General features: G+C 43.7%; 1 protein-coding gene and 1 pseudogene across 2 annotated transcripts; one reads left to right on the forward strand and one right to left on the reverse strand.

The window, feature by feature from the left end:
* Positions 1 to 3,681: 3,681 nt before the first annotated feature.
* On the forward strand, positions 3,682 to 39,093 carry LOC308694358 (annotated as a pseudogene). The gene is made up of 6 exons: positions 3,682 to 3,979; positions 8,465 to 8,587; positions 8,786 to 8,864; positions 11,972 to 12,071; positions 12,156 to 12,938; positions 39,001 to 39,093. The product of its transcript is annotated as an uncharacterized misc_RNA (transcript).
* Positions 39,094 to 45,911: 6,818 nt separating this feature from the next.
* On the reverse strand, positions 45,912 to 49,239 carry LOC308695068 (extracellular calcium-sensing receptor-like; the record flags this gene model as incomplete). The annotated part of the gene is made up of 6 exons (XM_081373005.1): positions 45,912 to 46,825; positions 46,913 to 47,036; positions 47,212 to 47,439; positions 47,555 to 48,382; positions 48,516 to 48,807; positions 49,019 to 49,239. 6 exons carry the CDS (start codon positions 49,237 to 49,239, stop codon positions 45,912 to 45,914), a joined length of 2,607 nt encoding a protein of 868 aa, XP_081229131.1.
* Positions 49,240 to 72,089: the final 22,850 nt, after the last annotated feature.

Here is a 72,089-nt window from a genome sequence, read left to right on the forward strand (position 1 = left end):
GTCATGGTAGAAAAAGGACAAGGCCATACAAGGGTTTACCCTTTCGAAACAAATTGTGATTTAAGAAGTCACACTCAAACCATCAATTTTGCTGAAAGAGCATTGGAGAAGAGCACACCTGTAATGGGTGTTAAAGGGCCCTCAGTACTCTCACTGTTGCCAGGCTTTAACATCATACATGGCTGTGTTCCAGACTACATGCATTGTGTTCTTCTTGGTGTTGCCAGGGCCTACGCTAACCTGTGGTTCTGCAATGAGAACAGTGGACAGCCATGGTATGTTGGAAGGTCTGTCTCAGAAATGGATGATAGACTTTGCAGCATTCGACCACCCCGTGGTGTTTCTAGAATCCCTCGATCTGTAACTGAAAGGCATTTTTGGAAAGCACACGAGTGGTACATGTGGTTGTTCTTCTACAGTGTACCTGTGTTAAAGGGCACACTCCCTGAAAGGTTCCTTGTCCACTGGGCAAAACTTATGAAGGGTGTTGGTTTGCTCCTCTTAGAATCTATCACTTCAGAAGAGATCACCGAGGCTGACAAATTGCTTAATGCATTTGTGCAGGAAGCAGAAGGACTTTATGGTGTTTGTAATATGACATTCAACATTCATCTGTGTCTGCATTTGGCCCAAAGTGTTAAAGACTGGGGGCCACTCTGGACTCACTCTGCTTTTGTTTTTGAAAGCTACAACAGAGAATTGCTTGAGATGGTAAAGACCACACAGGGTGTAGCTTTACAGATTTCCAAAACCTTTTTGTTAGAGAAGGCACTTCCAGTCTATGGCAAATCTTTGATGAGTTATGCTCCCATTGAGGTCAAAGACACATTTGAGATGTTAACTACATCTAAGAAGACAGTTCAAATGGTAGAACAGTTTGAAGGAGTCACTGCACTTGGCAGACCACAAAGAAAATTGCTAGAACATGACGACTATCTGGCACTTCACAGTCTTGTGCACTTAAAAGAAAGACATTGTCAACTACTATGACAGATTAGTAGTTGATGGTCAAATAATACATGCAGAGAGTTATGCCAGGGAGATGAAGAGAAACTCTCACATTGTCTTCCTTAAAGATGATGATGATGATGATGATGTGCCTTCTTGGTGGGAAGGTTTATCTTTGCAGATTTGGGGACCGGAGGCATGTGCTATGCCATTGGTCACTATTTTCAGAAGCAAAGGCATAATTTTTTCTCATCCTTAAGCAACCCATGCCATTTTGTTGCTGTTGATAAAACTACTGGCCATCTAACAGCCATTCCTGCCAGTAAGATCAAACAGAAGAGTTTATTTGTGTGTCTACCAGGACTGAGAGTGGACTACATTTTTAAGTTTCTTAACCCCCTGAGGTCGACGGTATCGCTGGCGATACCAGCTCGCTCTTTTTTTATCAGTGTAAAAGAAACTCATAAATACTCTGTTGACTTTGATTTTCCATAGGAGTTTCATACATCAATCGATTCTGTTAAATGTGTATTATTTTTGTGTATACTCACAATAAAAACAAAGTGTTGTGCTTTTCGCCAAATAAAGAAAAATAAACACGAAGCGAGTTCTGCCTTCTCTCTGTCCGTGTAGTCCATTCTGAAACGCGTCCGAAAATGAATCATAGCTCAGCGAATACTTCTCACACAGGCACGTGAGATATGTCTTTATGAAGCTTGAAATCTCTTCTTTTAAATGAAGTAATTTATATAAAAAAACAAATGTTTTCAACTCATGTTACTCGTTTGAAAGCAAGGAGAGGTACCGTTTTTTCCTTCTCCCTTCATTATCTCTAAATGAGCTGCAGCCGCCCCGCCCCCGGCGCGATTCACATGTAAATAGTTAGGTGATTTAGTATGCATCGCATACGACCCCCGATCAATGCCATAAAAACACAGTTTCTTCATCAGACTTACTGATAGTTCATCTCGTTTTGAGTATGACACGCTTCTCCGGTAATAAAGACGCCCTTCAGATGATTCTGGACAGCGAGGAAGAATGCACCTTTTCCTCAGAGGAAGATTGTAACTCAGACGATGAACGGCAGCATTTTGAAGAGCGAATTCCGCCGAGAATACAATTTCGGAGTAAGTTTTACTTAATCGCTATGAGCTGACTACATAATAGACCAACATCAAAAGGAAGTGCAGTGCTGCTGCAGAAAGAAAGAAAGAAATACTGGATTGAAAGACATTTATAGGAAGATACAACATAACCATTAACATTGTTTTTTCATTTTTGATCAAATGTAAATATTATCACTAAAATAAGAATGTTTTTTTAAGATTGAGATTACCACATGGAGGACTTGTTATACTCTCAGTGACATAAGCTATAGATACAGTGGGTCAATACCCAATCTGCTTATAAGGTCATTGGGCCAGTACTGATGCAGTAAATATCAGAATATCAGATAAAATGTTTTTTCTGAAACTTGATTGTGATATTGAGTGGATTGAGTGAATTGTAATGCATCTCAAGTGTTCACTGTAAATAGAATGAGAAAAGCATATATATTGACAATAAATATCACAAAATATACCCATGTTTGAATGTCTTCAATATAATATATAATATAATATAGCTTAATATAATGCATAATTGGTAAATGGTGTAGGAACAAAAAGATGAATAGCAAAAAAGTAACGCTTGATTAAAAATATACATGTGTGTTTAAGGATCACTGGAGGCAAGTTGCAGAAGAACTCAAGTGCAGTTTAATTAATAAACTAAAAACAAAGGCTTGACATAGAATAAAACAAAGACCATAACCTCACCAACAGTAGTACAAGGCAAACATGACAAGTGACAAGGCAAACATGAGGGCTTAAATATACACAAGGCTAATGACAAGACAAGGGACACCTGTGAAAAAAACAATGAACCAATGAGAACAAGACACATGAACACCCAGTACATGGCAGGTTCACAAGACATGACAAACCAGGGAAGCACATGACAAGAAACTGAAACATGACAATGACCTGAAACAAAACCCAACACCATCTGTGACAATGTGACACTATTCATGCCTCATGTATTTTCATATGACATGAGGCATGAAATATATTGTCACATATTTTGTACACATATTTATACATGCAACATGTAGATCAACTGTTATGCTTGAATTTTTATGCATGTTGAAAATATATTTTCAAAATATATTTCAATATATTTAACAGTGTTTCACATATATGTGAATATATTGTATTTCTGTATGGGACTCTGTGGTACACCGATGTAACATCGGTAATACCGATGACCATTCCTCGGGCCATGCCCCCCTCCACATCGCAAACTGTGGGGCTTCCGTGTGTGCCTGGTTCCTCTCGGGGACACAGTGTTTTCATTCGGGGCTCCAGCATCACAAGGCGGGCTTGATTCCTCTGGAAATGAGGATTCGACTGCGCTGCCTCACTCAGGAGTGCCAGCGTTAGTCGGGTCAGATCCAGAGCTAATGGCCATGCCTTCCTGGGCAGCTGAAAGCATCGGTTGGAGTGGCGCCGCCCTCCCCCCGAGCGCTGTAGGCTTGACGATTGGTTCCTGGGTGCGTGCTGCTCTAACAGCACTCGCCCCCAGTGCCTTTCTCCCGGACGTGCATCAGGACGCCTCTGGCTCGCGAGAGACCCCGTGACTTATCGCGGCCCACGGGCGTCCTCCGCCTTTGCTGCACTCGATCGCGCAGCGATCATGGGCTGTATGTTCTCTGTAACTGTCGTGGCACAGGCATGCAGTGCTGTGCGTCGCCTTCACCTTCGAGGCAGTGCTGACCTGAGGCCAACACTGACAGAACGCGGAAACTCGACCACGCCCACGGTCTCCTTAGTCTGCTTCCCACCGAGGCCGCCTCCCTGCGGCCCCTCCCCTCGAGCCTTCACCGGCCCCGAGCAGGAGGAGGTTGCAGGAGGGCGGCACCGTCCGTCTCCGCCCCTTAGCCGGCCAAATGCCAGGCTAAGCAGCACTCTTGAGACGGGCGGCTTGCTCGGTGGTGTGGTTGAGGACTGCGCCCAACAGTCTTCGTCTGGCTAGAGCTTCCCAACCTGTCCCGCTGGGTCGCCTGAACAATCAGGCTCGGCTACGCGATTCAGTTCGCGCAGTCCCCTCCCCGCTTCTGGGGAGTCCGCTTCACTATGGTCGGTGGCTATGCCCCTGTCATGAGAGCGGAGTTCACCACCCTACTGGCGAAGGGTGCGATCGAGACTTTCCCTCCAGCCGAAATGAAGTCCGGGTTCTACAGCACAAGATCAGGTTTGCGAACACAGGGACCTAGTGCTCCAGCACCTAGCCCGTCTGGGCCTTCGGGTCAACTGGGAAAACAGCAAACTTTGCACTGTGCAGAGGATCTCTTTTTTCGGTATGGAAATCGACTCGGTCGTCATGTGCGCGCAGCTTACGAGTGAGCGCACGCAGTCACTGTTGACTTGCCTGAGACAGTTTGAGGGCAAGAGTGCGGTTCCAGGACAGGACCCCAGCGCCTTTGGCATGTCAATTGCCTCGAGTTGCTGGCAGTACGTCTCGCCCTTCACCGCTTCCATGCGTTGCTCAAGGGTCAGCACATACTAGTCCGGTCAGACAATACCCTGACAGTAGTGTACATCAACCGACAAGGTGGTCTGCGCTCCCGCCGTATGTCGCAACTCGCCCGCCACCTCCTCCTATGGAGTCAGAAGCATCTGAGGTCGCTTCGAGACATTTCTATTCCGGGAGACCTGAACTGTGCAGCCGACGAGCTCTCACGGTATCAGCCTCTCCCTGGAGAATGGAGACTCCATCCCCAGATGGTTCAGCTGATTTGGGATCAGTTCGGGGACGCACAGGTAGACCTGTCTGCCTCCCACGACTCGTCCCATTGCGCCCTGTTCTACTCCCTGACCGAGGGCACGCTCGGCACAGACGCACTGGCGCACAGCTGGCCGCGGGGCCTTCGCAAGTGTGCATTTCCCCAGTGAGCCTTCTTGCACAGACCCTGTGCAAGATCAGGGAGGACGAGGAGCAGGTCATTTTGGTTGCCCCTCACTGGCACAACCGGACCTGGTTCTCCGAACTAGTACTCCTCGCAACAGAACCTCCCTGGCCAATCCCTCTGAGGAAGGACCTCCTTTCTCAGGGACGGGGCACCCTATAGCACTCTCGTCCCGATCTTTGGAACCTCCACGTGTGGCTCCTGGACGGGACTAGGCAGGTTTGAGTACCCTACCACCAGCAGTGGTGGCTACCATCATTTCCGCTAGAGCATCGTCCATGAGACATGCCTACACGTTGAAGTCACCTGGTGCTCTTCTCGCCGAGAAGACCCCAGGAAATGCCCGATCAGTGTCGTGCTTTCCTTCCTGCAGCAAGGGTTGGAGCGAAGGCTGTTTCCTCCACCCTGAAAGTGTATGTTTCCGCTATCGCCGCACATCAAGACGCAGTTGAAGGTAAGTCCGTTGGAAAGCATGACCTGATCATCAGGTTCCTGAGAGGAGCGAGGAGACTGAATCCTCCTCGCCCTCCTCTCGTACCCTCTTGGGACCACTCAGTGGTTCTAACTGCCCTGCAGAGTGCTCGCTTTGAGCCTCTGCAATCAGTGGAGCATAAGTTCCTGTCAATGATGACAGCGCTCCTGGTTGCATTGGCCTCCATCAAGAGGGTAGGGGACCTGCAGGCATTTTCCGTTGACGAAGCGTGCCTGGAATTCGGGCCGGCTAACTCTCACGTGATCCTGAGAGCCCAGCCTGGATATGTGCCCAAGGTTCCCACCACTCCCTTTCGAGATCAGGTGGTGAACCTGCAAGCGCTACCCTCAGAGGAGGCAGACCCAGCCTTGGCACTGCTCTGTCCAGTACGCGCCCTCCGTGCTTACGTAGACAGAACGCAGTGTTTCAGGACCTCAGACCAGCTCTTTGTCTGTTATGGTGGGAAGCTGAAGGGATAGGCTCTCTCCAAGCAAAGGTTGTCTCACTGGATAGTGGATGCCATTGCTTTGGCATACCAGCAGCAAGGTCGACCATGCCCCCTTGGTGTACGGTCCACTCTACCCGGAGTGTGGCCTCCTCTTGGGCTCTAGCGCATGGCGCCTTGCTAACAGACATTTGCAGAGCTGCAGGCTGGGCGACACCCAACACATTCGCGAGATTCTACAATCTCCGAGTGGAGCCAATTTCTACTCATGGACTCGCTTCAACCAGCCGGTACTAGATTCTGCTCAGGTGTCTTCGCTTGCTTGCTATTCCTATCCACGGACGGGATATGTGCGATATTCTCCTCAGGTGAGCCTAATAAGCCCTGAGTTTCCTCCAGCGCTGTTGACGTCAACGCCAGAGTTATGCCACCGGCAGCTTTCGAGTTGGCCAGGTGCCTCCATGTTCATGGTTCCCCCTCTGGGTGACCCCCACATGTGTATTTCCACTATAAGCCTCTCTGAGCATGTGTCTTTTCCTTTTTAGGTTATAGACTTTCTACTGATATAAACTGTTTTTCACTTTAATTAGATAGTCCTAAAATATATCTACTAACGCTTAGTTGAGAATGTCTATTAATAGTCTACTGATCATAAGCAATTTATTTGTTGACAAGCAACAGATCTAATCTTTAGTTGACTATCAACAGATTATCTACAAATGGTTAAAACATTTTTAAAAACAGTTTTAAATCAGCTAAAATAATCATTAATTTGATGCACATGAGACCCCTTGAGTAGGATATACAGTATCATATACTTCATATGCTGACATGACTGTTGACTTTTAACTGACAGAATGATCTTGAGTTGTTGGTACTCAATCTACAGAAAGTTAGTTGACAATTGAAAGTTAGTCGACAATTGGTTAATAACCTGTTGCAAAATAATATTGACAGTCAACAGGCACTTTGTTGTAAAATCTGTAGATTAACACTTGAATTGTACCTTATAGTCTATAGGCAGTAAGTTGAACGTATGTTTCTTGTCAGTTGAAACAGTGTTGTTGAATGTCAACTGATGCACTGTTGACAAGCTACTGAATGGCTACAAATAACTAGTAAAGTCTCAACGAACGGACTATCAAAATAAAGTGTTACCGTATATTTAAATTTCTTTCTGAACCAAATTCTATTGATTTGGAGTCTGAGCCTTGCTTTGGACGTTTAGGAGCAGAGAATGCTTTTTGTAATAAATATTAGACACAGGCCATTTCGCTGTGTATGATGCTTGCAAAGACTTATTTTACAGATGTGGAAAGTAGATTCTGTCCCCACTTTTGAGATGTGGGCTAGGGAACTGGGAAATATGTTGCACTTGGAAGAACTGAGATTTATATTAAAAGCAGGCTTGTGCAAAATTCAGAATTTCAGAATTGGCCTCCATTCAATTCATGAATTGGAATTTGAATTGAATTTGCTCCGCCCCACAGGACGTTGAATTGAATTTGAATTGGAATGACAGGAAGTGGAATTAAATTCATGGCAATTCAAAGAAATTCCACACAGTCACACAACAGAAAGAATGAGTTGAATCTCGCATGCATTCAGTGTTAGGAAGGTTACTTTGGAAATGTTATTGCTTACTGTTACCCATTATAAATGTGGTTTAGATTTATTTATTTTGATAACTTTATCAATGCAAAGCAATTTCTTTTTTAAGTTGATTAGTAGCTAATTGAATTAAACATTTTACCTCAGTAATACAACTACAATAAATCAAACTTAATTATTTGTTTTGTGACTAGAGCTTTTAACATTCATTGCTGGGGGAAAACATATAATTTTAATGTAATCTGTACAAGTAGTTCAAACTAATATTTTTTGAAGAGTTCAGATGCAAAAGCCTCTAAGTGCCATCTGAAATTTTCTTCTAAAATGATACATTTTATCAAGCTTGTATATTTAAGTTCAGTAATTTCACTTAAATGGCAATGAAAATTACCTATTAATTGTCATTTAAGTGAAATTACTGAACTTAAACAAGCTTGATAAAAGTGATCATTCTAGAAGAAAATTTCAGATGGCACTTAGGCTTTTGCGTCTGAACTCTTCATTTATAATGCAATCTGACATATACTGTAAAGCTTCATTGTTAAACACTTCACTTAAAATATGTATATGAATTTCTTTGAATTTTTATTGAATTGCAATTCTGCTTCCTTTAATTCAAATTCGAATTGTAATTCTAGATCCTGTTTTTGACATCAATTCAAATTCAAGAATTGAATTGGAATTAATGAGTCATTCTCAGTTCAATTCTGAATTGTGCACAAGCCTGATTAAAAGACAAACTATCCATTTTCATTAAGATTTGGAAACCAATAAGAAAATTCTTACAGGTGGACTGAACAAGCTTTATGTGTATTATTATTATTATTATTATTATTATTATTATAATTTTTGCTTCACATCTCTCCTTTAATTTAACTGTCTGATAATACATTATTTTAATTTCTGTTGTTTTGCCGTTCACCAGGATAAAAGATTGTGTATGTTTACTCTTTGTCCATGTACAAAATGTTTTTGTTTGTAGAGCACTTGAAGAAACCTTCTACAATCATTGCTATTGTTATGGAGTCTAGTCTCCCTGCTTTCCCCATCTCTCAGTCACGAGTGCCCTCTCCCGAGTTCTGGCGCAGAGCATACTTCCCCATTAGTATGCATCATTTGCGCAGTTATTGCCTTCACATGTTCTGCATCAGTGCTCATTTGCTCAGCCTTTATATGCCTTGTTCACGGAGTGCTCTTTGTGAAGTATTGCCTCTCTACTTGTGCATGTCTGAGCTATTTCTGAGTACCTTGTCTTCCTGTGTTACTGACCCTCACTAATATCACCTTCTCTGATTGTCTGCAGCCTGCCTCTCGACCCAGTGCCTGATCCTGAGCTTGTTTCTCAGCCGCCTGCCTCGACCTCTTGCCTGTCTCTGGATACCGTTTGCTCGCCGCCTGCCCTCGACTTCCAGCCTGGTCTCACTCTCCTCTCGGCGTGTCCCACTCAAGAATTCCAAAGTTCTCTTTACCTGCCTTTGTTAATAAAAGTTGTTGCATATGGATCTGCCTACTGACTCGTTACAGCTATATTGTGGGGGGAGGGGTGTTCTAATTTAAAGGGTTAGTTCACCCAAAAATGAAAATTCTGTCAGTAATTACTCACCCTCATGTTGTTCCAACCGCGTAAGACCTTCGTTCATCTTCGGAACATAAATTAAGATATTTTTGATTAAATCTGAGAGTTGTCTCACTCCTCCATAGGCTTCTATGTGACCGAAACTTGCTGGCCCAGAAAAGTTATTAAAGAGATCGTTAATAGTCCAAGTAACTCCAGTGGCTCAATCTTAAGTATATCAAGCGACCAGAATACTGGACCTCTAGTTGGTTCGCGTAGTGTTTTTGCGCAGCGCGTCTGTGTTACACGTCACCACGTAGGCTCACTATTGGCCGACGCCGGTCATGTGTGTGATGCGTGATGACGTGCAACACAGACGCGCAGCGCAAAAACACTACGAGGCCCAGAGAGAAGGAAATGAATAGTAGAATAAAGTCGTTATTTTTGTTTGTTTTTGCGCACAAAAAGTATTCTCGTCGCTTGATATACTTAAGATTGAGCCACTGGAGTTACATGGACTATATTAACGATCTCTTTAATAACTTTTCTGGGCCAGCAAGTTTCGGTCACATAGCAGCCTATGGAGGAGTGAGACATGGCTTAGATTTCATCAAAAATATCTTAATTTGTGTTCCGAAGATGAACGAAGGTCTTACGCGGTTGGAACAACATGAGGGTGAGTAATTACTGACCGAATTTTCATTTTTGGTTGAACTAACCCTTTAAAAGCTGTAAGTACCGAGCTCAATGTAGCATGTATAATGGTAATTTAGTTCTATTCATGTATAGTTACTGTTTGGTACCATTGTGCGTGCGTGTTGTCTTTAAGAAAATGAAAATAAGGGATTAAAAAAACAAAACAAATTTTTTTCATTGACCATCATCTCAGACCAATTGTTGCCAACCAGCCTTCATATTTGATAGACACAAGTGACTTCATTGACCAGCAGAAATCAGTCAAGGTGGACTGTCAGGTTGTTACAGCAGTCTTATGGAGAAAGATGACCCAGATGCAGAATGACCAAGGGATTGAATTTGATTGACAAGACAAGGCACAATAGGGATAGTTAAGAGTGAGGATGATCCAAAGAGCAGGACAGGGCAGTAAACAGGAGAAAGGGAAGACATATGAGATCCGACCCGGGCAAGGCTATGCTGGATAATTGAGGATATGAAGCACCAGATAATTCCTGGAGATCAGGCAGTAGCTTGAGGAACCAGAGGCTGGAAACTTTGAGCTGCAACCGAGGCTGTATCGGTCTCACTGCCTGTTCTTGAAAGCACCAGCCAGGATGGATCAGGATGGATGACAGGAACAAACACAACAAGAGAACAACAAGAAAAAGCAAAACCGAAATAAAAACTGACTCAGGACAGTGACTACAGAAAATAAATAAACTAATTTAACTAGAAAAAATAAAATATATATATATATAAACAAAAAGAAATACTAGGAATAAATAACTGAAGCTACAAACAGAGAAAGGCCAAATCAAAATATAAACCAAAACATAAGGCTTGAGAAATCTAGAGCAAAAGACTTGAACTAGACTCAAGCAAATTCAAAATAATAAGATGCACAAACTAGAACTGGCAGCCAGGAAACACCGTCTAAAAGATTAGTAGATAAGCAAGAATCTCATCCACAACATACACATGCAACAAACCAGCAGAGACATGAGGGAAAGGAGCACAATATAAAGGGACCAGAGCACATGAGGATCCGATCAGGTGAGCACAATTAGTGAAACAAGGACCAGACAACAGGGCTGCGTTCAGCCCTGACAAAACGTTGCACAACGTTTTTTAAACAGAAACACATCTATTTAACCTCACATACTGACTTTATTTGTAGTTCATAATGTTTTAATACCCTGTATTTTCTTTCTCATTTTTAGGAAAAGCACTTAATTACCATTGTTTATTTCTATACCAAATGTCATACACTTGCAATGAAGCTAAAAATATAAACAACTACATCATTATGTTGATATCCTATATTTTTACAATAAAACTTACGACAAACATGTCTTCTAATATCCTCAGTTGTTGCGTATACCGAGCTGCATCGAACACATTTGTAAATTACTTTCCTTGAACCCATTGTGCGAGTTCACTTTAATACCGCGTGCTTTATATACATGTTGCTGCTGATTGGACTGCAGTTCTGACACACCCACCAAACAAGAGAAAACGTATCTCAAACCACGTTGCACACCGGTGCATGCCATTTCCAGGAAACATGACGTTCAACCCGGAAACCGTAGCAAAACGTTGCGCACCGTTTTGAACTTGAACGTGCCCCAGGTGTGTTCGACTTCGGCTGTGGCTGGATGTAACCGATCGGCGAGAGTTGCCGTGTGCAGGCGGGGAGGAGCTGAAAATGGAGATATGAAGCTGGACACGTGGCTCCCGTAGTTTGCTGCAATTACGTCAGTCATGGCAGATCACGTTGCGTTTGCTTGCTTTACGCAGACGAGCTGGAAGCAATAGAAATTCCATTATTTTTGCATGACATTGAGCACAATGAGCAACGAAGGTGAGTAAAGGTTAAATGTAATAAGTATCTTTTTAAACAAATTATAGACGCATTATCAATTTAGTTTTAAAGTTACTACCTAGAATCTGAAAATTATATGTTGAATAAAAATACTGTATCGAAAGTCTAAAGTCTTTTAATGTATTAATGATGTAATGGGTGGCTTTTATAATCAATAGCTAATGTTGCTAGCCTTTTGGTTTAAATACAGAGAATTACTCATTCTGACAAAGAAATAATGGACTTTTACTCCAATTTCAACACTTCTGTATACACTAATTATTTTATTAAAATCCCAATTCAATATAAAACATTGATAATACATTTTTGACTACATGTGTGTCCAGTTAGGCTACATGTGTATAGTGAGTACAATTCCTCTTGTTCTTATATAGAATGGTTCCAAAAATAGACAATTTTGTGGAGGATGTTGTCCCTCTCTACAGTCCCTCAGAATTTAGAGGTCATTTCAGGCTTTCCAAAGAACAAGTGGAGGTATGTACTGGTTAATATAAAATTCATTGAACTATTACAAGTGTTAGCATGTTGTCTTGATAACCTATTTTTCTACCTGTGCACGATGTCATTACTACCCTTGGTCCTGTTTATATGAATTTACAACAGACCAATATGCCACTCACAAACAGTGTTCTTGCCTGCCTTTGGTCATTGGCCAATCAGGAGTCATATCGTGGGGTGGCAGATATATTCAACATGTCAAAATCCACTCATGCCAAGCATCTCCATGAGTTTTGTTGCAATGTGAACACATACATGGCCCACCACATTTCCTGGCCTAGAGGCCAAAGGCTGGAGATGTCAAAGTTAGGGTTTGACGCAGCAGGTTTCCCCAACACTGTATATGCAGTGGATGGGTGTCACATTCCTATAATGAGACCCCACTGTAATAATCCCCTAGCATACATGAATAGGAAACAGTTTTATTCAGTAAATTTAACTGGGTTTTGTGACAGTCAGCAGCGCTTCTGTCACATCAGTGTGGGTCACCCTGGGAGTTGGCATGATGCCAGAGCATTTCGCTTCACAGAAGTTTGTCGTATTCTTGAAGAAGATCCTCATTCCCTTGTTCCACAGGGAATGCACATAATTGGGGATTCTGCCTACCCTTTGTTGACTCAATTTATGAGGCCTTATAGAGACAATGGCCACTTGTCTGCTAGGCAAAGATGCTTTATCAGAAAGCTCAATGCAGCTTGCGTGGTCATTTAGCGTGCATTTGGCATTCTAAAATCTAAGTTTAGGAGGCTCCATTGCCTGCAAATGAGAAGCATTTCCAATATCAGTTCAGCAGTCTCAGCCTGCTGCATTTTGCATAATCTTTGTTTAGAGCCCAGTGATCAAGTGATGGTGTTGATGATGAACCACACCACCAGCAACCCCACAACACTATTACATGTCATTATAGAGACCAGATTTGTGGCCAGATCCAACTTGAAAAAAAAAAAGAAAGAAGTTCTAACCATACAAAACAATAAAAAAAAAAAAAAAAAAAAAAAAGAAAAGTAAAGATTTTCTAAAGATATTTGAATGTACAGAAATATTCAACAAATGATAAAAAACTGAATTTGTGTTGAAATAAATAAATGTATTTTATTGAACACTACAATAAATGTATATTATTGATCAACATTAGTTTGTCATTAGAAATTGTGTAACTTGGGAACATTAAAAAAAATCTGTGAAGTAAAACAAATATAGTGGACATTTTGGGGAAAGGTGTAAATCAAAAGAGAAAACATCTTCATTATCATTTTATTGAGGTTCATGTGGGTTCTGTAATAGATGTATAATTTGCTCTTGTCTTTTTCCCATTTTCTTCAGCTCCTCCACAATTGTTCCCAAGCTGGCCACCATCTTTTTTTTCGAAGGACCTTGTGCGCCTCTCCTTAAGTCGCCACCATCTCTCCAGATCTGGCCTTACCAGGGACTTTAACACAGCAGTCCTTCTTTCTGCATGCTCTTCGTAAGCCTCCAGAAATTGTGAGGGTTGTGGTCGTCTCTGCCTGCTTGTGAGGTTGGTATTTTGTATGGTAGAGGTTCCCGGCTGTTCATCCATACTAGCACCTGCTGGTTGGTCTTGAAGAGAAGAAGTAGTGGGCCTGCTTTTGGAGGAGGTCTCTTCCAAACCCAGAGGTGTGGAGTGAATGGTGCCAGGTGGTGCAGTACCGATCCCCGATGACCCAAATAACTCATCCATTAGATGGTGTGGGTGGGGGGGGATGTCAAATGTACAATGAAAATGACCAATGTTTCAGTCTTTTAAGACATGACAATGTTATTTCAGAAACGTAAAAGTAATAAAGCAGTCTTCAACTTACTGTATAGTACTCCCAGGTGATCTTCCCCTCCCCAGTTGCACGGCGGCTGTCTTTTATGCTCTTATAATTGGTTAACATGTTTGCTATTTTTTATTTTTTCACTTGACAAGTTGTAGCCCTTTTGTGAGAATGAGTTTTGTATTTTTTTTATAGAAAGCCGTTTTGTTGTTTTTTGGTGTTTTGGAAGGGTGTCTAGAGAACATATTGGATATATACTTTAGCAGTTTGACATGGGTGTTTCTGCTAATACAAAATTATAAAAGTAATCTATAAAAAAAAAAAACAATTCCCTGTGTTTTTCTTTAAGAACGTTTCAGAAACAGGATTTACAGTCCATATATGAGAATTTCTGGAACTGAAGTTGTCGCAATAAACTTGAAACGCACGTCATTGGTGTCGTCAGTGAATCCGGCCAATCGTGGATCAGTTGTGTCGCCATCAGAACCTGTGCAGCCGCTCTTGAGAAGCTGCGCTGGCTGAGTTCTCCGGCTGCTCTCGAATCGCTCTCGCGGTACTTTGATGGTATACGTCACAGTCACGTGGAGTCAGCGCTGCATCAAGTCGGACAAAATTTCTAACCGGCATGCACTGCTTCAAGTCAGCCACCGATCGGTCTGCGCAGAGCTACATGAAGTCGATCAAGCCTAAGGACTAAACAAGGGGGGCGTGGTAAAGGGAAACAAGGAGGCAGTACAAGAGGAGCACATGGCCAACACAAACAAAGACGATAGGTTTGTTCGACTTGAACCGGCGCTGCACAGACCGATCAGTGTATGACATCAAAGTAACGCGAGAGTGATTAGAGAGCAGATGGCTCCGTATGCTTTTGAATCGCTCTCGCGGTACTTTGATGTCATAAACCGATCGGACTGTGCAGCGCCGGTTCAAGTTGAACAAGCCTAGAGCCATGTGCTCAGGCACAAGACAAACAAAGAAACATTGAACAGAGACAAGACTGACAAGACTGTCAGGGCAGAACCCTAACAGTGGACAAGAAGATCAAATTAGTGACTTTGGATGTAGTTAGTCTATACACCAATATTCCACATTCTGTGGGCCTTTCAGTGATGAAACATTTTATGGATTCAAGAAGTGACCCTGCACCTCCTACTCAATTTCTTGTTGACATTGCAGAACTTGTATTGACCAAGAATTACTTCATGTATAATAAGGAGTTTTATTAGCAAAAATTTTTGCAAATGGGAGTGTAAGAACTGATTTTCCTGCTAAAACAAAAGCTGAGATAAAACTCACCCTTGCAATAAAGCAATAAAACTCGCCCTGGACAGAAGATCGGAAAGAAAGAGCACAGGACATTGTCTTGTCCAAACTTATCTCCTTGTTTATATATGCATCCCCCCTCTCCCTCCTCAAGTCACTAAGGCCCCGTTTACACGATTGGAAAACGCAGATATTTCCCTGCGTTTTGGCCTGTCATTTACACGAAAACGCCGTTTTTATCCCAGAAAACGTACTCGGTTACTAACGTAACCTCGGTTCTCTCTAGAAGAGGGAACGAGTATTGCGTAAGTAGCTTACGCATCGGGAAAGTCTTCTTTCTTCGAGATCTGAAGCCAAAAAATTATCCTTAATTTTGTATTCATTGTCAACGCAGTGCAGCAGCCGACAGACCTAGGCAGGCTGTATAAGCGTGCTCATTGGCTGCTCGGCTGCAACTGCTTAAGCCTATCGGTGAGCGCTCTGAACGCGGCAACCAATGAGGGCGCTTCGCGCCCTCCACACCCTTCTAACCGTCAGAATGGGCGTGGCCAGCGTGTATATATTCAGCGCTCACAGGCTAAAATTCTGGTTTTCGCAGTCTGAAGCGCAAAAGCTCGTGGCGCGACACGGCAGGTTACGCAATACTCGTTCCCTCTTCTAGAGAGAACCGAGGTTACGTTAGTAACCGAGTACGTTCTCTTACGAGAGGTTCTCTCGTATTGCGTAAGTAGCTTACGCATCGGGAACTCTTTGTCAACGCCGTGTGCGCCGAGCATCCAGCCCATGAATCCCAGGGGAACCGGGGAAAACACTCTGCTGGGAAATGTGGCCGGTCGGAGAGACGGGCCAGCGTAGTACATGCACTTCATGCAGCATATGAAATAGAGCGGCGCGGCCGGTCTATAAACATAGCAGTACAAACAGTAGGGCCGGCGGAGCGAGCCCATACAGTACATAAGCACTCATAAGGGTAGGAGAAAACGACATAGTCGGTCTCACATGAAGAGAAAAATTCCCGTGCGGCAGAAAATAATGCGGGCGGCCAGCAGCGCGGGCCAGCACCGATAACAGCGCGTTACAGGAAATAGGAAACAGAACGGATCAGCCGGTCTGAGTCAAACACTTCACCCTGAGTAGTTACCAGAATAGCGCCAGCATATGAACGTAGTCTGCACACGGGAGCTGGGCAGAGCATACATGTCACTTATACCGACAATATTTTTGCCTGTAGGGCAGGAACTTCCAGGTTATAAAACCTCACGAATGTAGACGGGGAGGCCCAGCCCGCCGCCATACAAATGTCGTGGATAGAAATTCCGCTGGACCAGGCCCACGACGAGGCCATGCCTCTAGTGGAATGGGCTCTGATGCCCAGAGGGCACTGCAGGTGTTTGGAGGCATAAGCTGCTGCTATCGCGTCCACTATCCACCTGGACAAGCTCTGCTTCGAGGCGGCAAGACCTTTGGTGCGTCCGCCGAAGGAAACAAAGAGCTGCTCTGAACGCCTGAAAGCGGCGGAGCGCGTGATGTAAACTCTCAGCGCCCGGACAGGGCATAGGAGGTTATCACTGTCCCCACTATCAGATGCTGGCAGAGCCGAGAGGGAAATAACTTGTGCCCTAAACGGGGTTCCAATCGCTTTGGGGATGTAACCGTGCCTCGGTCTGAGAATGACTTTCGAGTCATTCGGCCCGAACTCGAGACATGCAGGGCTAACAGATAGCGCGTGCAAATCACCCACTCGTTTGACTGAAGACAGAGCTATCAGAAAAACGGTTTTAAGCGACAGATACTTTAGATCCGCGGATTCAAGCGGTTCAAAGGGAAAAGCCTTTAGGGCCGCCAGGACCAAGGACAGATCCCACGAGGGAACCGAGGGGGGCCGCGGGGGATTCATCCGTCTAGCTCCTCTGAGGAAGCGGATAATGAGCTCATTCCTTCCCATTGCCTGGCCGAGCGTCGTCTCAGCGAACGCTGTAATAGCGGCCACATATACTTTGAGCGTGGAAGGGGATCTGCCCTTTTCCAACAGCTCTTGCAAGAAGGAGAGCACCCGCGGGACCCCGCATGCGCGCGGATCCAGGTTTTGAGTAGCGCACCATTTAGAAAACACCGACCATTTAGACGCGTAGAGCCGTCTCGTGGAGGGGGCTCTCGACTGCGTGATCGTGTTCACGACCCCTTCTGACAGGTCAACGGGTATCCGTTGATCACCCATGCATGCAGCGACCAGCGCTCTGGATGGGGATGCCAGATCGATCCAGCGGCTTGGGAGAGGAGATCCTTTCTCACCGGGATCGGCCATGGGGGTGAGTGCGACAGCCTCACTAGCTCTGGGTACCAAGTTTGGTTTTCCCATCGCGGGGCTATAAGCAGCACTGAGTGGTGCGTTTCTCTGATCCTCGAAATGACCTGTGGCAACAGGGAGATCGGAGGAAAAGCATACAGCGGGAGGCTGGGCCATGTCTGGGACAGCGCGTCCTCGCTCTTTGAATAAAACTTCGGGCATTGAGCATTGTCTTTCGACGCAAAGAGGTCAATTTCCGCTCTGCCGAATAGGCGCCAGAGAAACTGGACTGTCTGGGGGTGCAGAGACCATTCTCCCGGGGGAATGTTGTCCCTGGACAGTCTGTCTGGACCGACATTCAGGTGGCCCGGCACGTGCGCGGCTCTCAGCGAGCGCAGCGAGCGGTAAGCCCACACGAGGAGGCGTTCTGTCAGCCTGCACAGGTTCCTGGATCTGACACCGCCCTGTCGGTTCACATAGGATACCACGGACATGTTGTCCGAGCGGACTAGCACATGGTGATCCCGTATGAATGGGAGGAAGCGCCTGAGCGCGTTCTCGACCGCTATCATCTCCAAACAGTTTATGTGGAGGCATTTTTCCCGGTCTGACCATAGGCCAAAAGCCGGTTTGCCCTCGAACAGAGCGCCCCAGCCTGAGGTGGAAGCGTCCGTCGAGATAATTTTGCGGTGTGAGATAGCTCCCATTGTCACTCCCCGCTGGTACCAGTCGGCCGCTAACCAGGGCTTCAGAGCTGAAACGCAGCTCTGAGTCACTCTGATGCGAATACCGCCGGAAGCCCATGCTCTGTGAGGCACTCGGGCATTCAGCCAGCATTGTAGCGGGCGCATTCGTAAAAGACCCAGCCGAAGCACTGCTGCGGCTGAAGCCATACAACCCAGTAGCCTCTGAAATGTTTTGAGAGGTACGGTGCTGCCCGGCCGGAGGGACGCGGCCAGGCGTCGAATGCAGCGCGCGCGCTGTGTCGACAGGCGGGCCGTGTACTGATATACCTGACCGTCGAAGGCGAATCCCAAGAATGGCCTGTGACGGGGTATTATCAGGATCTGAAAAGCACGCGTCTTTTAGATCAAGAGATATAAACCAGTCCCTCGAGCGAATTTGCGCGAGAATTTGTCTGGTTGTGAGCATTTTGAACGGTCTTCTCATAAGAGCCTCGTTCAAACGTCTCAGATCCAAAATTGGTTCCATAGCCCTTTTGCACAGAAGTGTAGCTATTTCTAGCTATTTCTGCTCGAAGTAGATGTGCTACTTCCCCATTCACTCTGGTCTCGATACGCGCTTGAAAGCGCGGAGGGCGGCGAGCGAACTGCAGAGTATAGCCCTGTTTTACTGTGCTTAGCACCCGTTCTGATGCGCCTGGAATAGTTTCCCACGCTTTTGCGTGTGCAGCCAGGGGCAGAATGGCCTCCGGGCTCCGATCGCCGCGCATCGCGGGCTCGAGAGCTCGAAACGGAGGGGCGGGCGCGGCGCGCGCGCTCTTGGTGCTTAGATACGGCAGATCGCACGCAGCGATAGCTGGCCGTTTTACACACAGTGTCCCGGTGGCTTTAGACGGGGAACATAAAGTGTGAGGCGCGACGCGCGATGGCGGCGTCGGGGGCGAAAATGTTCGTTAGTATGTGTGAGCGCTCGAGGGCGGGCACAGGAGTTACATTCAGGGGCGGGCGCGGCGCGCGCGCTCTTGGTGGTTAGATACGGCGGATCGCACGTAGCGATAGCTGGCCGTCTTACACACAGTGTCCCGGTGGCTTTGGACGGGGAACATACGGTGTGAGGCGCGAAAATGTAGTTAGTATGTGTGAGCGCTCGAGGGCGGGCACAGGACTCACATTTAAAACATGACCGGTCGTGCGAGGCCGTGTGACAGAGCGGGCAGTGAGTAGGTGTGGGCACGGAGAAGTGGACACGTGACCTACTTTTAACACTAAAGCGGCTTTTGCCTGCTTCATGAGAGTGGGCTCTGTGAGAGACACGGGATGTATAGTGCTTGTGTACAGGGGTGAGCACAGAACGTGGGCACATTCACTGTACTAGAAACACATACGGCGTCAGCCGTGCAACCAGACATTATGCTCTTTTGACATTTTTCTGGGTTGCCGTGAGAGCGGCGGATGCGCGCAGGCGAGCGGGTAGATACCGGCTCGTTGACTGCGGGGTAAACAGCTGCAGTAGCCGTGGCAACGGGGACTGACAGAGCGTTAAGCTTCGACGGTGGTCCAGCCGCAGGGCTGCGGGATTTAACCGTCTTTTCTTCTCTCGTGTTTAGACGCTCAAAAAATACTCGAGCACCCTGAGAAGGTGTGGTGCGAGGGGCGGGTTCGCTTTCTGTAAGTAAGAAAGACTGGCCGCGAGCTCGGAGAAGCAAGCAGCATAAATTTTATTTTCCCCGACAGCTGGGATCGAACGCGGGTCTCTCGCATGAAAGCGTATGATTCTGCCACTGAGCCACAGGGGAAACACATAGGCTTTCAGTTAGTGCGAGCATATAAAAAGCGACCTCATGTGTCGCGTCGGCGTTCGTTTGCAGGCGAGCGTGTGTTTAAAACAGGCTCGTTTACTGCAATAGTAATATTTCCAGTCGCCTGAACTTAAGAGGGGACTGAGAAATGTGTGAGGATTGGCGGTTGTCCAGCCGTAGCGAGACTAACACACTCTCTTCTCTTTTCGCCGGTGAGTGAGGCGCGCACGCTGAACGCTGCTCGTGACCGTCCGCTTTGTCATCCCTTGAACGGCGCAATCTGCGCGGCCCAACGAGGGAGAGAGCGGGCTTGTTTTCTGTATGTAAGAAAAAACTGGCCGCGAGCTCGGAGAAGCGAACAGCATAAACTTTAACTGCCGCGAGAGCGGGGACCGAACCCCGGTCTCTGGCTTGACAGTCTAGGATTCCGCCACTGAGCCACAGGGGAGAATACACTAGTATATGTCTTGTGACGGCGTTTGATTGCAGGCGAGCGTGTATTTATAACAGGCTCGTATACTGCAATAGTAACAATTCCAGTCGCCTGAACTTAAGAGGGGACTGAGAAATGTGTGAGAATGGAGGTTATAGTCCAGGCCACGGCGGGACGAAAACACTCTGTTCCCCTTTCACCAGTGACGCGCGAGGACGGAGTGGCTTTCTTGTAACGTAAAGAGAGCTCAGACCGTCCGCTCCTGCCATCCCTTGTGAGCGGCGCAGTTTGCGCGGCTCGAACAGAGGGAGAGGAAGCTCGCTCCGAGACCGTCCGCTCCTGCCATCCCTCGTGAGCGGCGTATTGCACGGCTCGAACAGAGGGAGAGGAAACTCGCTCCGAGACCGTCCGCTTCTGCCATCCCTCGTGAGCGGCTCAGTTTGCGCGGCTCGAACAGAGGGAGAGGAAACTCGCTCCGAGACCGTCCGCTCCTGCCATCCCTCGTGAGCGGCGTATTGCACGGCTCGAACAGAGGGAGAGGAAACTCGCTCCGAGACCGTCCGCTTCTGCCATCCCTTGTGAGCGGCGTATTGCACGGCTCAAACAGAGGGAGAGTACGGGTATCTATCACATTCGCCTCATCTCCTGACGCGGCGGCGGCGCGGGCAGAGCCGGCGGTAGAGCGGCCGGGAGGGAGAGGGCGAGAGAGAGCTCGAGGGAGAGGTTCCGGCGAGCTCCTCAGTCACAACAGTCTCCGGTAGTCGCTGCGAGCGGCGCTTCTTATTGCGCGGCCCGGCAGGGACAGGCGGAGCGACAGCTTGGTCGAAAGCTTCAAGTCGAGCCCGCAGGGTCGACATTGAAAGCTCTTCGCACTCGGAGAGTGCGGTGGCGGCGTGCCCGCGGCCCAGGCGGAGAGCGCAGAGAGGTGGCGGTCTCCGTTGCTGAGCGGGGCGCGGCACGAGCCGCAAAAACGAGGCGTTTTTACAAAAACGCCTCGTGCTCTTTTAGAGTACACACAGAAACAGTAATAATGTAAAGGATATGTCGCCGGATAGCGTAGCAGGCACGGATGGCTGAAGGCGGCGAAGACGGCCGGCTTCCTCAGGCGCTGTCCTAAGCTTGCTGGTCGCTGGTTTCAACGGCGGCGGCTCTCAAGATCCAGCGATGCGAAGAGCGTCGCTGAAGACAAGAAAATCAGAATTTTAGCCTGTGAGCGCTGAATATATACACGCTGGCCACGCCCATTCTGACGGTTAGAAGGGTGTGGAGGGCGCGAAGGCCAACCTCATTGGTTGCCGCGTTCAGAGCGCTCACCGATAGGCTTAAGCAGTTGCAGCCGAGCAGCCAATGAGCACGCTTATACAGCCTGCCTAGGTCTGTCGGCTGCTGCACTGCGTTGACAATGAATACAAAATTAAGGATAATTTTTTGGCTTCAGATCTCGAAGAAAGAAGACTTTCCCGATGCGTAAGCTTCTTACGCAATACGAGAGAACCTCTCGTAAGAGAACGATTATTTCTAAAAACTCCGGCCAAAGTGGAGATTTCTGAAAACGCCGGTTATGTGTTGCCGTGTCAACTGGGAGAAACGGGGTTTTAGGTTCTCAAACGTTACATTATGCGCCAGAAAATGCTTACGTCATGTGAGCGCCCTATGTTTAGAGTTTGTTTGGTTACCATTTGATCATGGATGCTGTTAAAGTGGTACTCATTTTTACTTTTGTGCAAACGCTTTTGGCCTGTTTGCATTTGCTTCGCTGTCTGTCCACAAGAACGAACCTCGCGCCATGTCTGTTGTTTTGAAAGGAACAGGAAGTCGCTCGTGCTATTCGTTGTTGTCGATTTTGAGGATTCTGATTGGCTTGCATGGCTTTATCCTTCTCCCTACACTGCCGCCCATTGTATTTATGCGGGTTGATGTAAACGACAACTTCTTTTGAAAACGATGTTGTGTGCACTATGTTATTTTTGAAAACGGAGGGGGAGAAATATTCGTTTCTCTAAATACCCGGCTATGTGTAAATGTGGCCTAAAAGTTCACTGAGATTGTCTATATATCACATATGAGGTATCTTGTGAATCTATTGTTTTTCCTTTTGATGTTTGGTATCATTTTAAATGTCTCAGTGTGATTGGTAAAATGGTCTTAATTTCATTGCAGTCATTGGTATAATGAGAAAGATTGAGAACTTAGGAGACCTGTTCTCCTCTTTGGGTGATGTCTCTTCAAGATATCTCCCCTCTCCCCCAAAACCAGGTGCTACCCCCTTGGGTACATGAATTGACCCAAAACCACTCTAAAAAATATTGGTATAACCCTTTTGTTCTGGTCTGGGTATTTAAGGGTAGGTGACAGAGCAGTCTTTGGGGGAACCTGTAAAAACCCCATACAGTGGGTATTTTCCCATTGGAAAACACTCACACACCACTGTATGTCTCTGTCAGGAATGCATTGCTTACTTTTAGAGTCATCTTTGAGTAATTGATGTCATGTATTCATTATTTCTGAATTGACTTTTAATCACTTGTGTAATTGGCATGATACATTTTACCTGACAAATAAATGTTACATCTTGATTTATTCTGCATTTTTCAGAAATCATTATTACTAGTAGATTAATGTGTAGTCTGGTGTTTCCGCAACGCTACTCCAGGGTAGATCAAACCGAAGGCACTAATGAATGGCGCATGGAGCACATCATTAATGTAGGATTATCTGTGAACAGGCCATTTCATTAAATGAACCCAACACTGCATTCCACAGTTCGGAATGATTCCCCATCGAACCATTAGTAAGTCATAAAACACAGTCATGGTGCCAAAATGGCTAAAGGAGATGTCACCCCCCTTTCCCTTTTTGTGCCTGTCTAATCTCATACCAGTGATGCCAGGACAGCAGGAAAATATTTCTCTTTGTTCCCCAAACTTAAGACCAAATGGCCAAGAAACCCTGTGGTGACCCCAATGCATAAATCCACAGCCTTATCAGGAAACGAAGGATGCTAAGGCATTCCCATGGCTTGGAATCACCACAAACCTTAAACCGGGGACACCTCCTTTCTGCAGCTGTAAATTCCAGAGACTTTTGTCTCCAAAACCAATAGACTGAAATGAAGCCACTTGTGGTTTAATACAAACAACGGTCTCAAAATTGCTTCCATTAAGCTGAATTGATCACCAGTATTTACCTCACATATATCTTAAGTATATGTATGTTTTATATAACCTGTGGAGTTCTTTTTGTGTGTTTATAACCTTTATTACAGCCTATTCGTAGGGTTTTCTACCTCAGTTATAGGAATTAATCATCAGAAGTTGCCTCATACATGTGTGTCCTCTGTATTATGTATGCTTTATATTACACAAGTTAATTTTGTGTGTTAAGGCGAGACACGGCAGGCAAAAACATTGATTTTTCATGCAGTGGTCAGTTTTGAGATTTTGGGCTAGTTTACTCCTTTAATATGTGTTCTTTCAAGCTGCTATAAAGAAAACGCTGAAAATATACATTAAGATGTTTATTTTATTACATTTTGTTTACTTGCGGCAGTAAGTTTCTCCCGAATTTACCAGGAAGTTAGTATTCCAACGCCACATGCCGAGCTCCGTGAGCCTCCGTCTGTTTACTGAAGTCTGTCATGACCGGTATGGCTGTAAAGCTCTGAGTCTCCTGCACAACGCTATGTAACCCAAATATGGGCATTTCATTTCTATCAGTAACCAATCGTGTTGTCCAAAGGGGGATTTAAAAAATTCTTTAACCCTCTGGGGACCAAAAACGCGCCCGCGCGTTTTGCTCGTTTTTTTTTTTTTTTTGCAATGAAAATAAACACTAAATGCTCTGTTAATTTTGATCTTTCATTTTCGTGTAATACATCAATCGATCCTGTTCAGTTTCTATTTTTTTTCTGTATACTCATAATAAAAATAAAGTGTTTTGCTTTTTGACAAATAAAGAAAAATTAACATGATGCGATTTCTGCCTTCTCTCTGTCAGTAAACTCCCATTTGAAACGCGTTCGAAAATGATCTATAACTCCGCGAAAATTCAGTCAAACAGGCAAACAGACCCACGGGCATAAAGCTTGAGATCGCATCTGTTAAATGAAGTAACTTATATAAAAAACAAATATTCTCAGCTTCTGTAATCTGTATAAAAAGAGAGTGACTCCAGTCAAGCTCATTACGAGCCATTCAAAAGTAATGTGACCACTCCCCGGAGAGCGCGTGCTATTCAAATGCAAATTCTGAGAACCATTTCACACCTGTGAAACGCCCACATCAGCTGTAAACAAAGCGCGTTGCGATCGAGTGAGGCATAATATAGCCTACCTTATGGAGAAAAGATGTTGCTGATATGAGGAGCAATATATCCTGATATGAGGAGCAGATCCCGCTGAGGAGTGAGGTAGGCTGTTTTCTTTTCTCAAGTGTGGAATACGTTAGTGTAGGCCTATGCAAACCGCAAAAAGATGAATCGCATTTCTATAATATTACTCGCCTTTCTGTGAAATGAATGAAGGGTACATATTTGTAAAGACTGTATAGCCTAAATATGAATCGCGCGTCTGTGTGTGAAAGAATAAACTGCTTTGCTATAGCCTACTGAGATGAGTAAAAATCGACTGGAATATGTTGAAATAAAATGTATTTGTATAAGCAACGTATTAAACTGCAAATTAGCATTTATATGCCCTAATATTTCATAAAAACAACGTTACAGTCAGTCACTTGTTGACTAGATTTGGGTACAGTTTTTAGGCTACTGTAGAATATACTGCCACATCAAATAAGCTTTTGTTTAGCAATTTCTGCTCATATCTAACGCGTTATATATATATATATATATATATATATATATATATATATATATATATATATATATATATATATATAATTGTCAAAAATAAAGCCATAGACTAAGATGTTAGATGTTCCAATGTTGGCTATATTCAAACTAATGAATACATATGATAAAATGTAGGCCTATAATCTTTTTTCTTTTTCTTTTTTATAAAGAAAGAGTACACTTGAAATATTGTTGAAATTGTAATTATTGTTGTAATTGTAACATTTTTAATAAAATAGCAAAACATATTTACAAGAGAGATGTAAGCGAAATCGTACTCGGTTACTAATGTAACCTCGGTTCTCTCTAGAAGAGGGAACGAGTATTGCGTAAGTAGCTTACGCATCGGGAAAGTCTTCTTTCTTCGAGATCTGAAGCCAAAAAATTATCCTTAATTTTGTATTCATTGTCAACGCAGTGCAGCAGCCGACAGACCTAGGCAGGCTAAATAAGCGTGCTCATTGGCTGCTCGGCTGCAACTGCTTAAGCCTATCGGTGAGCGCTCTGAACGCGGCAACCAATGAGGGCGCTTCGCGCCCTCCACACCCTTCTAACCGTCAGAATGGGCGTGGCCAGCGTGTATATATTCAGCGCTCACAGGCTAAAATTCTGGTTTTCGCAGTCTGAAGCGCAAAAGCTCGTGGCGCGACACGGCAGGTTACGCAATACTCGTTCCCTCTTCTAGAGAGAACCGAGGTTACATTAGTAACCGAGTACGTTCTCTTACGAGAGGTTCTCTCGTATTGCGTAAGTAGCTTACGCATCGGGAACCCTTTGTCAACGCCGTGTGCGCCGAGCATCCAGCCCATGAATCCCAGGGGAACCGGGGAAAACACTCTGCTGGGAAATGTGGCCGGTCGGAGAGACGGGCCAGCGCAGTACATGCACTTCATGCAGCATATGAAATAGAGCGGCGCGGCCGGTCTATAAACATAACAGTACAAACAGTAGGGCCGGCGGAGCGAGCCCATACAGTACATAAGCACTCATAAGGGTAGGAGAAAACGACATAGTCGGTCTCACATGAAGAGAAAAATTCCCGCGCGGCAGAGAATAATGCGGGCGGCCAGCAGCGCGGGCCAGCACCGATAACAGCGCGTAACGGGAAATAGGAAACAGAACGGATCAGCCGGTCTGAGTCAAACACTTCACCCTGAGTAGTTACCAGAATAGCGCCAGCATATGAACGTAGTCTGCACACGGGAGCTGGGCAGAGCATACATGTCACTTATACTGACAATATTTTTGCCTGTAGGGCAGGAACTTCCAGGTTATAAAACCTCACGAATGTTGACGGGGAGGCCCAGCTCGCCGCCATACAAATGTCGTGGATAGAAATTCCGCTGGACCAGGCCCACGACGAGGCCATGCCTCTAGTGGAATGGGCTCTGATGCCCAGAGGGCACTGCAGGTGTTTGGAGGCATAAGCTGTTGCTATCGCGTCCACTATCCACCTGGACAAGCTCTGCTTCGAGGCGGCAAGACCTTTGGTGCGTCCGCCGAAGGAAACAAAGAGCTGCTTTGAACGCCTGAAAGCGGCGGAGCGCGTGATGTAAACTCTCAGCGCCCGGACAGGGCATAGGAGGTTATCACTGTCCCCACTATCGGATGCTGGCAGAGCCGAGAGGGAAATAACTTGTGCCCTAAACAGGGTTCCAATCGCTTTGGGGATGTAACCGTGCCTCGGTCTGAGAATGACTTTCGAGTCATTCGGCCCGAACTCGAGACATGCAGGGCTAACAGATAGCGCGTGCAAATCACCCACTCGTTTGACTGAATACAGAGCTATCAGAAAAACGGTTTTAAGCGACAGATACTTTAGATCCGCGGATTCAAGCGGTTCAAAGGGAAAAGCCTTTAGGGCCGCCAGGACCAAGGACAGATCCCACGAGGGAACCGAGGGGGGCCGCGGGGGATTCATCCGTCTAGCTCCTCTGAGGAAGCGGATAATGAGCTCATTCCTTCCCATTGCCCGGCCGCGCGTCGTCTCAGCGAACGCTGTAATAGCGGCTACATATACTTTGAGCGTGGAAGGGGATCTGCCCTTTTCCAACAGCTCTTGTAAGAAGGAGAGCACCCGCGGGACCCCGCATGCGCGCGGATCCAGGTTTTGAGTAGCGCACCATTTAGAAAGCACCGACCATTTAGACGCATAGAGCCGTCTCGTGGAGGGGGCTCTCGACTGTGTGATCGTGTTCACGACCCCTTCTGACAGGTCAACGGGTATCCGTTGATCACCCATGCATGCAGCGACCAGCGCTCTGGATGGGGATGCCAGATCGATCCAGCGGCTTGGGAGAGGAGATCCTTTCTCACCGGGATCGGCCACGGGGGTGAGTGCGACAGCCTCACTAGCTCTGGGTACCAAGTTTGGTTTTCCCATCGCGGGGCTATAAGCAGCACTGAGTGGTGCGTTTCTCTGATCCTCGAAATGACCTGTGGCAACAGGGAGATCGGAGGAAAAGCATACAGCGGGAGGCTGGGCCATGTCTGGGACAGCGCGTCCTCGCTCTTCAAATAAAACTTCAGGCATTGAGCATTGTCTTTCGACGCAAAGAGGTCGATTTCCGCTCTGCCGAATAGGCGCCAGAGAAACTGGACTGTCTGGAGGTGCAGAGACCATTCTCCCAGGGGAATGTTGTCCCTGGACAGTCTGTCTGGACCGACATTCAGGTGGCCCGGTACGTGCGCGGCTTTCAGCGAGCGCAGCGAGCGGTAAGCCCACACGAGGAGGCGTTCTGTCAGCCTGCACAGATTCCTGGATCTGACACCGCCCTGTCGGTTCACATAGGATACCACGGACATGTTGTCCGAGCGGACTAGCACATGGTGATCCCGTATGAATGGGAGGAAGCGCCTGAGCGCGTTCTCGACCGCTATCATCTCCAAACAGTTTATGTGGAGGCATTTTTCCCGGTCTGACCATAGGCCAAAAGCCGGTTTGCCCTCGAACAGAGCGCCCCAGCCTGAGGTGGAAGCGTCCGTCGAGATAATTTTGCGGTGTGAGATAGCTCCCATTGTCACTCCCCGCTGGTACCAGTCGGCCGCTAACCAGGGCTTCAGAGCTGAAACGCAGCTCTGAGTCACTCTGATGCGAATACCGCCGGAAGCCCATGCTCTGTGAGGCACTCGGGCATTCAGCCAGCATTGTAGCGGGCGCATTCGTAAAAGACCCAGCCGAAGCACTGCTGCGGCTGAGGCCATACAACCCAGTAGCCTCTGAAATGTCTTGAGAGGTACGGTGCTGCCCGGCCGGAGGGACGCGGCCAGGCGTCGAATGCAGCGCGCGCTGTGTCGACAGGCGGGCCGTGTACTGATATACCTGACCGTCGAAGGCGAATCTCAAGAATGGCCTGTGACGGGGTATTATCAGGATCTGAAAAGCACGCGTCTTTTAGATCGAGAGATATAAACCAGTCCCTCGGGCGAATTTGCGCGAGAATTTGTCTGGTTGTGAGCATTTTGAACGGTCTTCTCATAAGAGCCTCGTTCAAACGTCTCAGATCCAAAATTGGTCTGAGTGCTCCGTCCTTCTTGGGAACGAGGAAATAACGGCTGTAAAAGCCCGACTCGCTCATGGAAGGGGAAACCGGTTCCATAGCCCTTTTGCACAGAAGTGTAGCTATTTCTGCTCGAAGTAGATGTGCTACTTCCCCATTCACTCTGGTCTTGATACACGCTTGAAAGCGCGGAGGGCGGCGAGCGAACTGCAGAGTATAGCCCTGTTTTACTGTGCTTAGCACCCGTTCTGATGCGCCTGGAATAGTTTCCCACGCTTTTGCGTGTGCAGCCAGGGGCAGAATGGCCTCCGGGCTCCGATCGCCGCGCATCGCGGGCTCGAGAGCTCGAAACGGAGGGGCGGGCGCGGCGGGCGCGGCGCGCGTGCTCTTGGTGCTTAGATACGGCAGATCGCACGCAGCGATAGCTGGCCGTTTTACACACAGTGTCCCGGTGGCTTTAGACGGGGAACATAAAGTGTGAGGCGAAAATGTTCGTTAGTATGTGTGAGCGCTCGAGGGCGGGCACAGGAGTTACATTCAGGGGCGGGCGCGGCGCGCGCGCTCTTGGTGGTTAGATACGGCGGATCGCACGTAGCGATAGCTGGCCGTTTTACACACAGTGTCCCGGTGGCTTTGGACGGGGAACATATAGTGTGAGGCGCGAAAATGTATGTGTGAGCGCTCGAGGGCGGGCACAGGACTCACATTTAAAACATGACCGGTCGTGCGAGGCCGTGTGACAGAGTGGGCAGTGAGTAGGTGTGGGCACGGAGAAGTGGACACGTGACCTACTTTTAACACTAAAGCGGCTTTTGCCTGCTTCATGAGAGTGGGCTCTGTGAGAGACACGGGATGTATAGTGCTTGTGTACAGGGGTGAGCACAGAACGTGGGCACATTCACTGTACTAGAAACACATACTGCGTCAGCCGTGCAACCAGACATTATGCTCTTTTGACATTTTTCTGGGTTGCCGTGAGAACGGCGGATGCGCGCAGGCGAGCGGGTAGATACCGGCTCGTTGACTGCGGGGTAAACAGCTGCAGTAGCCGTGGCAACGGGGACTGACAGAGCGTTAAGCTTCGACGGTGGTCCAGCCGCAGGGCTGCGGGATTTAACCGTCTTTTCTTCTCTCGTGTTTAGACGCTCAAAAAATACTCGAGCACCCTGAGAAGGTGTGGTGCGAGGGGCGGGTTCGCTTTCTGTAAGTAAGAAAGACTGGCCGCGAGCTCGGAGAAGCAAGCAGCATAAATTTTATTTTCCCCGAGAGCTGGGATCGAACGCGGGTCTCTCGCATGAAAGCGTATGATTCTGCCACTGAGCCACAGGGGAATCACATAGGCTTTCAGTTAGCGCGAGCATATAAAAAGCGACCTCATGTGTCGCGTCGGCGTTCGTTTGCAGGCGAGCGTGTGTTTAAAACAGGCTCGTTTACTGCAATAGTAATATTTCCAGTCGCCTGAACTTAAGAGGGGACTGAGAAATGTGTGAGAATTGGCGGTTGTCCAGCCGTAGCGAGACTAACACACTCTCTTCTCTTTTCGCCGGTGAGTGAGGCGCGCACGCTGAACGCTGCTCGTGACCGTCCGCTTTGTCATCCCTTGACTGGCGCATAGAGCGGGCTTGTTTTCTGTATGTAAGAAAAACTGGCCGTGAGCTCGGAGAAGCGAACAGCATAAACTTTAACTGCCGCGAGAGCGGGGACCGAACCCCGGTCTCTAGCTTGACAGTCTAGGATTCCGCCACTGAGCCACAGGGGAGAATACATTAGTATCATGTCTTGTGACGGCGTTTGCTTGCAGGCGAGCGTGTATTTATAACAGGCTCGTATACTGCAATAGTAACAATTCCAGTCGCCTGAACTTAAGAGGGGACTGAGAAATGTGTGAGAATGGAGGTTATAGTCCAGGCCACGGCGGGACGAAAACACTCTGTTCCCCTTTCACCAGTGACGCGCGAGGACGGAGTAGCTTTCTTGTAACGTAAAGAGAGCTCAGACCGTCCGCTCCTGCCATCCCTTGTGAGCGGCGCAGTTTGCGCGGCTCGAACAGAGGGAGAGGAAACTCGCTCCGAGACCGTCCGCTCCTGCCATCCCTCGTGAGCGGCGTATTGCACGGCTCGAACAGAGGGAGAGGAAACTCGCTCCGAGACCGTCCGCTTCTGCCATCCCTCGTGAGCGGCTCAGTTTGCGCGGCTCGAACAGAGGGAGAGGAAACTCGCTCCGAGACCGTCCGCTCCTGCCATCCCTCGTGAGCGGCGTATTGCACGGCTCGAACAGAGGGAGAGGAAACTCGCTCCGAGACCGTCCGCTTCTGCCATCCCTTGTGAGCGGCGTATTGCACGGCTTGAACAGAGGGAGAGTACGGGTATCTATCACATTCGCCTCATCTCCTGACGCGGCGGCGGCGCGGGCAGAGCCGGCGGTAGAGCGGCCGGGAGGGAGAGGGCGAGAGAGAGCTCGAGGGAGAGGTTCCGGCGAGCTCCTCAGTCACAACAGTCTCCGGTGGTCGCTGCGAGCGGCGCTTCTTATTGCGCGGCCCGGCAGGGACAGGCGGAGCGACAGCTTGGTCGAAAGCTTCAAGTCGAGCCCGCAGGGTCGACATTGAAAGCTCTTCGCACTCGGAGAGTGCGGTGGCGGCGTGCCCGCGGCCCAGGCGGAGAGCGCAGAGAGGTGGCGGTCTCCGTTGCTGAGCGGGGCGCGGCACGAGCCGCAAAAACGAGGCGTTTTTACAAAAACGCCTCGTGCTCTTTTAGAGTACACACAGAAACAGTAATAATGTAAAGGATATGTCGCCGGATAGCGTAGCAGGCACGGATGGCTGAAGGCGGCGAAGACGGCCGGCTTCCTCAGGCGCTGTCCTAAGCTTGCTGGTCGCTGGTTTCAACGGCGGCGGCTCTCAAGATCCAGCGATGCGAAGAGCGTCGCTGAAGACAAGAAAATCAGAATTTTAGCCTGTGAGCGCTGAATATATACACGCTGGCCACGCCCATTCTGACGGTTAGAAGGGTGTGGAGGGCGCGAAGCGCCCTCATTGGTTGCCGCGTTCAGAGCGCTCACCGATAGGCTTAAGCAGTTGCAGCCGAGCAGCCAATGAGCACGCTTATTTAGCCTGCCTAGGTCTGTCGGCTGCTGCACTGCGTTGACAATGAATACAAAATTAAGGATAATTTTTTGGCTTCAGATCTCGAAGAAAGAAGACTTTCCCGATGCGTAAGCTACTTACGCAATACGAGAGAACCTCTCGTAAGAGAACTTAAATGGTCAATATAAGTCTTCTTCTAAATACATCTTTTGTCCTTGCATTGTGGCTCAGTCAGTGTCACACCTGAATGAATGGCTAATTATGCAGAGTGGGTGGGACATTGAAATCTAAGGTGTAAACTACTCCTCCCCCTCGGATATTGGCTTTCCAAGCAAAACCTGTTTTACACCATTTAAATCAATGTATTTTTTTTTGTGAACGATAAAGCAAGACTATTTTCACATAATTTTGAAGCTAGAACTCAAAGGGATAACATCCATTAGTCAAAAGTCTTGTGGACACATATTTAATATGTGTTTTGTGGTCTTAATTCAGCAACTTTCATTTTAATTTTTTTCCAATAACCACGCATAAACATTATTCTCTTAAAAATACAAACATCTACATACACGTTGCTCGCATATTATGGTAGCCCGGTTTGTGCTATATAGAGTGAATTTACACCTTAGCCATTAACATGTTTATAAATAACTGAAAAAAGCACAAATGTGAAGGCATGTCAGAACATCTCAAGGACCCCAAAAACAGCTTGGTCCCCGGAGGGTTAAAATGAGTTTTCTCAAAATGAGTTTTTTGTCATTCTCCAGTATAAACATCTCAGCCTATGTAGCACCTACACCAAACTTTCCAGTTATACACTTAGCAGTATTCTGAAGATATTTTCAGAGGGATTTGTTAATAAATCATTCCTGGCCTGATTTATGTGACATTTTAATTAAAAAAAAAATATATATATATGGCTAAAATCGATTTTTTAAGGCTATGGACAGTATATTTTGATTTTCTAGGTAATGAAAGCATATATCCTGAAATCCCTCTGAGTTTTTTTTTTTTTTTCATCTTGTGTGTAAACAAAATGAAAAAAGAATTTTGCACCTGGCTTTATCATATGTTCAGATCTATCTACCGAAAATATATGCAAAATCATGCATATTTAATGAGATAATGCCTAATTTGCATAATTAAACATACACATTTCTAAAACTTGTAATACCTTTTTTTATACTTGTGTAAGTAATCAACTGAGGTAGTTTCATGGTGATATCTATTATTTTAAAATTTTACCCTATTCACCTGTAGTGTCTCGCCTTAAACACTTATCACAGCTAAATCCTTATTTACTTCCACCTCAACTATGGGAAATATATGAATTTTGGTACCTACTTGATGGGTAAATGATTTCTAGAATTTTGATATAAAGTAGATGTGTGTAGGATGCACCATATTTAAACAATTAAGTTGGCTTATTAAAGCGTTTAACTAAACTCTCAGGAGTTTGGGCACATGCGATTACATGGACATTACGCTAATGACATGCAAGAACCAGAGAACGGGGCGTAGGTCCCGCTCAAGACGATATCTGATTGGCTGTCGCACTTGGAAGGACGGGTCGGATGGACACGCTTATAACCCAATGACAAGCAGCTATGCGTTGCTTTTTGCCTGCTTTTGCAGTGACTTTTGCTCTTGCGTATGTTTGTGCTGACCTTTCCATCGTCCAGCGTGTATGCTTACATACTCTTCAAACCACCAAGAGCTCATTAAAAATAACTCATCAACTCTTCCGTAAGATTCTTCGTTGAACTTCGTCAAAGAAAACCTCTCAAAGTCACTCCAGCAGCTCCTCCAGACTCTTAGGAAACTCCGTTGCATAGCAACCCGCAATCCAGGAAATCCCCCGAAGTGCAACCCGGCAAAGCCAACCAACCACTCACCATGGAGTGCTGTCCCTCAGAACGCATCATCGACCATCTGCCAGCCAATCAGCGCCGAATAGATTCCCTCTCCAGCAACTTCGTCACAGAAGGGAACGCACGCGCTCACAGGAGCATCCAAATGCAAGCACACAATCTCCTAATTCTGGCTGAACTGGTGCAAATATTATTAAGAAAACGAACTAAGATTAAAGTGCTAGTAGATTGATTCTCTCAGGTTGTGGTCAAGAAATAGTGTCTAACGCTAGACATTTGGGACTCCATTCACCCTCCGTTAATAACATCACTTTTCTCTGTCACTGTTTTAATAAATGTTTGTGTGTTTTCGTTAGTTTAGTTTGTGTGTATTAGAGTAGTTCAATAAAGTCTTGGTTGATTTTACATACAAGCGTCTTGTGCTGTGTGCTTACAAGTTACTGCCTTAAGACTAGAAGTGCCAGAATTCCATAACTACTAGAACTGCCGCAAGCGGTAATTTTGACCGCTAGATTCCAAACTCTATATCTTTAATGATAAATACCCAATTGAGAGATTAATGCATTTATTGTATTAGGATGTCTTTTAAAAACAAAACGACACCACACTGTACATTTAAACAAGTTCAATTATACATGTATAAATAAATAATATCCATAGATGTCCTTAACAGAGTAGCCTATGTTTTCATGTTTACACTGTTCGATCGCGCCCGCGCCCGCCGACACACACACACGCACACACCATATTCCAGCATTGCAATCTTGACATTGCAGCCTGTTCATTATAGCCATAATAAAATATAATAATAAAATAGTCAACCTAACATATCAAAATTCCACTGCTCTGTTTGTCAGTAGCCTAGTACAATTCGTACCATTTTGCGCATGTGAGGAGGATGATTTTTTCCGTCGATATTGGTACATGTGTGAAGTACAAAGCCTATAATAAAGAATAGTTTACCATCCAAATACATCGCAAATGTTGAAACATTTTGATTCTAACGCCGCTTACTTTCACTTTCGCTTATAAAGTATTTCATTTTGGCTTGTTTATAGTTATTTTTTCATTCTTGTTCTTTTCTGAATATCATTACATTTAAATGATTTGTTGTTGAATATGTTTAGTGTATTTTTTACCACATTTTATTGTTGTGTATATTGGTATAGCCTATAATAATACTGCGAAATTCAGTGCGGTCAATATGACCGTCTATGGCCGAAATAGGTAGCCTAAATATGTTCATTTGTTTTTTTTTGCCTTAGGTGTAATTTATATGAAAAACATTTTAAATGAAAATACAGACACTTTTAGGAAAAGTCAGGTACCAGCAGGATTGTATTTATTTTTTCAACAAAGTTATTGCAGATATAAAATTCAAAACGGTCAAAATGACCGCATGGCAGTTCTAGAGTTAAACTGTAGATTTTGTTACCTTGCTCATAATCAGTTATCATAATTTTATGATATTATTACCGTAGGCCACGGGATAATATTCTGTCCAGAACTGATCAAATACCCTAATCTCAATTTATCGGTGGACGAATAGTTGATAAAGTGTTTAATATTAATTCTGAATAATTTGCATATTAATTCGGTTCTTATTCACTGTAATTCAATCCCCTTTGAGTTATATTGATCTTAATTCCCTTATTAATCTTACATTAAGGAGACCTTCCGATTTCTGACTATCACTGACTTAGCACATTGCATCTTGCGACTATTACAAAAATTACACCTTTTGGGAAGCATAGGCGGCCGCTTAAGGGTAAAATAGTTCTGCATCCTCTGACTATTTCAGAACTGGCTATGTTTGATTGTGAGCGCACATTCACGACGTGACGTCTCAAAGCGATACTGGGTCCTTAATGAATGAATAATTGAAAATATGGGATACCCAGAATAATCAAAGATCTAAATTAATTCATAATCAATATTTATGATTACTTTCTAATAAGAAACACAATCTAAATTTGATTATCATTTGAAATTGAAGTCAGATTAAGCGCAGAGATAAAGTAATATCGAAACTAAATTCTAATAAATTAAGTGAACTTCACTGGAGCGCTGAAAAGACATACACGCATTATATACCTTCGCCCAGACCGTTGGAAACCGTTTTTGGGCCACTGGGTGGTCTTTACAGGAGTGACCAGATTATGCATGCTGTTTCATGTAATTTTTGGAACAGGAACATGTTTACAACAATAATCCTTTTTGCACACTTATTCCTTTTTATAAACGATATATCAATGATATTGTTTTTTATTTAGATGGGAGAGGATGATGACTTGGATCATTTTGTTCATTATTTAAATGATCTTGTTCCAACCATCACATTTATTATGGAAGCAAGTTTTGAAAAAATCAGCTTTTTGGATACTTATGTTTGTCAACGATAATACTTTATTTACAACTCTTTATAGAAAACCCACAGACCGCAACAGTCACGCTACTTCACGCTAAAAGCTTACATCATATCCCTCTGAAGAAAGGTCTGCCCTACAGCCAATTTCTTCGAATCAAAAGAATTTGTACGAACATTGACGATTTTGAAGTGGAGTGTGATGAGATTGTAAAAGTAATTGCACAAGCAATTGTAAAAGTCAAATCTGCATCAGCTAAGTCACAATCTAAGTCATCTCATAGACCATCTCACATATGCTGTACCACCTACACTGTCCATTGTCAGACAATTAAGTCCATCATTAATAAAAATTGGCATGTTCTGAGAGCTGATGTCATTGGAAACAAAATCTTTAAGGAGCCTCCCCTTTTTTCACACTATAGGGGACGTAATATAAAAGATCATCTGGTCAATTTGGATACTTTCATCAAGGAGAAAAAACATGTGACTTTGGTCTACAATATATTGGTAAGACCAACCGCCAATTAAAGGTCTGCATCAATGAGCACAGGAGTTCTATAAGAAGGACAGATATCCATTCTCTTGTGGCCAGGCATTTTGCAGATGCTGGTCACTGTCACAGTTGTGTTCTGTTTAGTTTGTTTTCATTGGACTTTTCTGCCTGTCATCATGTCACGTGTCTTCTTCACTGTCATTATTAGTTCAGTTGTAACTTGTATCACCTGTGTCTAGATCATCATCATCATCTACATCAACTGTGTTCTGTTAATCAGTGTTCATCAGTGTTGTATTTAAGTTCCTTCAGTTCAGTCAGTCTTTGTCCGTTATTTGTTGTATTAGTGTGTGAGTATCCTGCCTGTACCCGTTGGAATTGCTATTTAGTAAAAGTTTGTATTGGAGCCTTTTTGCCTTCTCGTCTTCTGCCTGCACCACACCCTGACAGTCACAAGCTTACTGACATGAGATATTGTGGTATTCAGAGACTGTCTAGCTCAAGAAGAGGTGGTGACTCTAACAAAAAAAACTGTTACAATGTGAACTTAAGTTGATTTATAATATGGATTGTGTGTATCGAAAGGGATTGAACAAATTCAATTGTCATGTCTCTTATGAATTATACCTTGTTAATCCAAAGTACAACAATCGTTCTCAAATTTGATTAGAACTATTTACCCTTTATATTTATATTGTGATATACATTTGTATGGGTTTATTTATGTAGCGGGTAGGGTGGTTGAGATGGGAAGTGTACCTTTAAGGCCTGCTCACTGGCACTGATTATTTGGATCAGGTGGTGTAAGTGATGTGTCCCTTTAAATGTGTCGTGAGACATGAACAGAAAAACATTAATGCGGTGTGAGTTGAAGAGTGAGCCTCTAGGTGTATTGGCTGTGTAAACGGGAGAACGTGAGTCTTTTTGGAAGGTCATGCCTATTTGTTGTTAATACTAAACTCATTGAAGCGCCTAACACGGCTCTTTGTTTGTAGTTCGGTTTGGCGTCTGCGTGTATGGTGACCAGTAAATGGTACCAGCAGTTACGAGTCTACAGAAACTTGCTCACATAATAGCGAGTAGTGATTCTACACGGGTTTGCAGCAACGCAAGTGACCAGAACGCAGGGCTGCGGGAAGAGGTTTTAGGTTGGGGGTGCTGATTTATTTATTTTTTGGGGGGGGGGGGATAGGGGCGTCGCCACTTTTGAATAAGAAACAATATCAAGACTATAAAACTCGTCAAAAAACACGCACACACTCAAACCTGACTGCACATCACATTTTTAACTTTATTGATTCTGCTTTTATTCGTAATGCAATGGACCGGTCAACGGGACATAAATTAATCCTTAAAGGATGGGACTTTATGGGACATTTGCACAAAAAGAATAAATAACTTACCGTAGCCTATTTTATAAGTCATTCCGGAGTCGCATATCAGTCAAAAAATGCAAAAAATGCGCCACGAGGAAGAAAAAAACATATATAGCCTAAGTCGCACTGGACTAAGTCGAATTTTTTTAGAAATGTATTTCACAAAAAAAAAAAAAAAAAAAAATGTTACAGACGGGACAGTTCTCGCTTACGGACGTGAGCGCTCTAAAGCGGCACTAAGAATGTTTTAAAACTTTCACAGAGACCTCAAACTGAAAGCACAAAGCCTGTCTTTAAATTTTATTTCATTTTGTATTCATTGTATCTTAATTTTAATCGATGTTTCATCAACCAATTGTCTGGATTTAATAAAGTAAATATGGGCTATTAGAAAATAGATAATCAGGACACGGAGGCGCTGGCGAACCTGGAGCTCGTCTCATAAATGAACCGAAACTCAGCGTAGGCCTATAAGGTAGCCTATTGCCTCACAGACCTGAGACATATAGATAGCTTGAAATGTCTACTTTTAAGCAGAACAATTTAAAACGAAAGAAAACAGACTGCGCTGCTTAGGCTATGTAATTCGTATGAAATGTGCATTTATCTCTGGCGTTGCGAAGATCGCGAGTCGTCAACTTCATCTGTCTAGCCGACACTGACATAAAAAATAACTTTTATTAGTAAACAATTAAAATGTCTCCTGCTATATTTTACATATTTGCCTGTTCCTTACAAAACACTGACAGTGGGGTTTTTGACTGTTTTTTTTTTTGCAGCTGCAGACAAATTCTTTCGACACACACACACACACAATATTACATAACACTCTGCGCTTATGTTTTAAAAAGATAATTTAACATATAAATAACAATTTTTAAATAGCCCACTTAAAGTGTATATTACAAATAAATGACTAAATGCTAAAAATTAATACATTTTAATGAACAAACATATGCGTTGCATTTACAATTCTGTGAAAACAGGGGGTGCTGCAGCACCCCCAGCACCCCCACTTCCCGTGGCCCTGCCAGAACATGAGTCTTTTTGGAAGGTCATGCCTATTTGTCGTTAACACTAAACTCATTGAGAACCGTTTAACACGGCTCTTTGTTTGTTTGTAGCTTGGTCTGGCGTCTGCGTGTATGGTGACCAGTAAATGGTACCAGCAGTTACGAGTCTATACAGTGCTGCTGCTAGCCATTTTGGTGCCCTAAGCATAATTCCTTTATGATGCCCCCCACCCCAACCCCGAGAAAAAAAAACGTTTGTTTTTGCCAGTTTAACTTTTTATTACCAAACATAAAACTCAATACCAATAACACAATAGCAGCATCACAGTATAAAACTTAAGAACACTAAAAAGAGAAAGTAAAATCTTCACAGCTTTGCTGACTTTGTAAACATATGTAGAATAGCCAACACACACTACACATTTGAAAGTGAAAACTTTTCTTCAGTAAACAGAATAGCAAAATAAAAAAATTCTCAAAATAATCCATACATGTTTTTCCCAAATTCAATGTCACTTTGAATAAATTACATTTATTAGACAAAATATTCAAACAAAGAATCTCATACTGGAATCAATTATAAACATTTAAAACTGAAAGCATGGCAGCCAATGAGTTCTCCCTCTTTATTCCTTATGTATCAACTATTTGATAAATATAATATAATATAATATAATATAATATAATATAATATAATATAATATAATATAATATAATATAATATAAAAGCATAATAGAATGAGGTGCAATAATGCACACAATTAAACAGTAGGCTATTGTTTGCTTTATATCATTCATAATGACATTTTATATTTTTTATATATTTAACAGGAATTGTTAGCCTACCATGTGCACTGCACTGACTGCTAACGTTAACTGTTACTGAGAAAGTATTAACCATCGTCACGTCAAAATAAACCATAAACTACTGCTCAATATCTAAAGAAAGATAGTAAAGAAAGGAACAGCTAGCTGGCGTCAGTTATTTGTATTGCTTAATACAAATATGTATTGCTTTGTATTAGGTAATGTTTAACAGTAAAATCTCAATTTAGCTTGCACCGAAGTTATAAGTTATAATAACATAGTTTGCTAACATTAACGTCAGCAAGTTTGAGGCGCGTTACGATTAGCAGCAGCACATGCAGCACATTTCCCGTATTTAAGAATGATTAAACATGGACTTACCTGCAAGTGATGCACGGGCATCATCTCGCTGTTTCTTCTTCTTTCTTTTCTCAGATCCTAACTCCTGCTGTCTTTAAGGGGCCATTTCCAAAAAAGTTGCCTACTGTCTGTCTGTCAAACTTCGTCCTTCGCAAAGGTGCCCGCGCGAACAACCGGCACGGACCATCCAACGCGGGGGGGCAGTACTTTCTAGACTAGAGCAATTAAATTATCTTGTTTCCCCTTTTTTGTTACATATACATGGCTAAAATGTGCCTAATAATATTTCTATAGGCTAATGAAATAATATCGGCATTATAATTTTTTTTTTCATTAGGCTATTTTTGGTGCCCCCTCAGCACTTGGTGCCCTACGCACAGCGCGTGATGTGCATGGTGGGAGCGGCGGCGCTGAGTCTATAGAAACTTGCTCACATAATAGCGAGTAGTGATTCTAAACGGGTTTGCAGCAACGTAAGTTTATTAACCTTTTTTCTTTCCGACGTAACGTAATGTTTAGCGCTGATCGTTTCCTTTCTTTGATATTGCTTATGAATAGAAGCAACACTGGGGAGAGTGCACAGCTATTAGTCATCCACACCATTTAACTTTATTGTTACGGGGCATATAGCTCTAATTCATCTAGGCTGGTGTCCAAAGAAAAATGTAAGTTTATCTAATCCTTTTTTTTTTTGTCCTAATTTTCTAATTAGAGATTTAATATTGTTTTAAATTGTCACGATGCTATCAAACATCGTATCATAAACCACTTATGCTTGTGATTACAGGAGGATTGCCTTTGTCTGTCACTAGCCACTGTTTTTCCTGGGTTTAATCATTCTGTTTTACTTTTTATTTATTTGGATGTTTGAGTGTGTGTTTTGGGGATCTGCTACCACCGTTCTGTGATGACCTGGATCTAGGTGGGCCTAGGATGGAGTCCTGCTAGTGGTAGCTTGTTAATCTAAATGTTTTGTTTGTTTTGTGTTTTTGTTTCTCTGTTTGGCAATCATCATACTCCAATATTCGGCCTATGGGCATTGTGCAGTATCTCCTTTGGGGACAGTGTCTATTTTGCAATGTTCACTAGTGTGAAGTGTGAAATGCTGTGTTAGTGTATGCACGGCCGATTTGGTTTCTTGCAGTGTTGGAGTGTGTGTATGTGAACAGTATCTATTTATTCGACTTTAGTCACTGTAGTCTTGATATTGTTAGATTTTATATCCTGTGACTCATTTATTATGAGACTTTTATTCACTGTTATTTATTTATTGTAGAATTGTTCACTGTTACCTACGGGGAAAATTTGTCCGCTCTGATTGCCAATCAGTATATTATTGTCTAGTGTTTAATAAAATTATATTTGATTACATCAGTCCCATTTCTGTTCCTTTATTGGATACAACCTGTCAAATAGTTTAAAGGGGAGCGCGATTTGGGTTTTCTAGTTTAGATATTCAAATTGTGTGCGTCGGAGCGCCCCCTAGGGGTTACATACATACATACACACATATATATATATATATATATATATATATGTGTGTGTATATGTATACATATATATACACATATACACACACTTTATTTTTATTAAATTACATTTTTAATTTTCTTTTTTTCATTTATTATAATCTTTGTTCTTCTCTTTCATTTATTTAATTATTTGTTTTGTCATTATTATTATTATTATTATTATTATTATTATTATTATTATTATTCTCTCTCTCTTGTAGCATGCTGTCCAACACTGTGTTTGGATCATTTATTGGTCTTGGTTTGGTTGATCATGTGATCTATGTAACCATGTGACTTCATAAATTAAGATGGCTCCTGCACTTAACATTGTAAGCTTGGCATTGAGGTTACATGTGACCGAAACGTTTGCCACTTTTTTCAGTAAAAGCATTGATTTTATCTCTTGTCTTTGGTGGAGTGTGTGGACTCTCTTGAAGTGCCTCTCTAATTGACATCCATCCAAAGAAATGGCCTCTGGCCTCCTTCCCTGCGCACCACAGTGTTGCGTTTCTTTTTTCTTTTGCTAACATTGGAAGCTTGACTTAAAGCAGCTTTGTCACACTGCACCATTTTCCTTCCATTTTGCATTTCTATGGCAAAACTGCACCGTGATTTTGCCAAGTAAGACATGTTCCTGATTCAAGATATTTTGTTGATCCTAGAACAACATTCCTGTCCAAAAATGTAGTCCTAACCCTCTCCCTATCCCTGCCCCTAAACCTAACCATACCCCTTACTAATCCCTCAAATCAGAGGTACATGATAGGTGAATAAAAATGAAGTAGAAGCATCAAAATGTAAACTTGACTTACAATAAACTTGTCCCCTCAAATGTGATTGGTTGATTGGAATGTTGTTCCAGGATCAAGAAAGATGTGGATCCAGGAACATTTTGCACTTGGTGAAATCACATTCACCCATGTGACAAGGCAAGAGTGATAATGAAGTGGCTTGGAGATCATTACACTGAAATTTTGGATTTGTGGCCAGGCAACTCCCCGGATCTTAATCCCATAGAGTCCTCAAAAGGTAAGTGGACAAGCAGAAGTCCACAAATTGTGATCAGCTCCAAGCATTACAGTAACAAGGCAAGAATGGATTGGCATCAGTCAGGATTTGGCCCAGAGCGAACTGCCAAGGTTATAAAGAAGGGTCAACATTGTAAATATTGATTATTTGCATATATTAAATGTTTTTGCCAATAAAAGCTTTTAAAACTTATGAAATGGACTCCCTGGAGAATATTACAGAGTGTTTGAAAAAGAGCTGACTCCAATTCTGCATAAGGTCTACAATTACGCGCTCTCAGAAGGTGTTCCCCCCCAGTCATGGTCTGAAGCCATTATTAGTGTCATCCATAAAGAGGGCAAAGACCCAACACTCTGCACCTCTTATCGTCCCATTAGCCTTCTATGTGTTGATCTGAAAATACTTACGGCCATCATTGCAAACAGAATTCAAAACCACATAAGAAAACTTGTAAAACCTGACCAGACTGGTTTCATTGCACAGAGACAAGGAACAGATAATGTCAGAAGAGCCTTAAATCTCCAAATAATAGCGCAAAAAAGGAACTCCCCATCAATGCTTCTCAGCTTAGATGCTGAGAAGGCGTTCGACAGAGTGGATTGGGCCTTTCTACAGCAGACTCTCAAACATATGGGTTTTAATGACACCTTTATTAAATGGATCCAAATATTTTATAAAGACCCTAGGTCACGAGTAAGGGTTAATGGCCACTGCTCTGACTTTTTCTCACTGGGACGCGGCACTAGACAGGGTGAAGTCCTTTCCCCCTCTTTATTTGCACTTAGCATAGAGCCGCTGGCCGAACTGATTAGATCCAATCCTCTCATACAGGGAATAAGAGATGAAACCAATGCTCCTCATAAGCTGTCTCTTTTTGCTGATGATATTTTATTATTTTTGGAAAATCCTATTGCCACCATTCCTGCCCTGCTCCAAAGCCTTAATGAGTATAGTACTGTATCGGGATATAAGGTTAATACAAACAAATCTGAAGCATTAATGATTGTTGGGAACTGGCCATCACAGTTAGATAATTTGGTCTCATTCAGACACTCCACACAGGGGTTTAAATATCTAGGAGTAACAATTACCCCTAAGACCACTCAGTTGTTTTCATCTAATCATGAAAAGTTATTTAGGGAAATCAAAACCGATTTGAATAGATGGGATGTACTTCCACTTTCTCTCCTAGGAAGAATTGAATGTATTAGAATGAATGTTCTACCTAGATTACTGTTCATATTTCAAAGCCTCCCTGTTTTTGTACCACAATCTGCATTCAAATCATTAGAAAAATGCATTTCAAAATATATTTGGCAGAACAAAAGGCCAAGAGTGCGCCTTAAAATTCTGATGTCAGATAAGGAGAATGGTGGCCTGAGGTTGCCTAACATAAAAATGTATTATTGGGCTGCCCAAATAAGAGCAATCGTGGCCTGGATCATTCATGATCCAGAAACAATATGGGTCTCCATGGAGGAGGAGTCAATGCCTGGAATATCTCTATCGAGGCTCCCATTTATTGGTCTAGAGACACAGAAGAAAATGAAGATCGAAAATTTATGGGTTAAAAATACTCTAAAAATCTGGAACCAGGTACAAAAACAATCAAGAGGATTGGTGGCCCTCTCGCGAGCCATGTCCATAAGCAGGAATATTGAATTTCTTCCATCTCTAACGGACAGGGGCTTTGATAAGTGGGCGGAGAAAAAGCTTATCACTGTAAACCAACTCTTTGAGGGAAATGTAATGAAAACCTTCGCCCAACTAAGAAACAACTTTAATCTACCCTCAGGGGACCATTACAGATATTTACAAATAAGGGACTATTTAACAAAACATAAGAACTGGGTTCAGCTCAGAAGAGAACCAACAAATATAGAAAAACATTTGATTCATCTGATTGAAAACAATGGTGTAATGAAAAAACAAGTGTCCTTAATTTATTGCAAACTGATGATGGATATGTCGGATAATACACAACATATAAAACAGCAATGGGAAATGGAACTCAATGTGACATTGGATGATGATACTTGGGTAGGTGTTTGTTCTGGTTGCCATAAGGGGGTGGGGAGTCAAATGTGGAAGGAGTTTGACTGGAAGTTTAAAATCCGATTTTTCAGGACACCACTAAAGTCTCTCCGCTCTGGGAGTTGGGGTAGCAATATGTGCTGGAGAAAATGTGGACTTGTGGGTGATCAAACGCACATATTTTGGGACTGTTCCATTGTTCAACACTTTTGGACTGAAGTTAAGGGGCTTGTAGAAAAGCTCCTTAAAGTGAATCTTTCCTGGGACCCTTTAACGTTTCTACTGGACAAATTCCCGGATTATCTGTCCCATGATCAGAAAACTATGCTACATCTCCTACTAATGGCTGCAAGAAAAATGATAACAACTTATTGGTTGAAACCTGAACCACCCACGGTCTCACAGTGGATACAAAAAATCAGACAGTTATATTCAATGGAACAGTTGACAGCACAACTACAGCTGAAGAATCACATCTTTGAAAGAAGATGGGGACCAGTTCAAAGCCTTGTTGGATAGGCCACTTATGTCTCTTTTAAGTTTGTATTTTTGCTTGAAGTTTGTCTATTTATTTTTATTTTTTCCTCAGATCTTTATTGTAACCATATATATCTTTATTTGAGAGCTCGGGCCCAATCTCAGGACTGTTGTTATTGTTTGTATTTATGTTGACTGTTGTCAATAAAAGTTCAAAAAAAAAAAAAACTTATGAAATGCTTATCACTATTTTCCAGTATACAATAGAAACGTTTAAAAAATAATCTACAAATTCTGAAGCAGCAAACTTTGAGAAACACAAAATGTATGTCACTGCCAATACATTTGACCCAAGCTGTATATAAAAGTCAAAGTGCAGTTAAAACAAGGCTGCATTCGTCCCGAAAACATGCATGCCAAACAGAAAGATTCATACACATTTCACAAGTTTGCACTTACATGTAATCAGATATAGTACAAAATAAGCATATTGGTGAGCTGACCGAGGAGAGGGCTTCTGAGCTTGTAATTTGGCCCGAACCAGAGCACCCCCCCTCCCCCCATCCCCCCATCCTCCCATCCCCCTCCCCCCATCCCCCCATCCCCATCCCCATCCCCATCCCATCCCATCCCATCCCTGGACTGGATAGGAATAATTGAGAGTGAGGAGTTGGGGTGGAGGAGGGATGCTGGGAAAACTGTTGTAGAACAGAGGTAAGTCGGCTCTGTGTATATGCCCCTTTTCGCGTTGATTGGGTAAATTATCTGAACGTGCTCCTCCTGAACTTTGTTAATAAACCATCATTTATTTTGTGAATCTCTTCCCATGACGGCTTTTTTAGTGTTTCTCTCTGGATGTAAAAGGATAATGTAGCACTTTGGGGCAAATATGGCCACCAGTAGTCCAAAACTAGAAGCTAAAATGGCAAATATTTCCACAGCTACTGCATATTTCCCTGGAGAGCTAACATATGCTGGAACAAATGCAACCCACACAGCACAGAAGATCAACATGCTGAAAGTGATAAACTTTGCTTCATTAAAATTATCAGGAAGATTTCTCGCCAGGAAGGCTATCAGAAAGCTTACTGCTGCCAACAGTCCAATGTATGCCAACAATGTAGAAAAACCAGCCATGGAGCCAATAGCACACTCATATACTATTTTAGAACGGATATACTGGTTGTTTTTATGGGGTGTTGGAGAGGAAGTTGATAGCCAGACTGCACATATCACAACCTGGATGGCAGTTAGGACCAGAACTGTGCATCTTTGTTGAGCTACTCCAAACCATTTTAACGTGCCTTGGCCCTCTGGTCGAGAGGAATTAAACACAGCTATTACTACCATAGTCTTGACTAGGATGCTGGAGATGCACAGGACAAAGCTTATGCCAACCACAACATGTCTTAACAGACATGTCCATAACTGTGGCTGACCAATGAACAGTAGTGCACACAGAAAACACAGTTTGAGTGACAACAGCAGCAGGAAGCTGAGCTCTGAATTATTGGCGCGCACTATGGGAGTGTTACGGTGATTAGCAAAGATGACCATCACAAGAGCACAGAAGCAGGTGCCAATCAGGGAAGCAGTGGTCAGAGAGATACCCAGAGGTTCCTCATAAGACAGAAACTCTACTTCTTTGGGGACACACTGATCCTTATCTGTATTGGACCAGAATTCATCTGGACACACTGTGCACTCATTTGCATCTGTGATTTAAGAAAAAGACAGAAGGTGAGGGATTTTAGAGCAACCTACTATCAATATAAACAAATTGCCAAATATAATCATCTCACCTGTTGTATTAGAAATCTCTCCATCTCCGCATGGAAGGCAGTCAAAACAGCAGACAGGAAAGCCCTTCCTCGTGGCTCGTCTGGTTCCTGGGGGGCAGCTCTCACTGCACACAGACCTTGGGGCCTGAAACGGACATCATCTGTTGTTAGTCATATGTTTGTCTGTCATCTCTTTTACATAATGACAAGCTTGACCTTTCCATTACTTCATTCTTATTTGTCTTTTCAAAGCTTTGAGTATTTTTAGGTTATATACTGTATCTGCAAAAGGGGTGACATTAACATGCAATGTTAGTTACCTTTTTTGGCTCAAAGTTCCAATATAATGCATCTTCATCCAGTTTGAGCACCATCCCTGTTGCTGCCCCTTCATTTACCACACCAACAGCTTTGACCCTTATTGACCCATCAAAGCTTGGCTGCCAGTTCAGGACATCATAGATGGCCAGAGCATCTCCATTCTTATCAAATGACACATGATCCCCAAAGCCTGTGGTATAATCCACTTTCTGGAGGTAGTGAACCAGCTGCACAGTTTGTAGACAGAACTTTTTTTTATTAATGTAGCACATATATTTAGCTTTTCCACATTAGCTCTTGTATATTCCTGGAGAGAATCTGCACTATACCTGTACGTCTTACCTGCCAGGGTTTCAGGTTTGTTTTGTCAGCACATCTGTTCCCACTGAATGGTCCTCTACCCTCCTCACACTGCATCAGGTCATGAAACGCATGTGCCAGGGCATAAACTGCCTTATACACATTATAAGTGGCCCTCAGCTCTGAAACATCGGTGTATGGTGTGTATGTTGTTCTCAGATCCTCCTGTCCTGTACAAATCTTTTTCAATTGCTCTCCATCTCTCTCTTTACCATCAGTTTCATAACTGCACCTGAACATTTTCTCCCAGAAGATCCTTAACATATTATTTTTTGGATCATTGCTGGGATGGAGACGTAGCAGAAATTCTTGAAGTCCCTGGATCTCTCCACGCCTGATGGCGATCCCCAGAGTGCCTCTTAGAAAGGGTAGTAAACGTGGAGTGTGGTGTACAAGAGAGGTGGCCCAAGCTTCACTCGCAATCCATTGTCTGCCTGTTATGTTCTGCAACACCACATCATCCATCAAAGGTATCAAAAAGGATGGAGTGGAAAAAACTACCACCACTCTAGCTGTAGAGGCCTGAATCACTGTTGTTATATGGTGAATATCTCTGAGGTTGTTATCATGGGGAAGGATTTCAGAAAAAGCAATACAGCCACCAAACAGCTGTATTTCCTGTTGGAAGAACTGAGCAGCATAGATGCCATAGTCATCATCACTGTAGACGAGACCAACCCAGGTCCATCCAAAATATTTTAAAATCTGAACCATAGCCCGCACCTGGAAGGCATCACTGGGAATAGTTCTGAAGAAAGAGGGGTACTTTTTCCTATCACTCAAACAGGAGCAGGTGGCATAGTGACTAACCTAATTAGAGAGAAAGACAGAAGAAGAGAAGACAGAAAAATAGTGAAATTAACAAAAAATTATCAGTACTTATGAAATTTTTTTTTTGTCATACAAAAACAGACAAGAAACACTTTTTTTTAACTAATCTTACTATAGGTACTCTAAACAGCCCAAGAATACTGGAAATTGCAATGGAAGCAGTTGAACTTGAATCCCCCACGATTCCAATCACTGGTGGTGGGCCAGTGCAGTTTAGATTTGAGAAGGACTCCTCTGTCCCACTAGCCAGGGATATGGCAGCCCGAAACGCCATTCCTAGCATCACACAGTTGTCATAAACATGGTAACCAAGAGTGATGTTAGGCAGCAGGTTTGGATTCTTATTGATCTCATCTATTGCAAAAGCCATGGTCTGTGCCTGCTGGAAGCTTTCCATATCAAATCTATGAAAAGCAATAGAATTTTGATATTTAACTATTCTACAATTATCAAATTCACAATGGCAACACACAATGGCAATTAACATTGAATTCAAGATGTTTTGTAAAAATAAATAAATAAATAAATAAACATTGAGATATATTTTTCTAGTTTTAATAAATTGTTCTCTTTTTTCCAGCCTTGTATTGCTGTCCTTATCCACTCTAGACTCACTGCTCACAGTAAGGTGGTTCTGGCTCTGTGCTGAAGCTCAGCTCTGGGAACACTGTGAGGAAGTCAACCTCGAACAGGCCTCCAAATATAACATCTCCATCCTTGAACATTCCATTCAACTTGAAGTGTCCTTGAAGCTGACAGGTGCCTGATCTGAGTATTGAAGCTGACAAAATAAAGTTAAAGGACAGATACAGGCAGATGTACAGAGTGAAACTCATCTCTATTTCTGAGCCATTCAACCACTCTGCTCACTAATTTATGATGAAGCTTGCGTGGGTGTTGCTTTAAAAGAGCAGGCAATGTTAAGTGGGTATCTCTGGCAATCAGGATCTTGCCCTCCTATCACTGTTTTTTTTTTTTTTTTTTTAATCTATATTATATTTTTTTATGATAGAACCAGTTCTTTAACAGGGGTGGGGCAGGGGAAATAAAACAGTACTGATGGAATAATGAATACCTTATGCATTCACAGTGATTTGCTGCTCAGGAAGGTTTTGAATGATTATTTAGAGATGCGGAAGTGACAAAAAAGTGTTTTATATCTTAGGAATATAATATCAATTATATTATATCTACTTGTCCATGTTTCCTTGACCGGGTTTTCCTTAGAATGTCCTCTAGATGTCAGTCTTGCATTTGACTTTTGCTGAGAAAAAAATGTAAAACAGAAAAGGAAAAAAAAAAGAAAAAAGAAGACTGCCTCAACATAATCATTCTGTGACAAATGCTAATACTAAGGTATAAAGAATTTTATCATACTGGTTGATTTGCATATGCATTTTTAAGGTGTCTATAATGTATTAACTAGTAAAGAACAAAATCTTTAGTCATCTAACATGTTTTAACAATAATTTTAAATATTATTAAACACGTCTGTGGAATACGAGACTGAATGATCCAGAACAGATTGTTCTCTTACAACAGGTTTTCTCGTATTGCGTAAGTTGCTTACGCTATGGGTAAAGTCATCTTTTCTCGAGATATGAAGCCAAAAAATTATCCTTAATTTTTATAATCCTGTCAACGCAGTGCAGCAGCATGCAGACCTAGAGCAGGCTATCTAGCGTACTCATTGGCTGCCCTGCGGCAACTGCAGCAGCCAACCACTGAGCCTGCAGTGACGTCATGCCCAATGAGGGCGCTTAGCACCCTAACGCGTCACAGCCCGCCAGAAGGGGCATGGTTTAGCATATATCAGGAAGGGCTCGGAGGCTGCTCCCCTGATTTTTGTCTCTTCAGCGAAGCTCTTCGCATCTCTGGACTCTGAGAGAAGCCGCCGCCGTTGAAGCAAGCTACCAGCAAGCAGAGGACAGCGCCTGAGGAAGCCGGTCATCTTCGTCGCCTTCAGCCATCCGTGCCTGCTACGCTATCCGGCGTCATATCCTTTTTCTGCTGTGTGAGTTCGCGGCTGCGACACACATTCTGTCTAAAAGAGAAATTTCCTACGAGGCATTGTTTCAAATGCCTCGCACCTCTCTCCCCGCTCTGTCTCTCCCTCTGTTCGAGCCACGCAAACTGCGCCGTTCACAAGGGATGGCAGAAGCGGACGGTCTGAGCTAGCTTCCTCACGCTCCCCCTCTGTTTGAGCCGCGCAAATGGCGCCGCTCACAAGGGATGTCAGAAGCGGACGGTCACGGGCTAGCTTCCTTTATGTTACAAGAAAGCTACCCCGCCCTCGCGCCCCATTCGCGCGTCACTCACTGGCGAAAGGAGAAAAGAGTGTTTTAGTCCCGCCGAGGCCGGACCAACCTCTTTTTCTCACATGTTTCTCAGTCCCCTCTTAAGCTCAAGCGACTGGAAATACCAATATTGCAGTAAACGAGCCTGTTATAATACATGCACGCCTGCAAACTAACGCCTACGCGAAACATGATGACGCTCGCCCCTCTTCCCGCGCTCTCCCCCTCTGTTCGAGCCGTGCAAACGGCGCCGCTCACAAGGGATGTCAGAAGTGGACGGTCACAGGCTACCTTCCTTTACGTTACAAGAAAGCTACCCCGCCCCTTGCGCCTCGTTTGCGCGCGTCACTCACCGGCGAAAGGAGAAAAGAGTGTTTTGTCCCGCACCAAGGGTCTCGCCGCCTCGAAACACAGTCTGTCCAGATGGATAGTGGACGCTATTGTGGCTGCGTACGCGTCTAAAAACCTGCAGTGCCCTTTGGGCATCAGAGCTCACTCCACTAGAGGCATGGTCTTATCGTGGGCTTGGTCCAGCGGGATTTCTATTCATGACATTTGTACGGCGGCGGGCTGGGCCTCCCCCTCTACATTTGTTAGGTTTTACAACCTGGAAGTTCCCGCCCTGCAGGCTAAACTTTTATCAGTCTAATGGTGCGTTCTTTTATTGTCAACGAACCGACTCGGACCTCGGATATGACGTCACTTCCACACTTCAAGCGTTCTGGTATGTTTTGCGGGTCCGAGTTTGGAAAAAAACATGGACGCCACCCGGAAAGCTGTTGCTATGGTAGCACTGGCCGAGTACCAGGCACTCCAAAATAAATATGTGCTTACTAGTTTACCTTCTGTTAGCAACGCTAGCCACGTTAGTAACACCCATTTGAAACAAGGCTTCATTCAGTATTGCACTCACAACAAGACCGATTCCCATACCCACAGGCAGTGATACGGACACAGTAAGGTATTGCAGTAATACGACGAGTGATTAAAATTTAAACAACATCATTTAAACAACCAAAGCGGTACAAAAACAATGAAAACAAGTAACACAGGGCGCAGCCATCTTGGATTCCGTATCGGAATTCTTGCTCGGTGTCCTCACGGTTGTCCAAACTTCCGAGCGGCAAAATCTGAGGAAAGGGGGCGTGTTGGTGCGTGTTGCTAGGCAACGTCTGTCTTCCTAGTCGGAACTTTGACACGGATAAATAATAGAACGCAGCATCAGTCGTGTGTATGCCCTGCCCACAATTTTCGTGCACGGGCTACTTCTACTTAATTTAGCTCTCCTGGTTGAGCTGCACTATAAGGGTTGTGTCAGTTTCAGTACAGACCGGCTGGGCCGCTCTGCACTCCCTACTGTGTGCTTATGTACATGCGCTAGCCACTCTGTTGGCTGCCTGTTTCCCACTCATCGTGTTCCCCGGGCTTTCCCTGGGACTCATACAGTGGATGCTGGGCGCGCACGGCGTTGACAAGGGGGTTCCCGTAGCGTAAGCAACTTACGCAAGACGAGAGAACCTCTCGTAAGATAACGTAATTGGTTACCTAATGTAACCTCTGTTCTCTCTAGAAGAGGGAACGAGTATTGCGTAACCCGCCGTGCTCGCGCCACAAGCTCATTTCGCTTCAGTCGACGAAAACCAGGGGAGCAGCCTCCGAGCCCTTCCTGATATACGCTAAACCACGCCCCTTCTGGCAGGCTGTGACGCGTGAGGGCGCCAAGCGCCCTCATTGGGCGTGACGTCACGCCAGGCTCAGTGGTAGGCTGCTGCAGTTGCCGCAGGGCAGCCAATGAGCACGCTAGATAGCCTGCTCTAGGTCTGCATGCTGCTGCACTGCATTGACAAGATTATAAAAATTAAGGATAATTTTTTGGCTTCATATCTCGAGAAAAGATGACTTTACCCGTAGCGTAAGCAACTTATGCAATACTCGTTCCCTCTTCTAGAGAGAACAGAGGTTACATTAGGTAACCGATTACGTTTCTGAACAATCACTACTCCATCAGAGAACCAGAGAATCAGAGAATCTTTTTTTTTCTTTTTTTTTTATAACAGGTGTTACTCATGATCTGTCCCATTTAGAAAACAAATGACAGATTATTCTAGTAGTGACTATGACATAATTACCAATTACCTTCTTTGTTCTCATGGTATAGCTGTAAATAACACCTGGCTCTAACCACAGTGACAGTGACTAAAGTTAACTTTACACAACTTTTGGCTAAAAATAATAATAATAATAACAAAATGTTGTTAATGAGAGAGTGGGAAAAAATTATTTAAACCATGCCTTTACCAAGCTCTGGCTTCTGTGGCATGTGTATGGTGTGGAAAAGTTTGTCTCAACAAATGAAACATTTTTTTTTTTTTTTTCATGGATTATTCAAAACGTCATCATTCAAAATAAATTTTGAATAATAATAAAATAAATTTCGTCATCAGAATTTTTTATTTTTTTATTTCTAGTTAGATTGATGATGCTGAAATGGTTTATTTATAATTGTGTAAGCACACACACGGCTGTGTGTGTTTGGTTAAATACAATAAGCAGAACTTTTCACTTGTTAGAACATATGTGTATTGTTCTTTATATCAGTATACATTTGTAGAAATAAGTCATTTAGTCCTAGTCTTACCAAAGAGGACGTGTGAGTTTTGAAATGATGTTGAACACTGGTTGGAAACAATGACAGTCTAAAATATAGCTGCAAGCAACAATAATCGGGGTTCAAGCACCATTGACCCATGTGAATGATTAGCGATCCAACTTACATGTATCTTAATACATTTGACATGACAAAATACCTCCATAGATATATTAGTCCAGCGTTGGCTCGACCGTGTTTAGGGTGGCAGTGGAAGTTTTGGCACTCTGCCAGCTAGTTTCAACCAGGTCCGGTACCCGAACTGGGTGAGGCGGGGCTTTAGTTCTTTTTTGTATTCATCTGCTACGGCATGTGTAACATTTTTCTGTCAACTCTGCATAATCCTTCGTGATCGATATCGCACGTTTGTCGATGGAGCGGTTTCAGACCATACTAAATGCTCTGACCGCGTTTGTGCAGGACAAAGCACTGAGGACATCAGAAGTTAGAGGGACTGATGGCAGCTGTACAAAGTACACAGGCTACACCGTCATTTTAATTTTAATGGACAGTAAAACAAAGGCAGATAACCGTACATTCTGGTAGGTAGCATTATTTGATAGAACACCGGCACAGTAACTTCATATTGACGCGCGGCTAAACAAAGGCAGAGTACTGTAACTCAATTTGATCGTTCCAAAACAAAGCCAAAGAGCGGTAACTGGTGTTACGGTGTTCCGTCTTGGTTTCTCATGGGCTTTTGGAAGTTACTGTTAAGACAACTCATTATTTTCTCGAAAAAACAACGGAATTGATTCAAGATACTCATCCACATGATAAAGGAGGTCTTGAATGTGCCAAAAATATAAATAACTCATTTTCAACCAAAAACGAAGTTATGGTCTTTTGCCTTCGCACGGCAGTATAGTTAACCAATGGTGAAATGACGGCTATTGTTCCCTGACCAATTATCCCTACTGTAAATATACAAACATGTAAATATAACTAAATTTAAAAATAAAATATAGCAAAACAAGGTACGACATTATACAGACCCATCAGTATGCATCCACATCCACACCCATAATATTTTATTTCTCGATAATATTCCTGAGGCCTGTTTCATAAAAGACGCTAAGTAAAGTGGGGATTAAAGCACCTGACTTGAATGAACCTAACAAATGAGTTCTGGCTAAAGCGGTTTCATAAAAAGTAATTGAATTGAAGTTCACTCATTCCCACTAATTTGATCAAGGTTTATCTAGTCTAGATAATTGTGTGTGCACGCTTTTTTTAAGCAGCCCTAGAGGTCGATCATGGATCAAATCGATCCACCACAGCAAACAGCATATATTTTGTGCTGTTTTATGTGTTTGAGACATGGTGTTTTCCTCAGTGCAAAACTTACATTTCACAGCTATATTCTCCATCTGTATTGGTTAGAAAGCCAAATAGGAGAGCAATTATTCTGACTGAAATATACATTTTGCTTGGAAAATTAATATGCGATATTGTATAACACCAGAAATATCTTCTAAGTATAATCATTTATCTTTAGGATGTTGGATAAGTTGCTGTGAACTTATAGCTAATTACACTCATATATTTTATACTTGTAAAATAATACTAAAAAATTTGGACAGAAGTAATTCCGGGAAGAATTTTTTGAGAAACCAAATATAATAAAAATATATAATTTAGTTTTGTGTATAGGACCTATTGCTTCTTAATAAATATGAGTTCCCTTTCAAAAGCTACAGTCGATGCTGCGCTGCTCAGCGCATTGGGAACATCTTTAATCGTGACCAGCTGTGAATATTGTGTGTAACATGTCAATAGAATTGACCCGGAGGTAATATAGCCTCGGTCGATGACGTCATCGGCGCGCACCCGCAACACGAGGCTATAAATAGATGAGCCACAGGTGCATCATCAGGTCTTTTGTCTTCAGACCATTCTGTGCATGTGTAATGATTGTTGTTCCCAATGTGGCCTTAACACATCCCACACAACCGTCACAAAACTCAAATGGACGACGCACACAAGACTCTGGTTGTCTGTTTTTTCTTTTATTCTCCGCAGCAATGATATCGTGTCTGAGAAATACATCAAAATGTATTATTAGACAGGGTGATAACACTGCAGACATAAACCACGCAGCAGTGTCAACCATTTTCTGCTGAACTACGAACAACTTGTAACAATTTCATGTTTAACAAAATGACAAAAATAAACATGAAAATCACATACCTGAGAAATACATCAAAATGTATTATTAGACAGGGTGATAACACTGCAGACATAAACCACTGAAATAAGAAAAACATAAAATGAGGGTGACTGTGTGTATTCTATTTATCTATCTGATGTTGCATTAGCAGTAGCACGTTAATTTCACCGCATGAGTCACGAGGGACAACGATAAACACTCAACAAGGTTTCCATCGGACATATAAACCCATCCAACTCACTGCACATTTGTTAATATAATCACTACAAACGTTTACATCTGAAAAACTCTTATTAAACACACTTTTATCACTTTTTTAAAACACCATAAACAGGAGAGAAGAGAAACACGCTTACCGCAGCAGTGTCAACCATTTTCTGCTGAACTACGGTAAGCACGCAAGGACAAAATAATGAATGTCTGCAATGCATTAACCACTAGGGGGCACCAAAATACCGTTAGATTTAAATTTACCTTATAATTTCATGGAATTCAACATCCATTAATATCATTATAATTAGTGTTCTTTTTAACTCCGTTACACATGTGTGCGTCTAAACTCTCTCTATCTCTCATCTGTTCTCAGATCTTTGTTAGGAGTTAGTTCATCAGGCAGTGTGCAGAAAATTCTCATTTCTCAAATCTTTTTCTCTCAAGTTACAATATAGAGTTTAAAAAGTAAAAAAAGAGAAGAAACGAGCCAACAAAAGAGTAAGCGTTGTGTTCCTCCATGCTCCCATCCCATGTCTGAGCTGGATACACACGATTACTGTTTTGTTTGTTTGGGGGAAGAGCACGCAGTTCTGGCTTTAGAGAAAGGCGAGTGCGAGCATTGTGAACTGTTCACAGTGAAGATGCTGCGCTCTCGTCCGAACTATTTCCAGACCGCACCCACATTACCATCGTGGGGCTCTCGCATGGATCTGTGTGACGAGCAAGAGACGGGTCCGTCCCTTTCGCTTGCTCAGTCACCTGATCCACACGTCCCTTCTCGTGATCTCGAAGCGTGCTCTGGTGCTTCTTCGGTTCACGAGGGGGATGATATATCTCTTTGGTCTACGAACTATGAGCAGCCTATCTCTGAGCATTCCTCTCATGAGAAAAGATCTGTCGAGGACTTGCTTGAGGTGGTTACTCGCGCGGTGGCCAAGTTACAGCTTGACTGGCCACGCGAACAAGAGACCCCCAAACATAGTAAGCTAGAGGATAGGTTTCTGTCCGGTGGCAGGGGGGAGAGACCACAACATCAGTCTCTCCCCTTCTTCGAGGACCTCCATGATGAGCTGTCTAAGTCATGGAGTAACATGAAGAGTAGTAAAATCACGCACATCCCAGTCAAGTACGGGTGCTGGATCTCATATAAAATACAAAGAAACAAAGTAAAGATCCGCACACCGGAAAGCTCCCATTCACAAATTTATTAGTGTGACGTTTCGGGCCTTCACGGCCCTTCCTCAGACAGTCTGAGGAAGGGCCGTGAAGGCCCGAAACGTCACACTAATAAATTTGTGAATGGGAGCTTTCCGGTGTGCGGATCTTTACTTTGTTACTAAGTCATGGAGTAAACCATATACTTCTCGTGTCTTTGTGCCCTCGACGTCAACTTTTTTTACTATCGTGGGTGCGAAGTCGCGGGGGTATTCGGAGATGCCTCGGGTTGAAGAGACACTCGTGAGCTATCTCTCGCCCGAATCGGCATCTTCGATAAAGAAACCTACCCTCCCCGCAAAGCCATGTAGAACAACATCAGCGCTCGTGGGTAAAGCTTACCAAGCTGCAGGTCAGGCTGGTGCTGCGCTGCACACTATGGCAGTGTTACAGGCGTATCAGGCTGACCTGTTGAAGGACTTGAGTGTGGGCAGTACCATCGACGAGGAAGCGTTCTCTGAGCTTCGTCAAGCCACAGATCTGTCTCTCCATGCGACCAAGCAATCGGCTCGTGCCATCGGCCGTTCAAAGTCGGCTTTAGTCAGCACGGAAAGGCATCTGTGGCTTAATTTAATGGGCATTAAAGAGAAAGATCGTTTGTTTCTTTTAGACTCTCCTGTTTCTCCATCTGGCCTGTTTGCCGACTCTGTTAATACTGTCATCACCAGGTTCAAGGAAGTTAAGAAGCACGAAGAAGCATTCGTTCAGTTCCTTCCTCGTCGCACTCAAGGGGAGGGGCCATCGGCCACCCAACCTTACCCGGTCCTTCAAAAGCCAAGGAGGTGAAAAAGCAGAGCGTGGCGGAATGTGCTCCCCCTCGTAAAGATTGGGGACAGGCTCGTCGCGCTCAGCAACCTCCCAAGCCAGACCTCAGGATGATTATTAATAGAAAGAGGAAGTCCTGATGGTCTGCCGCCCAGTCTGGTGGGGGTAGCCCCCCACGGGACGGGGCACATTCGAGATCATATCGCCCCTTCCCGTTACCCTCACAAAACCTCTCCATCCCCGCCACATCTCGTGCTTCGGAGGGCAGCGGTTTCCAGCGAAATGTTAGATGTTCCGTAGTTTCCTGCCGTCATTCAGGACACGGAACATCTAACATCCCCTCAAAAGGAAGTGTTAAAATTGATACCACTCTCAGAGAGTCTGGCAGCTTGGAAACTTCTGCCAGGCATTTCTGCATGGGTATTAAGGACAGTACAGATAGGATACAGAATCGAATTTATTCATCGTCCTCCGCGTTTCAACGGTGTGGTCTCCACTTCCGTGAAACCGGAACTGATGCATGTACTGTCACAAGAGCTACAGACTCTTCTGAGCAAAGGGGTCATGGAACATCTTCCTCTTCGAGTGAGAAAGTCGGGCTATTACAACAGATACTTCCTGGTTCCCAAGAAGGATGGGGGGGTGCGTCCAATCTTAGATCTTCAAGGCTTAAACCCAGTGTTGTTTTTGGAAGCCCTTTTAGTTTTAGTCTTAGTCTTAGTCTTTTGGACGAAAATGCTTTTTAGTTTTAGTCACATTTTAGTCACTTATCAACTTGATAGTTTTAGTCAAGTTTTAGTCGACGAAAACGCAAAAAAGTTTTAGTCAAGTTTTAGTCAATTTTAGTAAAAAAAAAAATATATATATTCTTTAACAATTTAATTTAGGTTAAAAAGTATTGGAAATGGGCTTAGGTTTGACAGGTTGTAGCAAGTGTTGCAATTCATACATTTTTTTGTGAAAAATAACCCCTGAAATGATTACTTCTGGTGAATATTGTGGAAACTAATTGATACATTTAGATAAATATATGTCATATAGCATATTATAATACAACTTATTAGGCCTATATATTTATAGAATAGCAAAGTAGGCCTAATCAATATACAAGACTGAACCACATAGATGTGAAATATAAAGGCTATCATGATCATTTTGCCAACAATGAACCATGGATTTGTTTAGTTTATAATACGTTTTATTTTTAACTTAAACAAATACAACATATAACATTCAAAACTCACCGGCTTAGACTGCATTTGAAGAAAGATAAGGGCAATTCCACACAAAACTGTCGCATCCATAACGCCAACTAAATACAATGGCATTGTGTTGGTGTTATGGATGTGACAGTTTTGCGCGGAATTGCCCATAAACACAACAGTTTTCTGTAGCCTTCTGTGCGAACTTATTCAATAGAATTATTAGATTATCTCCTGATGCGTGCTGCTTAATATCACACACTCCGCCGTGACAAACGAAAAAAAAAACGCGACGGCATATGGTACAATTGGCCTTGTATTCATTGTCCCTCACGCATTCCAGCCACGGGTATTTTAATCCCATTCAATTTTACATTTCTGTGCTCTTTTCTTTTTCGCCGGCTGCTCGGAGGTCATTTTTACATTTCCCGCTGTTGTCACTTGTCGTCATCGTTGCTACGATACGTGACTCACAATGACTGAAACGACCAATTAAAAGGGCATTCTCTGATGATGTTCCAAGATGTTAAAAACGCTACGCTGATCATAAACGGGGAGAAATTAGTATCTACCGCACCGTTTTTTTTCTCATAGCCTACAAATGTCTTCGTTCATTGTCTGACATATTAGAAGCTATGTGTCTGTCATGGATTTGCACTGAATTGATTCTCAAAAATACGGAACGGAACATACGGGACGATTCCGTATTGGAGAGGTTGGCAACCGTCAGACGTGTAATAATTTTCGTTCGGTCTCGTCTCGTCAACGAAAACTCGAAAACGTCTCGTCATGTTTTAGTCACCTTGGAGCCATTTTTAGCTAGTCATCGTCGCGTTATCGTCATAAAAAAAAGGTGCGTCAACGAAATCATTTCGTTATCGTCATCGTTGACGAAAACAACACTGCTTAAACCGTACAGTCAAAGTGCTCAAGTTCAAGATGTTAACCGTCAAGACGGTCATGTCACAAATTCAACATCACGACTGGTTCGTCACGATCGATCTGAAGGACGCATATTTTCACATAGAAATATTGCCACAACACAGGAAATTCCTGAGGTTCGCTTTCGGGGGCGAAGCGTACCAATTTCGGGTTCTTCCGTTCGGCCTGGCCTTGTCACCCCGCACATACACAAAATGCATGGATGCAGCACTGGCTCCATTATGACTCCAGGGCATTCGGATTTTGAATTACATCGACGATTGGTTAATACTAGCACAATCGCAAGAGATGGCATTCCAACACAGAGACATCGTGTTAGCTCATCTAGTTTCTCTAGGGTTGAAACTCAACACCAAGAAAAGTGTTCTTTCTCCCGCTCAGAGAACGACTTATCTCGGGATCGTTTGGGATTCGATCACGATGCGGGCACAACTGTCTCCCGCTCGAATCGAGACCATTCGGCAGACCATGAGCAAAGTCAGGCTAGGCCAAGATCGCACTGTTCGTCAGTACCAAAAAATGCTAGGTTTCATGGCTTCAGCATCCACGGTGATTCCTCTGGGGCTGTTGCACATGAGACTGTTTCAGTTGTGGCTAAAAGCCAGAGGATTTCATCCAAGGGCCAATCATCAAAGGCAAATAAAAGTGACGCGCCGCAGGCTTCGTACACTATCTCTGTGGCTCAGACCCCGGTTCCTCGCCTTGGGTCCAACTCTAGGGGCGCCGTGTTGTCGCAGACTGCTAACGACAGACGCCTCCCTGATGGGCTGGCGAGCGGTCTTATGAGGCCGTCCAGCTCAAGGGGAATGGGAGGGTCATCAGTTTGATTGGCACATCAATTGCCTCGAGCTGATGGCCGTATTTCTGGCCCTGAAATATTTTCTCCCTCAGTTGAGAGATTGTCATGTCCTAGTGCGGGTGGACAACACAGTGGCAGTCTCATATATAAATCACCAGGGAGGTCTGCGCTCAGGCAATCTGAACAGAAATAGCGAGGCAGATTTTTCTCTGGGCCCAAGACAAGTTCCTGTCACTCAGGGCAGTATACATTCCAGGGCATCTGAATGTGGGAGCGGATTTACTGTCCAGACAGAAACTACCGACGGGGGAATGGAAACTCCACCCGGAAGTAGTGAAACAGATTTGGACCAGATTTTACGAAGCAGAGGTGGACCTCTTCGCCTCCCAACAGACAGCGCAATGTCCCCTCTACTTCTCTCTGAGTCACCCAGCCCCCCTGGGTCTGGATGCGATGGCGCATACATGGCCCAAAATGCGCCTGTATGCGTTTCCTCCAGTTTCTCTGCTCCTGGGAGTTCTAGCCAGAGTTCGCCAACAAGGGTCTTGCCTCTTGCTGATAGCGCCACGTTGGCCGAACAGAGTGTGGTTCTTGGAGATAATATCTCTCCTCGACGGCTCGTTATGGGCGATTCCGGAGAGGAGGGACCTTCTGTCTCAGGCGGGGGGCACGATATTCCATCCCAGGCCCGAACTGTGGAATCTTCATGTTTGGCCCCTGATGGGTACCAATTGAGAAACACTGGGCTTTCACCGGATGCTATTGAGACCATTCTAAGTGCTAGGGCTTCCTCCACTAGACAAAGTTATGGCAGTAAATGGGGTGTTTTTGAAAGGTGGTGTGTTGTACACAATGTAGATCCAGTCAACTGCCAGATTGCTTCAGTTCTGGACTTCATGCAGGAGAAGTTATCAACAGGCACATGCCCCGCCACTCTCAAGGTTTATGTGGCTGCTCTTTCGGCTTGCCACGCCTTGGTTGACGGGGCGCCACTTGGGATACATCCTCTGCTCGCTCGCTTCATTCGTGGGGCCAGGCGACTGAGGCCTCCAGTAAGAACCAAGTTCCCTTCATGGGACTTAGCTATAGTCCTCGAGGGCTTGGTTGAGACCCCCTTTGAACCTTTAGAATCAGCATCTGACAAACTTCTGACTCTAAAAATGTTTTTTCTCATGGCAATAACTTCTTTGAAAAGAATTGGGGATATGCAGGCTCTGTCTTTCTCGCCATCCTGCTTAGACTTTGCCCCAGGAATGGTGAAAGTGATTTTGCAACCTCATCCTGACTACCTGCCTAAGGTTCCTTTCTCGACTGTACATCCTGTCACTCTCGAGGCCTTCTGTCCTCCGCCATTCATAACGCCGGAGCAGGAGAAATTTCACAGACTGTGTCTAGTCCGTGCTCTTCAGTCTTAAATCCACCGCACTAGCCAGTGGCGTAAGTCAGAGCAACTGTTCATCTGTTATGGGGGTAGTAACAAAGGAGCAGCTGCCACCAAGCAGACCATGTCTCATTGGGTCAGGGATGCTATTGCTCTTGCCAATGAGGCGCGGTCAAGCTTCGCCAATAGCTCTTAGGGCTCACTCCACCAGGGGGGTCGCCTCCTCTAGTGCTTTGGCAAGGGTTTCCTTACAACATATTTGTGATGCGGCAGGTTGGTCCTCTCCGCACACATTCATAAGATTTTATAGTTTGGATGTTCATGCCACTACGGGCTTTCATGTCCTTGAGTCAACGTCACAAGCTAATGTCTGAGGCCTTCTTGTGTTCTTGTGAGCACACCTGCACAACCGTAGGGGTCCAGACATTTTCAAGCACGGCGGCGTGGGTATTCTCCTTCCCAATGCGCTGAGCAGCGCAGCATCGACTGTTGCGGGTGCGCGTCGATGACGTCATCGACCGAGGCTATATTACCTCCGGGTCAATTCTATTGACGTGTTACACACAATTCTCAGGGAACAAGGTTACAGTCAAGTAACCCGGAACGTTATACAGTAGTTATTTAGAATACTGAGAATTACAGCTTTTAAAGCAATAACAAAAATTTGGAGAAAGCAAGAATCCCCAGTTTTAAATGATTGGTTAGATTTAGTTTATAATGTGTGAAAATAAAAGCAAAAGTATACATTTTGAAAAGATAAGGGGACCTCTAAAATCAAAGAATATTCTATAAAATATATTTTATATAACCCCTTCCTCCCTTTTAACTTACTTATTTATTATTTTATTTGTTTACTTATTTAATATTATTGATCTTTAAATAATATTATTTGAATTACTTATTAAGAATTATGTGTCATTATAAGAGTTTGATAAACATTTTTGAATGTTTAATATTTGTATTAATATTTATTTATATATGTTTTGTATTTTTATCTTTTTTATCTTTTTTTTTACTTTTTGAAATATGTAAAAGTGTCTAACTCTGTACTTATCGATTATTGTTCTAATTATTTGTTTTTTGTAGGTGTTGGAGGTGGGTATTATCACAAAAGGAAAAAGAAAGGAAAAGAAAGTAGAAAGAAAAATAAGGAATAGTTATTGAGGGGGAAATATTATGTCTAAAGGAAATGTCCATTTGTATAATTGTGTTATAGCAATAACTGTACTATTGTACTGAAGTAAATTGTAATGGGACTATTGTAATGGGGTAAATCAAATGTAGGCTAATATACTGTAGGCCAGGGAACGACAACTGGCGGCCCGCGGGCCAAAACTGGCCCGCCAGCAATATTTTCTGGCCCGCCGGATTATTTTGGAAGTCCTAAATGCTGCAAAAATCTCTTCCACTACTTGAGAAAAGCCGTAGTCGCGCGGCGATTTCACCGCCGCATACTCACTGTGTGAAACGCCCATAGGGAATCATACGGCTCGGGATTAAATTTTAAAGTATAACGGTGCGTTCACACCGGATGCGAATAGCGCGTCAAATTCGCGCCTGCCGCGTCTAGTTATATGCTTGACCACTTTGTATCCATTCGCGCGTCAAAAGACGGTTGCAGTCGGAACTCTGGTGTACTTTGGACGGAGCGTGCGGTCTGACTGACAATAGCCCACTCCCGACATCTTTTGACAGCGTATCCGCACTTAATTCTGACCACCTGTACACCTCTGAGGAGCTGTTTGGTACGGTAGGCTACTGAAACCATTGTCAGTCAACAACATAATTTTTTTGCAAGGATGTTTGAAATAGTTCGGCAGAAAATAGCCTACTTCATTTGTCAGTAGGGCAATATGATTTTCGTTTATGTTGCTTAGAAATTTGAGTGATAGGCTTTGTCCTATTTACTTAATGTTATTTATATTTCATAATTTTTTTCTGTGGCATTTTTTTTTTTCTGCTGACAGTAGGCTACAATGTTAAAATAGCCTAATATTTATATTGACACGAACACATTTTTTTTGTATAGCATTTATAATTATTATAGGCTACTTAATCTCCTTCTTTTCGTTAGAGACATTTGAATGTGAGATTATGGAAACGAGATCTAAATTTTGTGGACCCGTCAGGTCGGGAAATAAAGCGGGTGAACATCGAGTGTATTTTAAGCGGTTGCTGAAAAGAACCTTGTGGGAGCGGGACGGAAAAAAAACAGTCCCGCGCAGACCTCCTTAAACCTTAGGTGTGTATGAGTGTGTCCCGAATAAATAATACAGAAAAAAAAGGAATAAAGTTCAAAAGTCGGACTATAAGCGAATGAGGTATGATTGCTATTCACACCTTATAAAATGGCTGTAATATGTTACCACAATAGTAGCCTACTTGATCTGTTTAAAATGATTTCCTTGATATATACCTAAGGGGTTAAATTAAAAATTAAAAATTAAAAATCAAAATTACAATTTGTCTAATCCAGTAATTATTTTTTTCTATTTTTGATCTGAGCACAATCAGAAAATCAGAAAACCCGTCGTTATTAGTTTTTTCATTTTAGTTCAGGAAATAAATAATGGAAAAACAAGTCGTTTTTCATCTTTTTATTTTTGGTTTTAATTTGAAAAAAACGATTGAACGAATGGTCCACGGACGGTGACGGACCCATCATATTCTGCGATTATAGGCTTATATAAGAATATTTCATTTGTATCCATAGGCCTCCTCTGTGTAGCTGGCCCGCCATCTACTGGCTAAAAAAAATATTGGCCCGCGGCCAAAGTTACATGCCGACCCCTGCTGTAGGCCAAATACTAAGCTCAGATTCATCTTACCAGTTAAAATTTAGTCTGTGCTTTTGTTAAAATTTTAACGAGTTCACACTTACATATAATTAGATGGAGTAAAGGTTTATGCATATTCGGTGTGCTGTCCAGGGAGGTGCTCAGAGCTCGGAATTTGGCTCGAACCCAGAGTACTCCCCCACAAATCTAAAGAGCAGTGGACAGCCGCCAGACTAAAGACCCCCCAAAAAAGGAGTGCCGAGATTTGGCGGGCTGGCGTTTCGAGAAGAAGCTTGGATGTTTGACGGGGAGCAGCATGATTTAGCCTTCTGACCAGAATGGCTCGTATTGCCTCCGATGGGAGAAGCTTGCGGTGTCGGGCGAGAGGGTCTTATCGGCTGATTGCAGGTTGAAAGAAATTTGAAGCGCCCAGCCGGGAAAGAGCTCTCGCAGCGTCTGACGGGAGATCAAGACTCACTGTGTTGGACGGGTAAGCCTCACCGGCAGATGGGCGTAAAGCATAGATGTTTGACCAGGAGGCTCTCGCTGCATCCGGTGGGAGATCAAGACTAATGGCACCGGACAGGTAAGCCTCGCCGGACGGAGAAAGAGAAGATGGTCGCCGACCGGGAGGGCTCTTGCGGCATCCGACGTGAGATCAAGACTCAGGGCATCAGATGGGTAAGCCTCGCCAGCGGACGGGAGGTAAAGCATAGATGTTCAACCAGGAAGCTCTCGCAGCATCCGATGGGAGATGAAGACTCACGGCATCGGATGGGTAAGCCTCACCTAACTTGCACAGCAAACTACTTTTGATGATGAGACTTTAAAATCTCTTTTTTGGATTGGGGCAAATTACCACCGCCCAGTAGACCTCCCAGACATCAAAGGATAAACATGGAGGGAGGCCATCCTGAGATGTCTGGAGAGCGTCTACCCCCAGAGAGCTTCACCCATCAAACAGCCAAGCCCAGAGTCCAGCCAACCATCACCCCACACCATGGAGACGACGATGCCAGAGCCACCCGCAGACAAGGAGCTTCCACCCGCTGTGATGAAGGAGCCTGTGTTGACTACAGTGCCAACAAACGCCCCGGAGCCGAAGCCCGACTGTGAGTCTGTCCAGGGGTGTGAGCCGACAACAGCCGGGATTGAGGGAGTTTTGGTGGATTTGGAAACTGAGGACTGGCTGATTGATTGGGACATGGAGGTACTGCTTCCCACCCTATCCCACCCTGAATCATTTGTCTGTTCTTCATTGCTGTTTCAAGAGAGCATTGAGACTGTTTATTTAGCCTGTTGGGAATTGGAATTACCATCATTGATCATGTCAAGTTTACCCCGTCACCTTCACCTCTAAGCTCAGCCAGTCCTCCAGCCCCGCCTCTGCTGAATGCCAGCAGCCCTTTGTCTTCCCCGCGAACACCTTGTAATGACATGAAGCTGCAGGTCGTGCAACCAAAGTCGATTGAAGCAGAACCTTCCAAAAGGAGTAATAAAGGTGGCGAGGTGGGCTGAATTCTGTGATAAAGGAATCTGCCAAAAAGAATCTGCCAAAAGAACTTGGCTCCTTCAAGTTGATCCAGAGAATGTTCCACAGAAGGAAGAATGCATCTTTCCCTATTTACTGCACTGTTGAGCTTTGTTAGATCCACACATATGTGCACTGCAACGCTTGGTTTTGGAACAACAACTATGCCTGCGCACCAGTCAGTCAGTTGTTCTACTCTGGTAATTACTCCTTTAATTCTCCATACATTCAAATACCTGTTTCATTTTTGACATGAGGGGTAATGGAAAACGATGGGGTTGTTGACAGTGAAAAGGGACGGGATGTCTGCTCCCATGTTCACTTTGAACAGCACCTCTGCATCATTCACTTTTAGTTTTATCAGCCAGGGGGCATCATTCTGTTCTGTATTGACAGTACCTATCTCTTGTTGATCATGAGTCATGTTTACTTCACTTATTCCTTTGGACCTACAAACTTTTGCATAATGACCCTTTTTCCTACAAAGGTTGCAGTATGCTTGTCTCACTGGCATTGAAATTTGCAGCTATGGAATTTTTCCACACCTCTTACATGGGATGGACTTATCTGACTTATCGTATCTGCTTCTCTGCCATCCTAGCAGGCTTTTTACTCCGCATCATGCCTCGTCCTTTAATGTAAGGTCCATTGCTATGCATGAACAATGTCAACATTTTGTTACTAAGTCACTTTTGAAGTCGGCTTTCAGCTCCTCTTGCTGTTTCATTACCAGCTCACTTTGGCGTACACATGTGACAGCCTTCTCTAGAGTGAGTTCAGGATCCATCTGAAGTTACTCTGACAATCTTTTATCTCTCAGTTCAACCACTAATATGGTCCCGAATCATTTGACTGTATAATTCTCCATAGCCGCAATGCTCAGCTAGGCAATGTAGTGCTGTGATGAAAATATCTGCAGACTCTCCTGTTTCTTGCTGTCTCATATGAAACTTTGCATGTTCAAATATTACATTTCTTTGTACTACAATATGTTCATTCAGTCGCCACATGACAGTATTGTACTTACTGAGTTGTTCACTGTGAGAAACAGTGACATGAGGATATCGTCCGCCTCATTGCCCATTGTATACACGAGTGCATTCACTTGGTTCTCTTCTGCTTGTAACTCAAGTCCAGATGCAACAAAAGTTGGCAAAACTCTCTTTCTGTTCTCCTATGCCACCCTTGTGCAAACTTCTGACACCATGTTGTGTTAGGATGGCTATTTATCGATATTTTATGCTGAAGTAAGCCAGGTCAGACAGACGTGATGACATACACTTTTTTTCCTGAAACTTCCTACTCCCCCACTAGGGGGCGGTATTTAACCATATCACTACAGATTGTTTGCCCTGTGAGACAGGCTACAATTTCCATTTTGCGTAGCGGATACGCATTTCGACCTCAAAGTACGCTGGTACGATTTTTCACTCTAAACTACGCAAAAACATGGTGACGCCTCTGTGCATGCGCAGTCCTCAAATCAAGCAACAGCAAAATAAGCGGTGTTCGACCAATCATAGCGCTGGGTTCATTTCACAAATAGCAAGCGGGGATGACTGAAAGATGCGTAAGGCCTATCATTAAAAAGAGACTGAAAATCGACACCAATAAAGAATCCCGCTCGATCCCCCTTCCACTCCCGCGGCCCACCGTTTGAGTGATTTGAGAGGACAGTACAGTAGTCACGGTACTTCTAACTCCTGAAGGTAAACGGCCTGGGGTGGATGTGGAAAGTTGAAATATTGTATTGAGTTATCTTAATCTGGATTCGATTATCACACGGGAGTGATCGCATGGATTATCTTAAAATACTCCGTCATTCATTAATGGTTACTCAGATAAGAGGAAGACATCATTCAGCCATGCAAATTATTAAATACTCAAGTAATACTGAACAATAAATCTAAATAAAATTGAAATCGCTATGGCTTAGTTATTATGAAAGTGCTGTGGTAATATTATGATATTATGAAAGTGTTGTGATTTGTGGATGACTGATAAGCACGAATCTGGTTATTGTGTTAACCCTCTGGGGTCTGAGGTGTTTTCTGGCCCTGGAGGTGTTCTGACATGCTCTGAAATTTGTGCTTACTTCTGTTACTTGTGACATTTTCATGGCTAAAACAAACACAAACAGCACAAACTCAGCACAAACTCTGCTACAATAATATGTCAGCAGCATGTATGTAAAAGTTTGTAGTTTTGAGATAATGACATTTATGCGTGGTTTGTGAAAAAAATTGTCACTGAAATAAGGTCATGAAACCCATACTGATTATTTATTCACAAGACTTCATCATCCTGACTGCTCATTCAGATAAGACAATATACTGATTTAAAATTTGTAAGACGTGTTTTGTGTAAGAAAGCTTTATGCGAGTAGGCGTAAACACATCCTGAATCTTAATGGCTTTCACACCTGAGAAAGACAAAGACCCTCCCCTAATGGCTCTATAAGGTGCTATCAGGCCCTATCATTATGAGGAACCTTGCACAAAGAATGAGTAGATTTAAAAAAGAATGGCTTTTTGATTGTTTTGATTTATTTACAACACAACATAATCCAAAGATACACAACAAATGACAAAAAAGCACATTATTGAAAACAATGATCCAAAGACAGAGACCTTTGTGCCATTCCTAAAAACATTGTACATACCTTTCATTTCCAAGGTGTTTGATTTTTCACTTTACCATGTTCATGTACAGAGACTCATCAGTGGGGCATCTGGTCCCTGTAAAAAAATAAAAAAATAAATAAAAAATAAAAAACCGCTATGAACATGCTGATAGCAAGAGAAACTATAGGGCTGCATGATTTTGGGAATACATTTTAGATTTATCTGGTTAAAATTGCTTTTTAAAGTTCACAGAATACACCCCCCCCCCCACACACACAAATGTTTCCAACAATATATAATGAACACCAGGTTTGTTGTACCTTGTAGGCATAGGCTGCAGTGCTGCATAAAATAATAACAATAGCCTATAGCCCTAAATCTTTAAAAAGGAACACTTTAGTAACAACTACGCAAAAGAAAAATATATTGATTATCATATGTTACTTCAAATGTTTCCATTCGTTATGATGTTATGAAATGAGATTGGAGTAAAAACATGAAGCCTAATGTTTGGTGCGTTTTGCTTTTCAAACGCACAGCGCGTTTTGAATATGAAACATTCAAACGCACAGCGCGCTCCAAAATATGAAACATTATGGTTACCATAGGCGCCGATACCGTGGGTGCTCCGGGGCTCGAGCACCCACGGAAAATACCGAGCACCCACGGAAAATACCGAGCACCCACGTGTGCCAAACTGCCAGTAGGCGCTCTGTCTACATTCATTTAAAATTAATCATTGCAGTCGGTGATATGTGAAGCGTCTGTCACACTGTGATTGGTTATGTCGCAGTCAGTCGAGTAGTATCGCCCATAGATATCTATGGTATCGCCTGCTCCATATCCTATCCACCAATCACAGCGTTTCTCGGATGAAAAGCCTCTTTAGTGACCCTGCTCTGTACGCAGCTGCAGCGCAGTTCTTTTAATTCTGTTCCTTCTGAAGAATTAACCGCAATGGTGAGTTAACAAATCTAATTTTTACTGTGTGGACTTGTGTGACAGAGTCCTGCGCGGGTTCGGGTAGCCTACCCGCAAATTTTGCTCAAACGGGTGCGGGTCGGGTCGGACACGGGGGAAACACGGGTCTAAACATGGGTTTAAAACAATCATGTGCAAACGTACAAATATATGCACATCTTTAGGAACACATCTACAAAAATATGCCCGTATTTCAAGTTAAAAAAAAATAATAATTTAAAATCCACATCAGTTTATTTGTGCCCACGCCCTCCCAACTTTTAAAAAGTCATCATAACCGCGCGCGCACGCGATCTGCTTGCAGTTGTCGAGATGGATGCTGAGGAGTTGAAGAAAAGAATAGCTAGATGGTAAAGTTGTCGACAAAACTGAAGAAAACAATGTTGTGAAAGGCTTTGCTGCATGCATTTTCGTGTTGGATAGCCGCAAATGTGGAACTTTATCGCGGAGGAAGAACGCAGATAACTGTTACTGTGGTAACAAACCAAGCAGTTCTATCGAACAGTATTTTTCAAATTTAACACTGTTAAGTGTCGGCCGCTGTCCATTTCCTAAGGTTCTGAAGTGCAAAAAAATTGACTTTTTTTTTTTTTTTAAGGGCGTACGCCCATGAGCACCCACGGAGGAAAACATAAATCGGCGCCTATGATGGTTACCATATTATACATATCTACGTTTGAGTAGATATCCACAAACACAGTATTTAACAGTAAACACGGGTCTAAATATTATAATATTCAGCATATATCTAGCAACAGTTCAACTGCAATGTGAAGTTTATGCAACAATAACATTAACTAATATAATTCAGAATACATTTCTTACCTTACATCTTTATTGTCTTCAAATCACGTTCTTCTTCTTCTGAGGTAAATCCAATGTAAGCTCACGGCGTGTCTTCCAAACTCGACGAAAAGCAGAGACTGATGAAGTTTGGTGATTTGTGTTTGAGGTAATGAGCACGTTCGCGTTCCATGTGGCCGATTTGCATGTCAATCTCTTTTGCGCGCGTGGGCGTGGTCAAATTAAAACTAATGAGCAAGGGTTTGAGAAACTGGACATCTTGTTGGTTTTATACAAATTACTTAAACAGAGATATTATAAATAGAAATATTTGTTTTCAGTTTGAATCCGATCATTTAAAAGTACACACTTAAATGTTTATAAAGATATATGGCTCATAAATGTGTGACAAGTATTCGCTGAGTTTTGTTTCAGTTTATAGACGTGCTCAAGAAAAAAAAGTTAACCGAAACGGAGAGGCAGCTAAGCACACCCTGTTTATTTTCTTTATTTTACAAAAGCACAATGTTTTGATTTGATTGTAAGAGGACACATACAAAAGTAGACATATCACAGATTATTTTTAAGTCTATTGTGCTACTATGTGAAGAAAATCCAGCAAAACGCGGCGGAGGGTTAATAATAACTAAAGTACCTATTTATGTTACATATTTATTTTGTATGAAAACTAGCGCGTTAGTTACTTATGGATTACAAAGTAGGCTACCGTTGTCTCAGTGCTGCGCGAGCTGTCTCTCACAAACACGGACGCGCGCACAGAGAACATAATTGTAAAATGAAAAATTGCCGGGCTAAGTTTAAATTTTGTTCTTGCTTTTGTTTTTTCTGTCAAAATGTCAGAAAGCATTTTTTATTATCCATTCGTGTTTTAAAAATTCGTTGAATGACGGACGCTTTACCGTTAACGCAGCCCTCATATGTCGGTGTTATGAGTCTGGTATCTTTCTCTTTCTCTTTCTCCCTCTTCTGGCTACATTCGCATACACACACACACACACACACACACACACACACATCCTTCATTACGCACACACATAATTACACGCACCTTCACTCTCTCCCAGCTGATCCTAGTTTCTTCTAGCCATCGCGCTAATTTTCCCACACCTGATCTCGTTTCCCTTCTGATTGTGTTTGCTACTTCTAGCTTTCTCTTTTCCTGCTTCTTTGCCAGATTATTACATGAACCACTATGCAAGTTTATTACGTTCACGTTCCTGTCGTGTCTTGTTGGGATCTGGTCTGTACTGATAATACTCTGTGAATGCTGAATTATTCGCTAACTCTGTACTCTGCCCAGTTCACCTGCTGCTGAAGACCGGCCTGCGCCTATACCTT

Source organism: Scardinius erythrophthalmus, assembly GCF_964197995.2.
Source record: "Scardinius erythrophthalmus genome assembly, chromosome: 8".
In the NCBI taxonomy this organism is placed as follows: domain Eukaryota; kingdom Metazoa; phylum Chordata; class Actinopteri; order Cypriniformes; family Leuciscidae; genus Scardinius; species Scardinius erythrophthalmus.